This window comes from Pinus tabuliformis, chromosome 6, assembly GCF_031772625.1.
Source record: "Pinus tabuliformis cultivar Carrire ecotype Pingquan chromosome 6, CPIR1, whole genome shotgun sequence".
Lineage (NCBI taxonomy): Eukaryota > Viridiplantae > Streptophyta > Pinopsida > Pinales > Pinaceae > Pinus > Pinus tabuliformis.
In genome coordinates, this window is record NC_142292.1 from 130,985,459 (window position 1) to 131,057,547 (window position 72,089).

The 72,089-nt window shown below is 37.3% G+C and overlaps 1 pseudogene; it reads left to right on the forward strand.

Annotated features, from left to right (window-relative positions):
- The first annotated feature begins 15,743 nt into the window (after nucleotides 1–15,743).
- LOC149257707 (UDP-glucuronic acid decarboxylase 4 pseudogene) lies at nucleotides 15,744–50,038 on the forward strand (annotated as a pseudogene).
- The last annotated feature ends 22,051 nt before the right edge of the window (nucleotides 50,039–72,089 follow it).

Genomic DNA, 72,089 nt, shown 5'->3' on the forward strand with positions numbered 1-72,089 from the left:
TAAAACACATGATTTACAACAATAAAGCCAAACACTGTTTGATTTGACAAGTGATGGAAACACAACATCACTTTCAGATTGTAAAATGCAACTCAAAATAAGACTAGACATCATTGTTGCTGAACAAGTGATGGAAAACACCTCATCACTTTTACATTTTAAAATGCAACAAATGATTTACAAAAGCATGACCATGAAATGCTAACATATCTAGAAACCATTTTTCACTTATCAACGTGAATGGGTCACCTCCTTGTCGCGCATTAGTTTGTTGAACAACTGTTTCATCTGGTTCATGTACCATCGCTTTGCCTTTAAGGCACTGCTTTGGATGGATCCTCCAACATGTGGCTCTTTGGTGGCCACTTCTGTTGCAATGACTGCAATACATCTTCTTCCTCCATATTTGCTTAACCTATTTCTTTACCTACTGTTGAGAGGGTCTTTCCCGCCTCATCCTTTTGTGTGCTACCACTCTTTTCCAACACTTTGAAAATGTATGGTTATGTAATCCACAAAAGATACATGTCTTTCGATGCCATGTTTTACGTTCATCATTAAAAACATGATCATAATCTAAATGAACATTCGAGTGTCGAGAGTGGCTATACCTGTCCTTATTCTTTCTGGTGTAAGTATGGCGATGAGAGCTTGGTTCAGCTCTCCCCCAGCCATGGGCACTGCCATGGGATGATGGGGATGTGTTCCCATCATTCTCTTTCCTTGATGATTTTGACGATGTCTCGGAAGAATTTGACACCTTTGAGCATTCTCCTTCAGTGTATCTCGAGCCTGCAGATTGAGGTCTCTGCACAACCTCCAATGGTTCAGTTGTGCCTTGGTTATTAATGCCAATTTTTTCTTCCTCCTCATGCCTCGTCCTTGTAAGGAGCCTCATGTTTTCCCCTATAATTGGGATCTCCAAATCTCCAACAGAAATCATACAAAGTGACGATGAAACTGAAAGGAAATCAACATATTTTACCTCCTTTTCCGATTTGGAAAGAATTGATGATGGCTTCTCATCATCTTTTGTTGGTGGTTTGCTAGTTATCTCGGCACATTCCCCAACTTCCTTTCTGACATATCTAAGTCCTATTCGACAGGGTAATTCTTCTACTTTGATGGGGTTGACAATGCCTTGGCCATTAATGCCCAAGCCTTTTCCTTCATACCCCATTTTCTTCAATATTTTGGAGACAATTCTTGTGGTATGATTTTCAAAAACAACAAAATCATCTTCATGACACATACATGAATTTGGAGAACTAATTTTTACCTCACATGGGTCACGCTACAACTTTTCCAAGGCCTCGTCCTTTTCTTGCAGCTGTCGTAACAAACTATGTTTTTCCTCTTTCTCTTCATTTAGACACATCTTCAATTCGACATTCTCTATTTGAAGGTTTTGGTTGTTGTGCTTCAGGTCTTCCAGGGCCTCATTCATGGCTTGCAACTGAAGCTGCAATCTCTCCTTTTCCTCTATCTCTTTCTGTAGAGTTTCATACATTATTTCCACTCTTTTGGAAATTTTGAGCATGGTCTCGTACAACGCTTTTTCATCCTCTGTCGTTGAACATTCCATTTTCACACTGCAATTCACATCATTGCAAAGACCACTCTGATACATCTTGATCTAGGTCCAGGTATGACAAACAGACCCTTCCAAGACATTTTACTTTCGTGATGTGTTAAATTTCATTTTTAAAAGAACATAAATGAATACATCTGCATGTTGTAAAGAAGAGGAACATGACATTCATCAACACATGAAAACATAAGCCGTTGATAACAGAGTTCATCCAGGAGGGACTACGTCTCCGGGCCCCGATGTCAAGATGGTGTAGGCCGCTGCGTTAAGTGTTTTCAATAGTGATGATGTACATAAGAGGTGATGTTGTTATCATATAAGGAAAATTCCCTCACGTAGGAGTGGCTCCAAGAGATTTTCTGCTACAGGAACCCTCAGTAAAAAAAGGACTCCTATCAGTATGACACAAACTCATGCATGATGAGAATCCCACCAACATGGCATAAAAGGGATCTCAATGCAAACATGCATGACAACAACATGAGAATCCCATCAACATACAACAAAGGGATCTCAAAACATAACATGACAAATCATGACAATAAGTACATCACACAAACAATTCCGCATCACATCAAGAAGAAATCATGAAAACGAGTAAGAAACAAGAGCCCACATCAAGCATCAAACAGGGATCTGTGTAGCATAATGCATAGCAAAAGAAGTACATGAACACACTTCATATACCTCACATCCAAGGGCCATTTGAAGAAGCATATGCCAAACTACTGAAGCTATTCGTACCATCGATCTCACGGCATCGAATCGCATGGAAATGGTTGCTCACACATGAATGCTAACCCTTGCACTCCACTTTGAAAAGTGGCCGAAAAATGAAATGAGCAAATGGAAAATCTGAATGCACCATCATATTTGCGGCATCGAATAGTGCAAAATCAATTGTCAAATTTTTGAATTCTGAGAAAGTGGAAATCTGGGGCTTAAGGAATCTTTTAGATTCCCCATAGATTCCTCAAAGATCCTCTCCTCCATGTCCTCTGCAAATCGCCTGCTCAGATCAGGAAACTTACTACGCCATTGGGTTCGTGTCACCGAGAGGTGTAAGATCAACATAAAGTTTGTCTAATTTGGACACTACGAAAATTTCACCCTCTTGGAAATTTGGCTCAGTCATGGTTCCATCTGCATAAAAATTAATAAAAAAAAAATGACTCCACCTCATTTTCCGTGCCCACTCCTGCTTCCTTCATCTACCTCCATGCACTGAGGAAACTGGGTTCTTATAAAAAATTTCGGGTGGATTACCCAATGAAACGATTTGGTACAGTGGTAAATAGGGAAAATGGTTGAGGAGGGGTCAGGGGATCAAATCCCGCCCCTCCCTATTTTTATTACATTTTTTGTTTTAATGTTAAAAATGGGTGTATTGTGTCATGGCACATTAACTTGTTGGTTGGCGCATAGCGCATTTGTTGGTACATGGTTACGTGCATTGCATTAATGGTATGTTTGTTGTATTACATGGGGCCGCCCACTTGGGGGTCGGCCACGTGGGCCAAGCTTGTTCGACCCTGGCCGACACCCTTAATTAACCTCCCGTCGCATTTTTCGGTGGTGTTGATTGGGTGTGTTGGGGTTGGGTTCGTGCCGCAAGGCCAGCCCACCCAAATCCCCACTCTGTTTATGTTGAGCCATGGTGTGAGGGGTGGTGGGGTCATGGCCGCCCACCCCACGTGGTGTTGAGTGGTTCCGGGGGTGGCGGGGTCATGGCTGCCCACACCTTTTTTTAAACATATTTTGTTATGGGATATGAGGGGTGGCGGGGGTGGTGGCCCGCCACCACATATATATATTTTTTATTTTAAAAAAATAGGCCCTTTTAAAATTATTCAGATTTTAGGCTGAAGGAGAAAAATTAACCGAGCCACAAATTCGCCGAAATCTGGCCCAAGTTGGTCGGAATCCGGTGGCTGGGTTTTGTCCAAATTGTGGCCTCCTTAAGCTTGTCGAGTCAGCAAAAAGTCAAACCAACTTTGACTGCTTCTAAATTTCGCATACGGGCTCGGTTTGACGAACCATTCACATCGCCGCAATCAGGACGATGAGATCTTTGCTCAGGTCCTGGTTCGAAATCATTCTGATCACTTTGATTTTTGAGCTTCCATCAACCCTCTTTATCCTTTGTGTGTGTCTCTGGAGCCCCTTGGATTAGGGCACGAGGAGAAATGTATGCAAGTTTAGAGAACCTACAATCGAGATAAGGGTTTCCCTTTTATACAACTACAACCTCTAAACTTGCAATCAAGATAAGGGTCCCTTTTATACAACTACAACAAATTATAATAAAATTAGAATAGGATCAACTATTAAAAAATGGCGAAGAAATATATGGTTCCCTTTCACTTTAACACACTCTAGTGGGATGGTTTCTTAGCTCTGGACAATTTTCTGTATGTTAAAGTGAACATAAAACAATTCATTTAAGTTAGTTGCATATTTATTTTTTACAACTATATATTTGAATTCCTCAGTCTCCTGGAATCCCCAGTTGTCTTGATCTCGAATCAGATCCCTCATTGCCTCCATCATTGGTATGTGGTTCATAAATCCCTTAGGACCCTTCCATTTTTTCCCTTATGGGTCATCTTGAGAGCACGTAATCCACTGACCTTTGATCCCTCCCAACCTTCTTTCTACATAGCCAACTCTTTGATCATGGCCTACTTTAAAGAATTTTCTCATGATCGCTTCCGTTTTTCTCACCCATCTCCTTCCTCCTTTGATCTTTGGTCTTCCTTTCTAGTTGGCTTCTTCGATGGAGCCAATTCCTTTGAGTCATGTGGCTGTAAAATGATCATTTATCTCAAACCTAATCATCTCTTTAGATTCCTTTGGTTTGGTGGAAGGGGTTTGAATACAAGGGCCGAGCTTCTGGTATTATGGGGTACTCTTTATTGTGCTTCATGGATTGGATTGACAAGCATTGCCATCTTTGGGGACTCTAAATTTATTATCGATTGGGCCAACAACTGATGCAAACTCCAAAATTTGAATATTCTCTCCTCGCAACAGCGGATCAAAACTCTATCTCAATCATTCCTTCAAATTTCCTTCTCTCAAATCTATCATGAGCACAACAAGGAAGCTAAATTTTGTCCAAATGCATATGTTCTACCTCGCTTGGGTCGATCCACTTCCAGGAATTCATCTTAGACTCTCTTCTTCGCTTGGACATATCACTTACTAACTCTTCTCTTGATCCATTTTTGAGTTGGGCCTCTTGCTTTTTTGCCCTTAACATTTTTTATTGTTGGGGATTTCTCTTGATGTTTCTTTTTGCTACATGTTCACTACAAGATTATTTCCTTTTTGTTCAGAAATTCGATGTGGAGTTCATTATTTCATTTCATCAATAACTTTGTTGCTATGGATAATATTCATGTCTCTGTTTCTACTTTCTGCTATTGTTGTTATTTTTAGAAGGATGCATATATGTTGCTTAGGTGAGGAATTTCACGAAAGTGCATCTATTATCCAATGGGAAGGATGACTCTTGCAATCTATCATTCATCTTTTAGATGTATAACTAGTTAGTTAAAATCTAGAGAAATGCACAAGATTTTAAGAAGGACCTAGTCTATTAGGTGATGCCTTGAATTCCTAGACATGTAGTGACAAATGGCAGGCCAATGGTCAAATCAAATTTAAGGTTCCTTAGATTTTATGTGGATAAACTTTTGAAAATCTAGGAACCCATTCAAATTTAAGGATAGAATCTTAATAGAAGGCATATCCCTCATAGTAAACACTTTTTGATTGAAAAAGCTACAAAAGGACTATTTTTTCCTAGTGATTTCAAAAAATCCCATGAAATTTATATAATCTTCTTAAATTTGAAGAAGATTTATGTAGTATACCTAAGGTATATTATAAGAAATATTATCATAATGCAATAAATAAATATCATGTATTAATTGTTCTATAACTAATCAATATTACATATCAATGATTATATTACATAATAATTGTCATATGACCACTGTTACATAATATTTATTTATTACATTATGATCATAAATCTAATAACATATCTTAAGTATATTACATTTTTTTAAATAATAAAAAATTAGCTAATGGTTAAGGACATGTGCTTCTTTTGGGAAGTCAAATATTCAGATCTAAAAGGGGTTTTCCCATATTCACATTTATTTTATAGTAGAGCCAAAATGATTGAAATATTTTATTTATAATCCAAATTTTTATTTATATTAATATTTTTTATATGCCACATATTAATTTTATATTAAGAATTGAAAGAATTGCATACCTCCCTTTTATTATCTTTATTGGGAATTGTTGTTAAGAAATATTTTTTTTTACTTTCAATACATATATAATTATTTTCTTTCACATGTAATAGTATGGATATTTAAATAGTTCATCTAAATCTTGTATTGAAATATTTTTAACAAGTATAAAATTATACATCTTCCACATTTAAAATTGGAAATATATTTATTTTCTATATTTTAAATTATTTTATTTTTTTAAAATTGATATAAAAATAGTTGAGTGTGAAAATGAAATATTTTTACATCTTCTAAGTTGTAATGTAATTTAAAGTAATCAAATAAGTATATTCTTACCACATCTTCTCCGTTGTAATATCCCCACAAACTAAGCAAGCACAGAGAGTGGGATTATTTATATTTTACTAGTACAACCACATTAAAAATATTAATGTGGTTGATATAGCCTAAGACTTCATAAATATATATATATAAAAACTATTGCAACACTAAGAATGCCTTACTAATCCATGCATTTACCTGATTAACCATGTATAAAAGGTTATGCATCAACTTTAACTTACGAGAAAACAAGGAATTATAATTGAATGTTATAAATAACAATGAGGAATTTACATGGAGGAACTTACTAGAATTGGAATAATCTCAAATCCCTAGGAAATTGGTGGGTGGGGAGCCACATGGCACCAATCTAGTTTTTCAAATTTATTAAAAGTAATGGACCATTTTTCTAACTCAAATTTGTTTATATATAAATGAATGTTATAATAACAATGAGAAACTTATCATAGAGGAACTTATTAGAATTGGAATAATCTCAAATTGGTGGGGGCAGCCAGGTGTCACAAATCTAATTTTTTAAATTTATTAAAAGTCAATGCCACCTAATAAATTTTTTAATGCCAAGATTGATAAGCATTAAGTCTAAACATATGATGAACATATTTCCTTGAGAATCAATCTAAGTCCTCAATTAAAAAAATAAAAATAAAAGTCAAAAGACTTAAATTGAAATAAGCCTTCATCAATAATGTTTTTAGTTAAAACTAAACAATAATGTTTTTTATTTAGAAATATTTATTTTTATTTTAAAAGAAAAAAATTATTTAGAAATATCTATTTTTATTTTAAAATGAAAAAAATTACACATTTTCCTAAATATATAAGGTTGTTCAATACTAATTTATAAAAAATTAGGAAAAAAAATACAAATTTTATAAAAAATAATATTACCTCTTTTTAAATTAATAAATTTTTAAAATATAAAATTATTTAAATAAATCTCTAAGATAATTATAATATTAATAAGAATTAAATAATAAACAATAGGAATATTTATAATTTTGTTTTTAAATACCACTTTTCGATAAATCAATATTCAATATTAATGGTTATTTATATTTTAATAGAAATGGTAATAATTAATTTTTTAAATTTTAATAAAAATTGTAATAATTAAAAACAAATTAATTCTAATACCTTTATTTATTTTTAGGTAATTTCAATGGGTTAACCATTTTGTTGTGTATTTATTCTATTGCACAGGCTAAAATTCACAGGGTGCTATAGGGAAAGCCCTCTTTCCAACCCTATTGCATAGTAAATACGACCTGACATAAGGCCGATATGAAAGAGAAAAAAAATAACCACTTATTATATCGGCCCATGTCAGGCCGCATTTACTATGCAATAAGGTTGGAAATAAGAACGGAGTTGTCTATAATGCGACTTTTTGAGATTCCGGTACGGAATCCGGCGGAAGAAATTGAGATGAAATCATGATTTGTTGCAGTTAAAATGGTTTTTTAACTGCATATTCGGATTCAACACCCTGAAAAACCCCTGGGACGCTTTCATTGTGCTGAAACTAGTTATCAAACTTGGATTTCAATAAATTACTGCCGGATTTTCACCGGAAAAAATCGCCGGAAAGGCTTTCAAAAAGTCGCGTTAAAGACTACGGCAATAAGAACTGCTCTGTAGCAGTGTACTTTGAATTTAATACCATGCCTCGAACTCTCAACAAGACGGCGCGGAGACAACGACAGATCTCAGACGTAAAACAGATTCCCAGTTGCAAAAGTTTTCCGAGATAAACCATTCCGATGGTCAATATCAACATCCCTCTCTATAAACGGAGACGGAGACGGAGACGGAAAGGAGGGTCCAAACACTAAAGTGAATCTGCAATCGAGATAAGGTTTGCCGTTACGTTGGCCTGGCGCAGCGGGAAATTTCCGTTAAAACCTTCAGTTACCGACAGATTTGCCCACCTTATTTAGTCCATCATGAATGTCATTAACTTTGGCTCATACTTATCAAGTGTAAAAAATCTACAATCAAAGCAAAAGTACTCCTCTAACTTCATAAAACTATATGAATCACCTTGGTTGAAACTATAAAATAATCCCATGGGCCAACGTTGTCGATTCGCACCTCTATTATATGGATTATATTTCAAACCCTCACTAACTATTTTACAATGTCAAAAATTAATTTAAGCCGACTTGAACATAAAAATATAGGATGTAATGATCATTAAAAATAAGAAACCTTCTTGACAGTCAAATCGCATGCGATAACCAAAAGAATATTTGGAATATAATTCTCCAGTATTCCACATATAGCGATTTGATAATTTTGGCCATTTTAATATTTAAGACCACTTACGCGTCTTCAACCAGGAAAGATAATACACAGGTCCTTTAATTTACTATTTATGAGAAATAAAAAATTTAAATTTTAGATGTGCGTTAATATATAATTATATTGATAATATATCAATATCAACTACATTACACTATGGGAAATATAATATTTTACAATTTGAGGTGCAGGTCCTTTCAAGACCTACTTACGCGTCTTGAACCAGGAAAGATAATACACAGGTCCTTTAATTTACTAAATTAAAGGACCTGTGTATTATCTTTCCTGGTTGAAGACGCGTAAGTGGTCTTAAATATTAAAATGGCCAAAATTATCAAATCGCTATATGTGGAATACTGGAGAATTATATTCCAAATATGCTTTTGGTTATCGCATGCGATTTGACTGTCAAGAAGGTTTCTTATTTTTAATGATCATTACATCCTATATTTTTATGTTCAAGTCGGCTTAAATTAATTTTTGACATTGTAAAATAGTTAGTGAGGGTTTGAAAAATTTAAATTTTAGATGTAAGTTAATATCTAATTATATTGATCATATATCGATATCAATTACATTATACTATGGAAAATATAATATTTTACAATTTGAGGTGCAAGTCCTTTTATTTCTTATTTCACCACAATCTTGCAATGTGTACTCGCAGAGGATAATGGAGATAGATTTTCACAAAATTGTTGGATTATTACCAATTCAATCTCAGTCATACATTTTCACAATCATAACAATAAAATGATCAAATCATAATGAATACCCCTTCAGCTTCTGCTCCAACTAACTGAGCTCCACCGATCACATGCCGCCCACTCCTCGGCCGTTTCTCCTCTCCCTCTCTTCCTTTTGTTTCCCATGTGACCTACGGCCGATCCGTTCTCTGAAATGGAAGCGAAAGCGAGGGGAAAATTAAGGACGGCCTTGGCTCCACGGATTCTGAAGGCGGCCCGGTCATATGCGAGTGCGGCCTCTTCGCCGGTGACGAAAGTGCCGAGCCAAACCCTGGCCCCCTTCCTGGCGGGGTCCCTGATTTCAGCTGCGAATTTACCCCATGGCCGCTTCCTCACTCCTCTGTAGTGAATTCCATTGTTCTTTTCCACACTCTGCTCCTCCCGTGGCTGTGGCTTCACATTTATATTTACCGCCTCTGTTGTTCTTGTGACTGTGGATACAGAAGTAGAAGCAGAAGAGTATTGTGAACTCTCATTGTCTTCTGATGGTGATCTGCTGCCGCTGTTTTGGCATGAGCCACTGGCTGTGGCGGTGGCAGAGCTATGGAGATATTCCCAGCTGACTCTGGGGGAAGATACTGAAGACAGTGAAGAGGATGGATCATTTCCTCCTGGGTGATACATATCCATTTCGTCCTCCGCTTCCAGCAATTGGTGGCGAATAAACTCCAACATGTTCATGCTTAGGCTCTGCCCTCCTGTAATCTCCATTGCGGTCTCTTGGCATCAAAATGACAAGTTTCCGTTTCAATTAGATTGTGAAGTGGCCGCTTCCCGCTTGTGAGGGGTTGGAGAAATATATATAGCAATCTTTTTCTTATTTGTGATCCGTCGATTGCACCCCGCCCGCCCGTACTTTCGTGGCACGTTCATGTTTGGAATAATAAAAAATAATAAACAAATTCGACTTTGAACTTGCCATCGCCGCCGTCATCCTCGCAACGCCGTCGGTCTTCATTGACTGATTCTTGGAATGGTTTGACAATAACCGTAAACGTGGTAAACAAGCATGCTACATCACACACGTGCGTAGGAAAAGAGAATATTTATAGATCAAATAGCCGCGCCCTCTAAAACCAATATATTGTGCAATTTGTCGGGCGGCTATGTTTGAGGGAAAATGGATGGCGTGATGTCACAATCCACTTCGCCGAAATTTAGGGATTGGCATGTTGATAGCACCCCCATTCGATGTATTTGGCAATCTCTGTCCAATGGTAGACTCTCGAACCCTGACGGCAAGGAAAGGACGGCGAGTGATTTAGAAGACAAATATAGTGGTTTCTCATGTTATTATCAGCTAAATTTTCCACTCTCCAGATATTTTACGGTACTTCGTAAACAAATCCATTTCACAATTTTAGTTAGCCATGTGAGTATAAATTTGATGTTGGAAAATAATATTTATTATGAGGTAAATTTTCCACTCTCCAGATATTTTACGGTAGTTTGTATCCAAATCCATTTCATAATTTAGTTAGCCATGTGAGTATAAATTTGATGTTGCCTTCTACGGTTGAAAAATGAAGGTGATTATGGCTCCTCAGACGAAGACTATTGTACCATGTTGACGAATATCGTATTTGGAAAATAATAGTTCTACATGGTAAAATTGGCCAATTTTTACCAACTAGTTATATCGCAAATAAAGTTGCGGGCGTGAACACGTTACTTTAGAGCGATATTGAAGAAGATCGTGTGAACAGATGAGCACAGGATTGACTAACCTTCCCCAAGGAGTCATTCTCGCACATATTTCCCCTTCTTTATATATGATGAATTTGCTTGTGATAGAAATTTCTTGTTGTTTGGTGATTTTTTAGATATTAAATTATGTGAATCTAGGTTTGGTTTTTTTTCTTTTCATTTTTGGATATTTTCTCAAATAAAAAAAATTCTTGAAATTAATAAAAAAAGTCTAAAGGTAAGATTAAGATATTATATATATAATCTTTAAAAAAATATTTATATTTCTAAAAAAGAGATACATTTTTTTTATCTTCTAGAGGGTTTTAGCTATAATTGAAATTTATTTTTACCACTCATCATACATTTATTCAACAGAATAAAGTGTTTACTAGGTCTGGATATATCTAGATGTTAAGTCATTGGTTCAATTCCCGACCTTATTCGACTGTTATTTTTGGACATGTCCATGATGTAGCTTCCCTAATGCCAACAAATAAAAAACAATATTGTACTAATTTATCTTAAAAGAAAAGACTCTTTACAAGAGACATTGTAGTTGTAACATCCCTGTAAATCTACTACAAAATACACAAAATTATTTTTTTTACTAGTTTTACCAAAATGTCATATTCATAAATGACTTATCCAATACTTCTTATTTAATAATCCAAGGCACTTAAAAAAATAATACCAAATCTCATGAAGTAATAACAATTAATGCAACTTACTAACATAATGCTTCCTACTACAGCTTTGCATGGTCAACATTGTTCATTTAATCAGTCTTGCTAATAACACATTGGAGTATGTAAGTTTCAACATCATGCAATGTAGCAATATTATCAAAATAACATAATTGTTAAACACATAAGTGGACACCAATATACCCTGGAAATCCAGAAGGGAAAAATTCAAGAAATATATTATCTAATTCAGCCCCCACTCAATGTCACCTAAAAAATTCTATCCCTTGTCCATTGTTGAAATTTTACAAAAGGAAATATATTATTTAATTCAACATAATCAACCAGAGACCATTACATTAATATAATGTTTGTTTTCTTAAACATGCCATTACATTAATATGATGTCATTTTTCTTAAACATGTTACCCAACTGTTTTTTAAACATAACCTCTCTGTGGCATGGTTGTTTCTTACAGTAAGTTACCCTTTGTGGCATGGTTGTTTCTTACAGTAGGTTACCCTTAGTAAGTTGTGTTTGACGATCCTTCACTCTACATGTAACAAGAGTTATTCATAGTGACCCTATTATTTGTAATTATAGTCCATCTTTTGATTTTTGCAAAGGAGATTAGTGTGGCATGGTTGTTTCTTACAGTAGGTTACCCTTGATAAGTTGTGTTTGACGATCCTTCACTTTGCATGTAACAATAGTTATTCATAGTGACCCCATTGCTTGTAATTATAGTCCATCTTTTAATTTTTTTGCAAAGGAGATTAGTTTAGAAAACTGATGCTCCATCCTTTGCAAAAGTCATGATTCTTTATTGCATTCACTATTGCCAATATAATGTGAAAACAAAAACCCCCCTATCTCCAACATTCAATTTATATGGGTTATTATTTCATAACCTTATACCCATTAAATAAACCCCCCTATCTCCAACATTCAATTTATATGGGTTATTATTTCATAAACTTCTACCATTATACTTCTTTTCAGAATAATACTTTTTTGCATATACATAATAGAAGTAAAATCCATCTCCATAACTACTCTTTACTTTTACATCTATCCACAAGTACCAAAACCACAACTATTCAACACATATGCAATACCTTAATTACTATACGAAAAATCATACTTATAGTGCATTTAATTAAAAGTGCAAAACACAACCATGGTATTGTTTTTATTACCATTTCAATAACAATAATATAAAATATTGTTAGTATTAGTGTCTTTACTTCTAAAACATAATACCAATGCACACAATTATATAATCATGTCTATTTATTTAGATTTCACATGCATTAATTAAATGAACAAAGAATATAAAAATATATCTTCATCCATAGTTCACATGCATTAAATAAATGCATAAAAATTATAAAAAGATACTTTATTCATTTTTCACATACGTTAAATAAACACATATAATTATAAAAACATGCTTCCTTTCCTTATTTCAATACTTTAAGTAAATGCATCATAGTTACAAAATGGAACATACATTAAATAAACACATATAATTATAAAAACATGCTTCCTTTTCCTTATTTCAAATTCTTTAAATAAATGCATTATAGTTATAAAATGGCAAATGCATTTACATAGGCCAATTTTTGTTTATAAATATAAACATGATCACAACATTACTGATGTATTTCCCCAATGCAATGCATTTCCATATACAACCCACATTTATATTAACAACCTCTAATGTAAAGCATGCCCACCATATAATAATTCTCCATGCTAAGGCTTAAAATAGACATACCATAAAATTCCATGCATTACTGCATACCTTAATTTTCAAGATGGCTTTACACCCACCATAATCCTCAATGTATTTCAACCGAATATATTACTTAATGATATTTTATTCACAATTGGATTATAATGAAATTAAATAGTTAGCACAAGCATTGGAAATTATATGAACGTATATAGAAATGGTCTTGGTCTCCTTTAGGAGAATAAAATGGAAAGTAGATGTATGTTTTTATGGTGCCAGTAATTGTAATTTACATATAGCCACATGGATTTTTTTCAAGGTTATGAATAGATCACAATATCTTAGAGACAATTTATAATATCTAACTTTTACTGAAGAAATATTTTTAACAAAATTAAATATGCATTCTTTTTAAAGAATTTAACATAGTTAGATTATCTTTCTATGCACAAGAATCGTGCAATTTTTTTAAAGAAAATAAAGTGGTTGACTTATCTTTTTACGCATAAAAATCAATGCAATTTTCAATTTTTCCAAGAAAATATTGTGGTTAAGCTATCGTTTTATACACAAGAACCATATAAACCTTGTCAAATAAATTAACACAATTAATCTATCTGTCTACACATAACCATTCAATCTTTTCAAATATTTAATGCACAAAAACCATGCAATATTCTTAAAGAAAAAAAATAACAAAATTTACTTATGCAATATTTTCAAAGAAATCAATAAAGTTAACTTTTATTTTTATGCAAAAAAAAAAACCATTCAATATTTGTTTCAAAGAAAATAACTAAGTTAACTAATCCAATCTTTTCAAAGAAATTGAAAAAATTAACTTATTGTTTTAGGCATAAACTGCCTATTTGCTTCAGCCTCTATATTCTTCAGCCTCCATATTCTTCCATATTCAGTCCTTCATATCTACAATTGAACTTTGGAAGGTCAATTGCTCTTGTCACTTAGGAGGGTTGGAATATAATTCTTCATTTTCGTTGCATGACCCATTCATCTATTATTTTCTATTCATCATTGAGGCAGTTAGTATAGATAATCGGCTGCACAACAAAGCAAATGGTATAACTAGTTGAAAATAATTAATATTATTTTGTATTAATGGAGAAATGGTTACACAAGTTGTAACATATCTCCTTAGTTTAGGATTTGTTCCTAGAGTTTAGGAGTTAGGTTGCAACTTCTAGAGTTCTAGTAATGTACTTAATGATGTAATTGATCATTTGATGGAAGTAGAGTGTATGGAGAGAGTTCTCTTTGTTTGAGTGCAGTCTCCAGGTGCAGTACTCACCTATGAGCTGTAACTCCTTTTTCAATTCAAGTCTGATTTTTATCTTGGTATAAGAGCACAGAGTAGGGATAGCCTTAGTTTTTTTTAGGATGCATCATTGATTATAGAACTGTAGTGGTGGTGGAGTGTATATAAGCATTCGTAGAATCAGGTGGACTGCAGTAACACCTAAAGATAGGTCTCAGATGAATGATCATCTATGAGCGGAAAATTGGGTTAGCGTGGTTTCGTCGCGAACAGTCGTGCCCTTTTTGAGCGGAAGAAAGGGTTGGCGCTATTTATTAAGGAACAGTCGCACCATTTGGCGCGGTTTGAGAGAGATAGTAGTGCCAGCACACTAGAAAGTGCTATTGGCGCGGAAAATCAAGCCTTAATCGTGCCAATTTTGTAAGACGCGTCGATTTTGTTTTCGGCGCGGGTATTTAACCGTCGAGAAGCGCTAGCCTCTTTCTCTTTGGAAAATCTGCAATTTTTTTGCAGATCGGCTTTGCCTGGTGGTGGCACTTTGAAATTTCTGATGTACTCGGTGGCAGCAGATCGGATTTTCCTGGTGGTGGTCCATTGGAGTTCCTGATCTACTCGGTGGCCGCAGATCGGATTTGCTCGATGTTGGCGCATTGGATTTCCTGATCTGTTCAGTGGTAGCAGATCAGACTTGCCTGGTGGTGGCGCATTGGAGTTCCTGATCTGTTCGGTGTTAGCAGGTCGGATTTGCCCGGTGGTGGCGCATTGGAGTTCCTGATCTGTTTGGTGGTAGCAGATCGGACTTGCCCGGTGGTGACTCATTGAAGACTTATTCATTAGGGGATCAGAAATTTTATCAGTCCAATATGAATAACAGTGATGGGTACTCTCTTAAGCCAAAAAAGACGTGGTCTATTATCAGGCCAGTAGATTATTTTCTCAGGGAGCAGTGGCTGCTATTTATTTTGATATGAATCGCCATTGCATCGATTTCTTTATCCTTCAGCCTGGTTTTTTGGCTTCTAATGTTAATGAAAATGGAAGGTTTGTGCCCGACAAACCTCATCGGGTTGTTTATGAGATGCCTGTTTCTCGGTTTGCTCAATATCATTCGGGTTCGATGGTGAATTCGAGGGCTAAAGTGCCCCTAGGTTTGAAGAGAAAGTCCCCGTGAGTTGTCGTGACAGGTGGAGCTGGCTTTGTTGGCAGTCATCTACTTGACAGGCTCATGGCAAGAGGCGACAACGTTATTGTTGTCGACAATTTCTTCACAGGAAGGAAGGAGAATTTTTTGCATCATTTTGGCAATCCGAGGTTTGAACGGATAAGGCATGATGTTGTGGAACCCTTATTGTTTGAGGTTGATCAGATCTACCATTTGGCTTGCCCTGCTTCCCCTATGCATTACAAACACAATCCTGTGAAGACTATCAAAACTAATGATGTGGGAATCTTGAACATACTCAGACTTGCCAAGCGTGTTGGGGCACATTTTTTGCTTACAAGTACTAGTGAGGTTTATGGAGATCCTCTTGAACATCCTCAAACTGAAGCTTACTGGGGCAATGTTAATCCCATCAGAGTCCACAGTTGCTATGATGAGGGTAAGAGAACAGCTGAAACTCTGACTATGGGAGCAAATGTTGAGGTTCGGATTGCTCGAATTTCAATACATATGGTTCGTGAATGTACCTTGATGATGGTTGGGTTGTAAGTAATTTTGTTGCTCAGGCTTTGCGCAAGGAGCCTTTGACAGTCTATGGAAATGGGAAACAGACACGGAGCTTCCAGTTCGTTTCTGATCTAGTTGAAGGCCTTATGCGACTTATGGAGGGCGAACATGTTGGTCCTTTCAATTTTGGGAATCCTGGGGAATTTACAATGTTAGAACTAGAACAGGTTGAAGAAGGAAAGGATGACTCTAACAGTGATTGGCACATTCCATTTCTAATGGAAGAAAACAGTGAGGAAGATGAAGAGCAGGAGCAGAAACAAGAAGAAGAAGTAACAGGAAATGTAATCAATAATGAAATCTTAGAAAAGGTTGAAATAGACAGATTTGAGGTAAGTACCCTACCAAGGAGATCAAGTAGGAATACTCGATTACCTTCTAAATTGAAAGACTATGCATTAATGTCAAAGTTTTTAAACATTGTAGAACCTGAAAATTATGAAGGGCTGCAATGTATGAGGAAATAGAATCAATAAATAGAAATCATACTTGGGATTTGGTTGAATTGCCTGAAGGTAAAACCCCCATAGGATGCAAATGGCTGTATAAATCAAAAATAAATGCAGAGAAACTTAAAGCTAGACTGGTAGCAAAGGGTTATTCAGAGAAAGAGGGAACAAATTTCGATGACACCTTTGCTCCTGTAGCCAAATTAAACACCATTAGAATGTTAATTTCCTTAGCAACAAAACACAAATGGCAGCTACACCAGCTAGATGTTAAGTCTACATTTCTGAATGGTGACTTGAAGGAAGAAATTTATTTAGTACAACCTGAAGGTTTTGCGAAAAAGGGGCAGGAACATCTTGCGTGTAAATTGAAAAAGGTACTTTATGGTTTAAAAGAGGCACCCAGGTCGTGGTATGAGAAAATTGACTCATTTTTTGTACAGCATGGCTTTCATAGGAGCTTTAATGATCCAAATTTGTATACCAAGTTTAATAAATAGAGGAAAATTATTTTGATTTCTTTGTATGTAGATGATATGATCATAACAGGGAATGCTAACAATCTGATCAAAGAAATCAGATGTCACAAGTGTCTGAGATGGAAAGACTTTGGACAAACCTTTCTTACTCAAGGGAAGTATGCCAGAAGATTACTGGAAAGGCTCAAAATAGAGCAGTACAGATCAGCAGCAACACCATTACAACAGAACTTAAAGATGAGCAGTGACGACGGCACTAAAGAGGTGGATGCAACCATGTACAGATAACTAGTTGGCAGTTTGATATATCTGACTACAACTAGACCAGATTTGGCATTCTCTATTAGTGTGTTGAGCTAGTTCAAGTCAAAACCACTCAAAAGTCACTAGATCACAGCGAAAAGGGTATTGAGGTATCTTAGTGGTACTAGTAATTATGGCATTTTGTACATTGACACTTCTGATGTTATTCTAGCAGGTTTTTCAGATTCCAATTGGGCAGGTAACTTGGATGATCGAAGATCTATCACAGGTTATGCATTCAGCATTGGATCTAGGGTCATAGCATGGAGCAGCAAAAAGCAGAGCACTGTAGCTCTGCTTCATCGAGAGAAACTACAGTCGAAAGAGATATGTGTTGAATATTGTAAAACTTGTGATAACATGGCTGATATTTTTAGTAAGCCTCTTGGGCATGTAAAGTTTGAATTGTTTAGAGGGAAGCCAGGAGTTCAGGATAATCCTTTCTCCATTAAGGGGGGAGTTGAAAATAATTAATATTATTTTGTATTAATGGAGAAATGGTTACACAAGTTGTAACGTATCTCCTTAGTTTAGGATTTGTTCCTAGAGTTTAGGAGTTTGGTTGCAACTTCCTGAGTTCTAGTAATGTACTTAATGATGTAATTGCTCATTTGATGGAAGTAGAGTGTACGGAGAGAGTTCTCTTTGTTTGAGTGCAGTCTCCAGGTGCAGTACTCACCTGTGAGCTATAACTCCTTCTTTTTCAATTCAAGTCTGATTTTTATCTTAACCAAGGAAGTCAACACGGTGTGTCGTATGAGACTTGCTGTAATTACGACCACATTACATATGGACTAAAATACACGTTGTATTTCAGAGAAGGACCATGTGGTATAAGTGATCATGCCCATCCAAAACTTAACATTACATACAACACATACTGACGGTATCGACAAACACATAAAAAATGATGAAGACACATTACAATATGGTGGACAAAGATGAACTTTCCGTTGTACCAGAAGTGAAAAATCAACAAAATCGTTATGTAGCTACTTCTTGGGCAACCGTTCAAAACATATTTAATTAATTAACATATATTTTTTATGAACGCCAAATGTAAATTGCATGGTTATAGGGACATTACAGTAGTGATATATCAGATGAAATGTTGTAATGAAATCTTAAATCAACTCATAATAATAAATCACCATGTGGGTTTAATTAAAAAGTAATAAAAAATGGTAAGTTGTAGTTGTAGTTTTATGCATTAGAATTATGCAAACTTTTTAAAGGAAATTAATATAATTAATCTATCTTTCTACATACATAACTCTTCAATCTTTCAAGAGTTTAGCACACAGGAACTATGTAATATTTTTCAAAGAAAATAACAAAGTTAATTTAGGTAATTTTTTGAAATAAATAAACAAAGTTAATTTCTATTTTTATGTAAAAAACCATGCAATATTTTTTCAATGAAAATAACAGAGTTAACTTATGCCATCTTTTCAAAGAAATCGACAAAGTTAAATTATTATTTTATGTACAAACTTCCCCTCTGCTTTTGCCTCCATATTCCTGCATATCAAGTCCTTCATATGTGCAACTAAACTCTGGAAGGTCGGTTGCTCTAGTCACATAGGACGGTTGGAATACAATTCTTCATTTTTGTTGCATGACCCATTCTTCTGTTCTTTTCTATTCATCATTGAGGTAGTTGGTATTGAACTATAATCAACTCCGCAACAAAGCAAATGGTAGAACCAGGGAAATCCACACATTGTGTCGTATGAGACTTGTTTTATTGAAAAATGTAATTCTTACTTGTCTCAGTTGTGATTCTTGCTATGTAAAAGAGTATGTTCCTATTAGTTAGGAATTGTTCATAGATTGGTGTGTGGTTGAGATATTCTCTCAACCAAGTGATTATGTGTCCAAGATAGTATCCCTGTCTTGAGACAACACTTCATATATTTATTTGTAACATTATTTGGTCAAAACATAATATAGATTTCTTTATGGAAATTTAACATGGTATCAAAGCCCGTGAGGGCCTGGGTGTTGGCCCCTTGTGGGCTGAGGAAATAATAGAGTATATAGGTATTTTTTTTAGTTTTTTTTTACATCTATATATGCATTGAGAGTTGCGATGGTGTTGAGCGATCTCCTAGATTTGTGAGCATGAGGAGCTAGGGAGTGTGGTGCTGATCTCAACCCTGTGTAAGTGCAAGGTGTTGCTTTCTGTGGAGAAGACTTTGTCGGCCATTGAGGGGTATGAACCCACGACCACAAGCAGAGCCCACTGTGTTGAAAGAGATAATTACTATCCCACCCAGAGATCTGAAGGCAAGTCGAGTCTACTTGGAAGTTGTGTTCGAGGTTGCTTGGAGATTGTGTTTGGAGCACTGTTTTCGTTTAAGAGCTGTTTGGACGCATTGTAAGATCAAGTGGAAACGCTCTGGGAAGAGCTGTTTGGAGCTACCAGTTCTGATTTCTTCTAGGCTAAGCACTGGCAAGGAGGTAGACTTTCGTTAGAGACGGTGAGAGATTTTCCAGAATCCATTGAAGAGTTAGTACAATCCATTTCCCCTGTCACATTGACTGTATCAGATCTAAGTCACGGTGAAGGAACTATTCTTCAATTCCTGACGTGTAAGTTTATCCAAAGATTCATGTGTATTTCTTCAGATGTCGAAAATGACTGCCCTGTCAAAAGAATTAGTGAAATGCGTGGAAATTGTGTTTTTTATTTATGGAAGATCAGAATTTTCCTTGACGCTTGTTGTGAGTCCCACTGTGATGAGGCTGAAAGAAAGCCTGTCAATGTCGCGTTAGAATTTTTTGATTTCTACTCATTGCGGATTTGTGTGGTGCCTGCAATTAACTACTGGTGCATATGCTGACAAACAAAACTGCTAGTGATTATATCCGTTGAGGAAGGGCGATGTGGGTACAGAGGCCATCGCCATGCCATAGGGCATAATTGTCCAGAAAAGGATCAACATGATGAGGAAGATGAGCTTAACAAAGATGAATTTGTTCTCATAGGTTTTGATGTTAAAGAGGCTTTTAGTAATGGAGAGGATTGTGAGGAACGAGGAATGATATGACGAAGAAGAATCTTCATGGGCGAGCCATCTTGCGGGTGTAGGCAATTACTTTGAACAATGTGATGACAATCACCGAAATAGAAATGAAGTCGAAGCTGGAGATGCTTCAAAAGACAAAAGTCCACTTGAGAAATCTAAAAGCACTCCTGTGACTCCAGTGACTGAAATGCCTCCGCCAGTTGCATAAATTGTCCCTCTATTTCTTATTCTGGAATTGGAGTGATAAAGTTGTCATTGAAAAGTGACTTGTTATATAAGGTATTCCATCGTTTTTTCTTAGCACATTGATTCAAGTCATTAAAATGCTCATGTAATTAATGTAAATATGGCTAAAAATTAGAAGTTGACAATTAGCTTGGGCAACTATTATCATGAGTTTGGGTCTCTATGTTGGAATTGGCCATTGCAACAATAGACAAATTTATTTGCAGGAATGATTGAATACCATATATAATGAAGACATGACACTGAAAATGGAGGATGATGGACAATCGATTTTGTGTGAATTAGTGTGAGTTTATGGAATAGACTCATGGTGTATTATGTGACACATACATTTATTAGTAAGTGAGTCGAGGATGTTTTGTAGTGGTCTTTATAATGTATGTACCTGGTAACTCTAAGAATTAGAGTGTGCAATGTAAGCCTGATAAGGCATACGTACCCCCATAAAGTTGGTGGTAATCTTAGAACCACTTTGTATGTGTAATGTTGGTTTTGGGTAAGCCAAAAACCACTTGTGAGAGTGAAGTGGACAAGGATTGGTGTATGCATGGTTTAGGGTTAGCCGACAAAACCCTTGGCATGGTTAAGGGTGAGCCGAGAAAACTCTGGGCCTGGTTAAGTTGGGTATGTGGTGAGCCTTGGTGGCTGAATTGAGTGCCTTGGCGGAAAAGTTGAGCCTTTGTGGGTGTGTTGAGCCTTGGTGGCAAAGTTGAGCATTGGTGTCTGTGTTGAGCCTTGGTGGTTGAGAGCCCTTGTTAGCATGGTTGAGGGTAATGCAATAAAACCCAGAGCATGGTTATGGGTAATGCTATAAAACCCATGATGATGATGATGGAGGGGGATTTTCGGGTATAGGTACATGTGTGCAGTTAAAATGGATGAGAGAACCATGTATGCTAAGGACATCCTACTAAACTGGATGAGAGAACCATGTATGCTAAGGACATCCTACTAAACTGGTGGTTGTAGTGGTTGGGCACCCATGCATTCTCGTGGATGGTTGTTCCTTTATATGGACATTGACATCTTCTTTTGTTATGTTTCACCACAACTAGACTTTGTAGATTGATATCGAGACAAGTAGTCATTAAGGGGGAGTGTTGGAAAATGTAATTCCCACTTGTCCCAGTTGTGTTTCTTGCTCTATAAAAGAGTCTATTCCTATTAGTTAGGAATTCTTTCCTAAATTGGTGTGTGGCTAAGATATTCTCTCAACCATGTGATTTTGTGTCCAAGATAGTTTCCCTATCTTGAGACAACACTTTATATATTTATTTGTAACATTATTTGATTAAAAAATAATATAAATTTCCTTATGGAAATTTAACATATTGTAATTACAACTGCATTAAATATGGACCTAAATACATGTTGCCTTTTAGAGAAGGACCACATGGTATAAGTGATTCTTTGGCATAACAACCTCATGTCCATAAAAATTTAACATTACATACAACCGATACTGATGGTATCGACGAACACAGAGATAATGATGAAGACTCCAAGAGCTATTGGAATCTGGTGGACAAAAACTAACTTCTCCTTGTACTAGAAGTGAAAAATCAACAAAATTGCTTTGTAACTACTTTTTGGGCAACCGTTCAAAACATATTGAATTAATTAATGTATATCTTTTATGAACGCCAAATGTAAATTTTTTGGTTATAGGGATATTAAAGTAGTGACATATTAGATGAAATATCATAATAAAATCTTAAATTAACTCATAAAAAGAAAGCATAATGTGGGTTCAATTAAAAAGTAATAAAAATAATAATAAAAAGAGTAAATATATATTTTTTATGAATTCCAAATGTAAATTGTGTGGTTATAGGGACATTACAGTAGTGACATAGTGATATATTAGATGAAATTTTGTAATGAAATATTAAATCAACTCATAATAATAGAAACATCATTGTGAGTTCATTTAAAAAAAGTAATTAAAAAGAGTAATACAAGTAATAATAAAAATAATAAATGGATTCAATTCAATTTGTGATATCGTATTTTTGTTTTTATTAATAAAATTGCAAACAATTTCTAGGGAAACATTTTTAATATTCATATTACATTAAAATAAATTTAAATATTGATATTTCATATTTGTACTCATGACACTTAAAAAATTTATGCTTAAATTTAATTCATAAAGAATAATTGGAAATAAGAATATTAATATATAAAAAGGTGTGAAATTTATATAAAGTAAAAATATTAGCTATAAATTAAGATTCATTTTATCATATAAATTAAAATAATGATGTTTCATGTTTGTAATCATGATATTTCATAAATCTATATTTCAATTTAATTAATAAACATATAAAAACTTGATACCTATAATAAACTATTTTTCTAATTTATAATTATAATCAATGTTATGAATATGATTTTAAAAAATTAAATTATAAAAATTATAAAACATAAAAAAGGCAAGTGTAATATCCCGTGGCTAATATTACTCTCTTGTAAATAATTGTAATTATTTTAAAAGGTTGAAAGAGGGACATGGATTCAATTTTTTGAGGCAAGAGGTTGCTTGAGGGAATTTTTGTTTTAAATATGAGTCATGGTTGGTTGAGTGGGTTGACTATGCCATAAACTAACTAAAAGAAAAAGGGATAGGGGCAAGTGTCCTTTGACTGTAGAAATTCCTTGTAGATTCAAATTGCTAATTGTAATTTACTAAAAAAATAGACTTGAATGTACTCTACTCATCAACGGAAACAATTAAATGATTGCGAAATCATGAAGTATACAAGAGAACGAATTCAATCAACACATTACAGAATGATTTCCTGGGGAAAGCCACAGCTAAAACCCCCTACTATATGTATATTGTATTATTCAGAAAATATGAGAACATCACAATGCTTTGCTCAAGCTTGAGCAACCTCTACACTATCTCTATCTATCTCATTACATCCTAGACAAGCCTAGGCCAATACTTAACCAAACTTTGGCTTGCTTAAGTCCCTATTTCCTTGCATTGTTTCCTTGGGAATTATCCCCCTATTAATTAGTTAAATTCCTCAATATGAACTGTGCAATCCTCATAGGCCTTCCTCTAACTTCATGCACCACATGTACAATTCAAATGATTATACAACTGATAGTACACTATTCGAGAACTCCAATTTCAACTGGGTAACATTCAGATCCAACATGGATGAGTTATTTATGAGTGAATCATTAGTTAACTGGTTGAACACATGAAGAAAAATGCCAATGTCTGACCTCCTATTGGTTCCTCCATCAGTTGGGACTATTTAAAATGAATTCAACTCAATTAAACTAAATTAATTAATTACAACTAAAAATAAACCCAACCAGGGCTCCTATAATGTAGGAGACACTCTACAGGACTCTAGTTAGACCCTCAACTCGAATTAACTGACAACTAAGTCAATTTAACTTAGTTAACTCGTACATGTTGTCTTGTGATGTGGAATTGCAATTTTATTACTAATTTAATTCAAGGAAAAAAATAAATTAGGATTATCCCTCTCAACAAGAAAGGGATTATCTACTACCCCGATCCTACCTCTATGGAACTCAAATTTTTCTCTTGATAGTGTGTTAATCAAGATGTTAGCATCCTATTCCTTTGTAGGAATGTACTCCAGCAACATGATTCTCCTTTGCACACAACCTTGTAGATGGGGATACTGAATGCCGATATGCTTAGACTGATCATGAAAAACTAGATTTCTAGAGAGTTTGATACAACTCTAATTGTCACAGTAAACCAATGTAGGATCCATTTGCTGACCAAATAACCCAACAAGGATCTTCCTCATCCAGATGGCTTCACAAGTTGCCTGACTAGCATCCATGTACTCTGCTTCTGTCAAACTGAGTGTAAATAATCATTGCTTCTTGTTGTAACACAAAACTGTTGCTGACCCAATACTAAAGATTCCTCTCGATGTGCTCTTCCTATCAGATGGACTCCCTGCCCAATCTACATCTATGAAGCCTTGAAGCTTCACTCCCTCTGTCCATATGTACAAAAGACAAAATTGAGTGGTGCCTCTGAGGTATCTCAACACATGTTTACTAGTCTTCCAATAATGTTTGGTTGGCTTAACCATTACTTGACTAAGTTGGTTAACTGTAACACATATGCCTGGTCGTATGTTCACCAAATACATAAGTGAACCCACAAGCTGCCCATAAATAGTAGACTCCACTACTTCTCCTAAGGTAGCATCTTCCTTCCTGCAATTTCCTGCTAGAGGAGTCTCCATGGGTTTTCTAGTCTCCATGTGGAACTTCTTTAGTATCTCATTGCCATACTTTGCCTAAGAGACAAACAATTCCTTATCTCATTTCCATACTTACATACCAAGGAAATAATACATGAACCCCAGGTCGTTCATCTCAAAATCTCTTCCAAAAGCATATTTTCAAGATTTCACCAGCTTCTCATCATCTCTTAGAATTAAATCATTGACATATAATACTATAATAAAAATTTTACCTTTAACCACAATATGGTAATGGTTTGCATATGCTTCACTTTTGGTGATGCCCAACCTGGTTAAATAGTTGTCAATCCTGATGTACCAAGCACGAGGTTCTTGTTTCAATCTATACAATACCTGCTTGAGTTTGTACACATGCGACTCTATGTTGAAGGTTTCAAATCCTTCCAGCTACTCAATGTACACCTCTTCCTTAATCACTCAATTGAGGAATGTTGTATTCACATCCATATGATGTATCTTCCATCCCATTTATGCTGAAAGTATTAGAATAGATATGATTGAAGAGTACCTTTCTACTGGAGAAAAGGTCTCCTCGTAATCAATTCCCTCCACTTGAGAGAACCCTCTGGCCACAAATATGGCCTTGTGTTTCTCCACACTCCCATATGCTACTTTATTTACCTTGTAAATCCATTTGGAGCTCACCACTAACTTATATGTTTGTCTGGAGACCACTTCCCAAACATTGTTTCTGATAATGGAGTCGTAGTCCTCTACCATGGCATCAACCCATACTGGTTTCTATATTGTTTCCTTGAATGTAGATGGCTCAATATCTACACTCTTTCTCATCAGATCCATGTAGCCAATGTATAGATCTAGTGACCTTCTCTTCCTGCGCTACGATGTGGGTGCTCCCACATTTTCTCTAGCATCATGCATCAACCTGTCAACCTCTCTGGTGTGCTTCCTTCCATCTCTGGAAGTATTTTCATGAGTGAGTGCTTCCACTCTCTACTCCTCTGCATGTGGCTGCTCCACATCATCCTGTGGTTCTTCCTTTGGAGCTAAACGCTCCTCATTTGCATGTAACTAAAGCTCCCTCTCAAGGGAACATCTCATGGACTTCTCTTCATCAAACTTCACATATCTACAAACCACTGCCATCCTGTGAGATGGTAGGTACACTCGATAGTTGTGAGGTGTCTGAGTGTACCCCACAATTATGCTCAATTCAGCTGTCGGTTCTATATTTTTCCTCCCATCCTTGGTAACATGATAGTAAACTAATGAACCAAAGATCCTAAAGTGTGCCACATCTGGTTTATTACCTGAAAAAACATCTTCTGGTATACTCATCCCAAGAATATGATGAATTCTTATGTTTTACACATATACATTTGTGTTGCATGCTTCAACCCATAAGTGCAATGGTAGGACCCGATCATGTAACATTTCCCATGCAACTCCCATAATACTTTTTTTCTTCCTTTCATCCACCCCATTCTCTTGTGGGTTATGGGGTGTTATTTACTCATGTCAAATGCCTTCTGATGCACAGAAGTTCTTGAATTCATTCAAAACATACTCTCCACCATTATCACCCTTGAGAGACCTCACTTTCTTGCCAGTTTTTTTCTCAACAAGTGCTTTAAATTCACAAAATTTAGAGAATGTCTAATCTTTCTTTTGCATGAAGAAAATTATGCAATTACATGAGAAATCATCTACAAATATTACATAATACCTATGCTTGGTCATGGAGGTTGTCGAGAACGATCCACACTCATCTCAGTGAACTGTTTCTAGGATATCTTATGCTCAAATGTCCTTATCATGGAAGGTGGCTTCGTTGTACTTCCCCAATGTACACCCTTCACATGTATCTCTCTTCTCTAATGCCCCCCTGGGAATTCCTATAGAAATATTTTGCATGATTATCAAATATCTGTGGTGCAAGTGACCCAATATTCTATTCCACAATTCACATATGTCTCGTCTCTGTGTTGGGTGTGGAGCTTGATTATTTTCTTTATTCAGAGGTATCACCGCATTGGACCCCAATTCATAATGTGGTGGAAACACTACCCGTAATATTTGCGCTGTAAGGGAGGTTGAGTGGCGTGGGGGGGCAGCACCGCTGAAGCTAAAAATAGATATAAAATTGCCTTGTAAAATGTTGTAATTTTGTAGTCAATCTGGGCCATTATTAGGCAAAGATATGACGATAGAAGTTATGTTTAATTTAGGGTTTTTTTCCCTAGAAGGAAACCCCTCACTATATATGAGGGAATTGTATTGTGTCTATGTAAATCTATATTCTGAGCGAGGAAGAGAGAAGACATTGAGTGAGAGAGAAGAGGGAATTACAATGGATCTATTGTAGGTTGTATCTCTTTAGTTTGCTAGATAATATAAAAGGAAGGACAGGTTGTTTCTCCATGGACGTAGATTAAATTCGGTGAACCACGTATCTCTGTGTCTCTCTTGTTTGATGTTTTTTCTGTGTTTATGTTTCTGCAATATATTTTATGTGTTCCATTTCTCTGTAATATATAATTTTCAAACAACTAGTATCAAAGCTGAAGGTTTATTTGGCTGATAAACTCGCAGGAGAGAAGGATTCCTGGTTCAAGTGGGAGCAATGGCAGAAGATGGTAGGTTTACGGTCAAAAATTTTAACGGCCAAAATTACTAGCTGTGGAAGATGTAGATGGAATATTATTTGTACTAGAAATATCTGTACTAACCATTGAGTAGAAAGACAAAGAAGTTGATGAGTATGATAGACACAATGGGATATTCTCGACAGAAAGACACTTGGAACAATACGGTTGTTCCTAGAGGAGTCGGTAGCCTTTAATATTTCAAATGAAACGATAACAAAGGGTTTAATGTCAGAATTGTCCAAACTACATGAAAAAACCTTGGCCTCAATAAGGCATTTCTTATGAAGAATTTATTTAATATGAAGATGTCAGAAGGTGGAGTTGTTGCTGATCATTTAAATGAATTTAATACAATTACCAATCAGTTAAGTTATATAGGAGTAACTTTTGATGATGAATTTAGGGCTCTGTTATTTTTGTGCCCATTTCCAGAAAGTTGGAATGGTTTGCTGATGTTGTCGGCACAATCCTTAGTGAGGAAATGCGACAGAAAATATTTGGTGAGACATTAGGTAATTCTTTGACTGCATAGACTAGGGGAAGAAAAATGGAAAGAGTAAATTGCCCAGGATATCGCAGTAAGTCAAGGAAAGGGAGATCCAAGTCTAGATTGGGGATAGTGTGCTGGAAATGTGGGAAGGAAGGACACCTAAAGAAAGACTGCAAGTCTTGGAAGGGAAAAGAAGGAGTCACGTAGCAAGAAAAAAAATCATGAAGCCAACGTGAGAGGTGATGTGTTGCAAGATGATTTGATTCTTTCATTAGAAAATATTATTGATGCATGGGTGGTAGACTCAAGGGCCTCATTCTATGCCACACCTAATAGGAAACATTTTCATGATTATTTTCAAGGAGATTTTGGACAGGTTCGATTGGGTGATGATAAACCCTATAAAATCATTGGAATGGGTACAATTTTCATAAAACAATAGAATGGAAATCAATGGCTATTGGAGAAGCTAAGGCATGTTTCAGATTTGAAGAAAAATCTGATTTCAACATGGCAATTGGGAGGTGAAGGCAGTGTAACTACTTTTACAGATAAAACCTCGAAGCTCACTAAAGGAGCCTTGATAATAACAAAGGGAGAAAAGGTTTGTACATTATATTTATGCAACGATATTTCTAATTTTGTTAATGCTTTAACCTCTACAGGGGAAGATATGGCATTATGGCATCATAGGATTGGGCACATGAGTGAGAAGGGGATGCATATTCTTCACTCAAGAAATCTGTTGCCAGGTTTGAAGCATGTTGATTTAAAATTCTATGAGAATTGTGTTTATGGAAAACAGAAGAGAGTCAGATTCCTCTGAGTTGGGAAAGAAAAGAAGAGCAAAAAATTAGAGCTTGTGCATACAGATGTATGGGGACCTTCTTAGGTATCATCTCTTGGTGGCTCTCGTTATTTTGTTACTTTTATTGATGATGCAACCAGAAAGAGCTGGATTTATTGTATTCGAAATAAATATGATGTATTTGATACTTTCAAGAAATGGAAATCTTTGGTTGAAAATGAGACACGAGAAAGGTTGAAGTGACCTAGATCAGATAATGGAGGTGCATATTACAGCAAAGGGATTGATAGTTACTTTTCAGAGAATGGAATTCATAGAGAGAAGATAGTTCTAGGAACACCACAAGAAAATGGTGTGTTAGAAAGGTTGAATAGGATAATCATGGAGCATACAAAGTGCATGAGATTGCATATAGGATTTCCTTTACAATTTTGGGCAGATGCTGTAGATACTGATGTTTATCTAATAAACAAAGGGCCTTCAAGTTCTTTGGATGGTGGTATTCCAGAGGAGGCATGGACAGGTAAAAAGGTAAACTACTCATTTTTAAAGACTTTTAGTTGTGAAGCCTTTGTCCACATTAATAAAGAAAATAGAACAAAGCTTGAGACAAAATCAAAGAAATGTACCTTTATTGGATATGGTGTTAATGATTTTGGTTATCGCTTTTATGATTATGAAGAACACAAAATGATTAGGAGTAGAGATGTCATATTCAATGAAAAGGTTTTGTATAAGGATCAGATACAGGAAAAAGAAAATAGAGAATACACAGTGCTTGATGAAATCACAAAAAAAGTGAAGGTGCTTGAAAATCATAATGATCAACAACCAGAACAACAACAGCAACCACAACAACAACAACAAGCACGTCAAACGCCCGAAAGTGGTGTTAGAAGATCTACTAGGATATGTAGATCCCCTGAACGATACTCTCCTTCATTATATTATGTATTGTTGATTGATTCTCGTGAACTAGAATGTTATGAAGAAGCAATGCAAGTAGAAACGAAGAAGAAGTGGGAGAAAGCCATGAAAGAAGAGATGGAATCCTTAGCACATAACCAGACCTGGGACTTAGTCAAGTTGCCTACAAGTAAAACAACATTGCAGAATAAATGGGTTTACAGGTTGAAGGAAGAAGATGGAGGTAGAAAAAGGTATAAAGCTAGACTTGTGGTTAAGGGGTTTGCACAGAAAAAGGTTATAGACTTTGATAGATATTTTCTCTTGTTGTTAAAATGACTTCAATGAGAACTATTTTAAGTCTAGTAGCAGCTGAAGATTTTCATCTTGAGCAACTAGATGTAAAGATAGCCTTTCTCCATGGGGATTTGGAGGAAGAGATATATATGCAACAACCACAAGGATATGAGGTAAAAGGGAATGCAAAACTAGTGTACAGGTTGAAGAAGAGGTTTTATGGCTTAAAAAAGACTCCAAAGTGGTATCTAAAATTTGACAGGTTTATGTCTGAACAAGGTTATACTAGATGTCACTCTGATCATTGTGTTTATCTCAAAAGGAAAAATGATGGAATCTATATTATATTGTTATTATATGTAGATGACATGCTTGTTGTAGGTTCTAACATGTAGGAAATAAATGTTCTCAAAAGAAAATTGGCAAACTCATTTTCAATGAAGGATTTGGGTGCTACAAAACAAATCCTTGGTATGAGAATAACTAGAGATAGGAAGAATCAAAAACTAACATTGTCTCAGAGTGAGTACATAGAAAATGTGTTGAAAATATTTAATATGCAAAATGCAAAATGAGTTACTATACCTTTGGCTAGCCATTTCAAACTAAGTAAGGAGGTGTGTGCCAAGACTCAGGAAGAAATGGCTTATATGTCTAAAGTTCCATATGCAGCAATAGTTGGAAGCTTAATATATGCAATGGTGTTCACAAGGCCTGCTATTGCACATGCAGTGGGAATTGTAAGCAGGTACATGAAAAATCCAGGAAAAGAACATTGGATGGCGGTGAAGTGGATTCTCAGGTATTTGAGAGGTACCACAAATCAAGCATTATGCTTTGGTGGTTCCAACATTGCTCTATAGGGATATGTTGATGTAGATATGATGGGTGATAGAGATAACGAGAGGAGCACAACAGGGTATGTGTTTACTGTAGGTGGAACAACTGTCAGTTGGGTTTCAAAACAAAAAAGTTTTGTTGCACTCTCAAAAATGGAAGTAGAGTATATTGTTGCTACAGAGGCTAGTAAAGAAATGATTTGGTTACAAAGGTTTTTGGACGAATTGGGTAAGAAGTAGGAGTTAGGCAGGTTATACAGTGACAGCCAGATTGCCATACATATTGCAAAGAACTCTGCATTTCAGTCCAAGAGAAAACAAGTACAACTCAAGTATCATTTCATACGGTCAGTGTTGGAAGATGGACAGTTGAAGCTGGAAAAGATACACACTAGCTACAATCCTGCAGATATGTCAACAAAAGTCGTAACCAGGGTGAAACTAAGATTTTTCTCGGTTTCAATTGGTATTAAAGTATGATGATGAAGATGAGAAATAGCCAGGTGCAAAGTGGAGTCATTTTCCAGCAAATGAAGCATTAGTGGACTTTCTATAATTAGTCTCCAAGTGGGAGATTGTTGGGTGTGGAACCTGATTATCTTCTTTATTCAGAGGTATCACCGCATTAGATCCCAGTTCGTAATGTGGCGGAAACGCCACCCGTAATATTTGCATTATAATGGGGGTCCAAGGGGGGCAACTGTGATCTTTGGGAGCCCTCGACCCCCCCAGCAGGGGATCGGGGCCGCGCCCCCGAAGCTAAAAATAGATGTAAAATTTCCTCGTAAAATGTTGTAATTTCATAGTCAATCTTGGTTGTTCATTAGGAGGAGATATAACGGTAGAAGTTATGTTTAATTTAGGGTTTTTTTCCCTAGAAGGCAACCCCTCACTATATATGAGGGAATTGTATTGCATCTATGTAGATCTGTATTCTGAGCAAGAAAGGGAGAGGAGATTGAGCGAGAGAGAAGATGGAATTACAATGGATCTGTTCTAGGTTCTATCTCTTAAATTTGTTGGATAATATAAAAATAAGGACTGGTTGTTTCTATGTGGATGTAGCCCAATTTGGGTGAACCATGTATATCTGTGTCTCTCTTGTTTGATGTGTTTTCTGTGTTTATATTTTTGCAATATATTTTATGTGTTCCATTGCTCTGTAATATATAATTTTATAACACTGCACCTTCTCTGATTTTTTTGTCAAAGAAACACAATTTTCTACATCCAACTTTTAGAGGTTCTCCACCTAAACACGTTCTGCTTCACTTTTCCTGAGTCTGTGAGATGAAGGAAAGCTTTTCATTTTCTAAATATCACATCGTAACCATGGTCCTCCAACATAGCAACTGAAACCAAATTCTTCTTCAGACCCAAAACATACATGACATCTGTTAATGTGAGAGGAGAACCAGACTCCCTCTGAAAAGTAACAGTATTGATATTAGTCATGTTATAACTTCCATAATCTACCATGTCGATGTGCATCTAGAGGTACTTCTCCTCCAAGTCGCTGAAGAATTATTTGTTTCTGGTCATATGGAATGAAGTTTCACTTTTCAGAGACCACACACTACCCATCACCGATGTCACCATGAAAGTGATAAGGGTGAAATCCAACTCGAATTGTGAAGTGAGAGCTTCACTTTTCGCTACTCCTGAGGGCTTCTTGACCAGCTTTTCGTTTGGAAACTTCATGGCATAGTGTCCCAACTCATGACAATGAAAACATTTAATCTTTGATAATTCCTTCTTCTTGTTTCTTGACTAGAATCTGATTTGGAATGGGATGACTTCCCTTTCCTTTTCTTAGTCTTTCTAGCTAAGGCACAATTCTCCTCATCATCATGTTTGGATGTGGATCCATCTTTGGTGTTCTACTGAATCTCTTCTTGTACCAATTCAGACCATAAATGCTCCCACTCAGGTAGCTTCTCCCTCCCATTAACCAAATCCTAGTAGTTGTGCCAGCTCTTGGGAAGGCCTAGAAGTTCTAGGTTAACCAGATCATCTTCAACAACTATAACAGAAACACTTCCATGCTCATCCTAATATTAGGTGAGCTTGGTCAAGTACTTTGGTATTGTGTCGCCCTTCACCATCTTGATTTTCCTAAGCTTGTCCTTCAGTGCTAGATTCTTATGGTCACCGCTATTCTGAAATAGGTTTGTCAAAGCGTTCCACATTACATATGGAGTCTCCTTCCCATGGAGGTTCAATAAAATATGATCTTGATCTCATTCTATTATGATCCTTCTCGCCTTTGAAACACATTTCCTTCGCTCTGGCAGATCTTCAACATCAATTGCTCAAGGCTTAGGAATGTCTTTGTCTATGAATTCCTTCAACTCGTTGTCTTCCAACACTGCCTCCATCCTATCCTTCCAAGATATATAATTTGAACTACCCTCAAGGGAATATTCAAGTCTCAATCCATAGAAAGATGTTATGTTGGCTCTGAAGAATGATACACCAAATTTGATTTCACCTGCAAAAGAAATCTCGTATTCTCCTCTTCTAGAGTGATTTATGCTTTGATACCATGTAGAAATTCCTTGTATATTCAAACTGCTAATTGTAATTTACTAAAACAATAGACTTGAATCTACTCTACTCATCAACGAAAACAATTAAACAATAGCAAAACCATGAATCATACTGTTATCACCCCAAGAAACTCTCCAAGGTTGTATCTCAGAGATTCTCAGGAACATTACAAACTAAACAAAATGTTGGAAATGGATGAATGGAAGGAATGATGCATATTCAAGCCAGATAACCACTTCTACTATGCTTAACCCCAGACATGGGTGAACACCCCCAGACTAGAAGGCTTTAGACCACCAATTACCCACAGTTTAAGGAATAAGTGAAGATGGAGAATACTAACCACACTAGCAGATACACAAGACCATGTGATGGCCGGCTGCAACCAGTAAAAAGGTCTGCAAATCTATTTCCTAAGGCACATACAGGATGACAGCTCTCTGGCACTAAAATAACAGAAACCTGCATAACACACTCAATGATACATACTAGATTCTAACACAGAGGTGGGATGACAGCCCCTCAAATGCTAAATATCAAGAGCACATGAAAAATGCATGACAGGAATAGCCCAGAACAGAGAAGAAGTGGAAAGTGAGCAATTAACAGCAAAAGAAGCTTGTATTAGTTGAAAATGAAGACCAAACACTGCAGGTGTCACAGTAGTTACAGTCTCCAGAAGTTGAACCTTACATCAAAACAACAACCATCAACCCTAATTACATCTCATTTTTGGGTATATATAGAGTTTGTTTACAAAGATATTCTGTTGTTCTATGTGTGGAGGGGTAGTAATGGACCACCGACCACCTTAATTCTCTGATGGATTCTCTACTACACTCTGCTTGCTTTAATGAACAAAATTGACCTTTTGAGATACTTTGCTGTCCTTCTCGAGCAGATGGAGTGTTCACTGAAAGAAGCTCCATAACTGGTAAATGCCTTTAACTACTCGGGGTTTCTACTTTCCTTCCTTGGCTGTGCTGTCTCTTGAATGAGGTAGTTGAAGATTTAATGCAAACAGTACCAGGACTGGTTATGCTTGTCCTTCGAATGCACAGATAAACTAAGGAGCTTGGACTTCTTGGTGGGCAGAAGAACTGAATGGAAGAACGAGTCTGACCGTTGGATTGTGTAATTGAACAATGGAGATCAGTTTACGGAAGCTATCGGGAGACATGAGATCGAGATGGAAGAGGGTCGTTGGATCTCATATGGTCAGATCCAATGGTGATCGTGGGCAGAAGCTACGCGGGAGATAACGAGCGGGGGATGAGCGAATGGCGGTAAGCGATATATTTTGCATCGCCTTTGGAGATGTGGCGGTAAATATACAAACCCGCGTGATCACAATAGGAGGGCGACACATGGCGGATGTGACGGGCAGCAAACTGCTTTCCCCGTGGGTTAATGCACGTGCAGGTTTTGGCAACGAGGGCAGCGAATACTGTCGGATCATGCGGCAAATGATCAGACAACGGAGGTTACAAGCACATGTTTTTTGATTGATGTGACAGGGAAAGACTTTGTGGGTAGCGCTTTTTGCGTAGGTGAGGTTATATGGGTAAAGCCTTAGCACTGAGGGGCTAGATGGAAGAGGGGCTTACACAGGGTTTTGGGAGAAAAATTAGAGATGAAGGGGTTAAGGGAGAATAAGGAGAATGAAGGGGAAGCGAGGAATGGACTAATGCGAGCCTCCTTTAAGCACAAAACAGCACGTCCAAGCTGTCCTTGACCCTCAAATGTTGAACTATATAGCATAGCTAACACTAGCTCATTCTGGGGATGAGATCCTCCCTGTGAGGTCTCAAGAACCTGCAGACCAATGCCTTTCTTATGAAAAACAAATTAACAAAATTCCTATTGTTCCATTGGGCATGGAGTCTACTTTTCTTACACTAAACTGATAAAACAAAATATTTACAACTTTAAGGCCAAAAGACCTTAAACAACATAATTTTTCAGAAAACGCCCATTAACTGGGCCATCAAAAACTACTTCTCCCCTCATACTTTTCAATATGAAGGTGTAGTTCCCTTGAATATGAGAGATGATAAAAGGCCCTGTCCAGAAAGCATCAAACTTCCCATGATTTCCCTTCTTTTCTTTCAATGGATCTCACTTCAGCACCAAATCTCCAACTTGAAAATTATCTGTTTTTGTCTTCCTGTCAAAAGAATCCTTGATATTTTTTTGATGTGCTGCAGCCTTTTCAACTAGCTGTTCTCTGATTTGATGTAGCTCTACTAAATCAGTGATCCTATTTTCCATGACTTCTCCCTCACTATGTTCTTTTTGTAGGAACTTTGCCAAAGGGAGATTTAATTGGATTGGGAATACAACTCAGTGCCATACACCAACTTGAATGGAGAATTCCATGTGGATTTCTTAATGGTCACTCTGTCAGCCTATAGTGCATATTTGAGTTTGGAATGCCAATTCTTTTTGTTATCCTCCAGCAGCTTTTTGATTATCTGTTAGGGTCCCACCCTAACCCCCTTATTTATGTCATGGGATCACGTCATAGTCAAGAGTCAATAAAGCCCATATTAATATTTGTAAGTGGTTAACCCGCAATTAATGACGGGACCACAGTTAGTTGCAAATGGGCGGTAGTATTAGATAGATGGTAAATGGGCTATAGTATTAGATAGATGGTATTAATAAAACCCACGATATTGGCCCGTGTATTGCATGTATGAGTCATATATAAAGGATAGAGACTCCCTGCGAGGAGTATCGTGTCTTGTTTTGTAATCGAGATTTGCTCTGTTGGAGGTTTCCCCCTCGAAGAGGCCTGTGAACATTTCTCTCTGAATAATAAAATCATTGCTATTCTGTGTTCTGGGTATATTTTCATCGCATATTCTATGTTCTCGGTATCTTTTCTTCGCAAATTCTATGTTTGGGTATTGCTATGCAGGTTAAGAGCATAACAAGTGGTATCAGAGCACTTTCCAGGGCTCGGTGGGATCTCCAAATTTTAGAAAATTTTTTCTTTTGGCTAGAGACGTGTTCCGGCGTCTTTAAACCACGGGATCTGTCGTTAAGCGCATAAACCTGCGGATTTGGGGAGGCTTGCACGCAGGAAATACAAGAGGTGGTCACGTCTGTTGGACTCCCTTGTAACCCCTGTGGGTACCCCTTCGAGTAGTAGTGCATTAGACAGAACCGCGCACGGACTGTCTTCCACGTACCCTCTGGGTATATAGGAAGCCCCCTAGCTCCCTTGAAACCTCGCCATAGATAAACCTTCGGCCGTCTTGTGGCTACAGTACACCGAGAACAGCACTCGGAGAGATTACTCGCCCGTACAATAGGGTAGTCGGGTTGTACGGCTAAGGGTACGGTCGATCCTCCTTAGTTAGAGCCCTGAAACATTGGGCCGAGTACTACTGTCAGACCCTTATGTATATTGCGATCTGTAGCACCTGACACTCCCCAAGACCATAGTTCCCTTTCTATCGGGGGATCACACATCATCTATTCCAGATTAGCAGCAGCAGTTGTTCCACCATTCAGATCTCTCAGATCCACCATATCGGATATTCCAGATCAGCAGCAGCAGTTGTTCCACCATTCAGATCTCTCAGATCCACCAGATTGGAGTAGTTGTGAAGGGTTCCTGTACCTGGATATAATTTTCGCAGGACTTTTGGCGGCATTGACATTTTGAGGATTTGGTGACTGCAGTATTGATCAGGAAGGAGTAAAACTCCGTTAGGAGTTTTCCAAAAAGAAAAAAAAAGTCTGAGATCTTCCGAGGCGCTTATTGGTGACCTAGCCCATCAGTATCAGGACGACGAGCTGAGCAAGGTGGTACCATTCAATTTCTTAGTAAAAATTTTTAGGCGGTCCCAATTTTTCATCAGGTTGGTGTATGGTAGAAACTCGCGCTCAAGCGATGGCCAATGAAAGGATCGACAAAATTGAAAACCATGTGCACTCCCTCCAAACTGCGGTGAACAAGATCGAACTGGAGCTCCAAGGAATGAGTAACCAGATACAACTTGAGCTTAAAGGAATAAGTAACCAGATACAGGAGGCACTCCCAAAGGGCAAGGAGCCAGCCCACGAGGAGGCATATAATGGCCATGAATACCATGAGGGTGAGTCTAGCCACTCTCCTCACGTTTGGTACTCCCATCCACCACCCAGTCAGTGACCTCCCAAGTTGGATATGCATAAATTTGATGGTTCTCACACGTCCGCATGGCTAGCACAAATGGAGCAGTATTTCCAATTGAATCATATCATAGATGAGGGGACTAAGCTTATGGTGGGCACCATGTACTTGGACAATGAACGATGGCAATGGAAGGAATGGCATCAGCGTTGCAATGGACATTTTCAGAATTGGGCCCAATTTGCCAAAACTCTTCGCAGTCGCTTTGAACAGGAAGACTCTTTTTTGGGGCGTCTCACTAAGCTCTGACAGATGGGTACAGTGGAGGAATATATTACTGCTTTTGAAGCCTTAGCCTTCCGCACTAAGGGTCTCATAGATGAATTCTACATGGAATGCTTTATCAGCGGTCTTAAAGAAGCCATCAAAGCTCAGGTTCTACTCCACCACCCTCCCACGTGGACAGAGGCTTGCGAGGTAGCCCGTAAGGTGGAACGTGCATTAACAGCCCAATCCAGCTGCCCCAACTTCACCACTAAAGGTCGTCCCTCACAGGCTCCCAATATGACTCAGACACTTAAGATTCAAAAGGTGTCACCTGCGGAAATGGCCGAAAGAAGGAAGCAAGGACTATGTTACTACTGTGATGAAAAATATTCCCCGGGTCATAAATGCAAAGAGCACAAGTTTTTTCAAATAGATGCCACTGACTACAGCTCCACCGAGGAAGATCCACCACTTGAGGAACCGGAGGCGATCGAAGAAGATAAGCAAAAGGAGATTGTATCTGATGAACCAATTATTTCGCTAAATGCATTGGCAGGAATTTCTTCCCCTCAAACTCTCAAAATCAGGGGTTTTCTTAAACATCGCCCAGTAGTAGTCTTGATTGATAGTGGAAGTACCCATAATTTCATCCACCAAAAGATCGCTGAAGCAGCACATTGTTTCGTCCGGGCAGTTTCTAACTTCCAAGTCCAGATTGCAGATGGGGGCACAATGAAATGTGAAGGTCGCTGTGAAAATGTCAAAATTCAAATGGGGGATTATCAATTGAAAACCCACATGTTTGCAATACACATGGGGGGTTGCGACATTATCTTAGGCGCGGAATGGCTCCGCACTCTTGGGCCAATCACAATGGATTTCCAGGAGTTATATATGAGTTTTAAGCAGAACAACTCCACACATACCCTCCGGGAACTACAGGCGGGAGCCCCCTCTATCATCAGCTCGCATAGGATGGAAAAATTGTTAAAAAAGGGCCATCATGGAGTGGCAGCTCAATTTAATGCCATCCAGGTAGTAGACACCATGTCTCCACCAATTCATCCTGAGATGCAACAGATTTTAAATAAACATCGAACGGTCTTTGACAAGCCTCATGAGCTTCCACCCTCGCGAGGGGAACATGATCATAGCATCACATTGGTTCCAGGGGCCCAACCCCCAAATGTACGGCCATACAGATATTCGTTCACCCAAAAGAATGAAATAGAAAAAATCATCAAGGAATTGTTGGAAGCAGGTGTCATTCGTCCCAACATTAGTCCTTATTCATCTCCAGTGGTCATGGTCCTCAAGAAAGATGGGGAGTGGCGGATGTGTCCCGACTTCAGGGCCCTCAATAAGTTAACAGTCAAAGATAAATTTCCCATCCCAGTGGTTGACGATTTGCTGGACGAACTCAATGGGGCTCAATTCTTCACTAAGTTGGATCTTCGCTCAGGCTACCACCAAATTCGCATGAAGGAAGTCGACATTCCCAAGACAACTTTCAGAACTCATGAAGGCCATTATGAGTTCCTGGTCATGCCATTTGGTCTCTGTAATGCCCCCTCTACTTTTCAGAGCCTTATGAATCACCTCCTCAAACCATATCTCAGAAAATTTGTCCTTGTCTTCTTCGATGACATCCTCATCTATAGTGGCACTTGGGCGGCACATCTTCATCATGTAGATCTACTCTTGCAATTGCTCCGCACGCATAAATTATTTGTCAAGATGTCTAAGTGTTCGTTTGGCATGGAAGAAGTTGAGTATTTGGGCCACATTGTGGGGCGTGAAGGTGTCAAGGTGGACCCAAAAAAGATCCAGGCAATGTAAGAATGGCCTCAACCTAAGACCTTGAAAAGCTTGAGAGGATTTTTGGGTCTCACAGGCTATTATCGTAAATTTGTCCGCAACTATGGCCGCATAGCGAAACCCCTAACGCAACTCCTAAAGAAAAATTCCTTCTTCTGGAACGAAGAAGCACAACAGGCATTTACCGCTCTCAAAACCGCCATGTGTTCCACTCCTGTCTTAGCACTACCGGACTTCACCAAATCATTTGTCATTGAATGTGATGCTTCGGGAACAGGTATTGGAGCGGTCTTAATGCAGGAAGGGCGACCATTGGCCTTCACCAGCCAACAACTAAGTGGGAGGAATCTGGGCCAATCTACCTACGAGAAGGAAATGATGGCCATCTTACATGCAGTCGAGACCTGGCGACCTTACTTGTTGGGGCGACGTTTCCAAATCCGCACAGATCATCACAGTCTTAAATATTTTTTGGAGCAACGCCTATCTTCCCCACAACAAAATAAATGGTTAGCCAAAATGCTGGGATATGATTATGAGATCATTTACAAGAAAGGGAAAGACAACAGGGTAGCAGATGCATTGTCGCGCCAATTTAAGGAGGAAAGTACTCTGCTCGCAATTTCCCTCCCCATTCCAGACTGGATTGAAGAGGCTCGCAGGGAATGGTTTTCACATCCCGGGCTCTCCCAACTCATTTCTCAATTGCAGGTAGATCCTAATTCCAGCAAGGGCTACTCGTCGCAAAATGATATTCTTCGCTACAAGGACAGAGTCATAATATCACCAACCTCCACCCTCAAAAGTCGCATTTTGGCAGAATTGCACTCATCTCCCATTGCAGGACATTCGGGATTTCAGAAGACATATGCTCGCACCAGAAGATCATTTTTTTGGGCCGGCATGAAACAGAACATCCTTACTTTCGTAGCAGAATGTGACGTCTGTCAATGCCAAAAAGGGGAAACCGTCAACACACCAGGCACATTACAACCATTGCCCATTCCGGCGTCAATTTGGACGGAGGTCTCCATGGATTTCATTACAGGTCTTCCAAAGTCTGGGAACAAGTCAGTCATCATGGTGGTTGTGGACCGACTGTCGAAGTATGCTCATTTCTGCGCCCTACCCCAACCATTCACACCCACTTTGGTTGCTCAAACTTTCATGGATCAGATCTTCAAATTGCATGGCATGCCCACTTCTATAGTGTCCGACCGCGACCCAATCTTCACCAGTAATTTTTGGCAGGAGCTCTTCAGAATACAAGGCACTCAACTCAAACTCAGTACTTCATATCATCCGCAAACAGATGGTCAAACCGAAGCCGTCAACAAATGTCTAGAAACCTACCTTAGGTGTTTCACTTCGAGCAAAATACAACACCTTCGAATCGGGAAATAATCAAAAATCATGGAAAATTAGCCCACTGGGCGAACATTAGCCCCTAAAATTTTCCATGGGTGTTTCGGACAGCGGTTACCTCTGGCGGAATGGTGGTATAACACCAACTATCATGCCACCACCAAAATGACTCCCTATGAAGCAGTCTATGGACAACTTCCGCCTTCCCCTACTTCTTATCTCACGGGGTGCTCCAAAGTACAAGCCATGGATCAACTCCTACAACACCGCGCAACCATGCTTGCCCATCTACGCGAGAATCTTCATCAAGCTCAGAACCGTATGAAGCAACAGGCTGACCAACATCGCTCAGAGCGCCAATTTCAAGAAGGGGATCAGGTCTTTTTGAGGCTGCAACCATATAAGCAAACATCACTCAAAGACAAGGGTTGTCAAAAGCTCTCTCCAAAATTCTACGGACCATACCAAGTACTTCAGCGCATTAGAGAAGTGGCTTACAAGTTGGCTTTGCCACCTACAGCAAAAATCCACCCAGTTTTCCATGTATCGTGCCTCAAGAAAGTGATTGGGAACAATTGCCGAGTTCAAACCAGTCTACCTGAATTGGACGAAGAAGGGTCAATCTGGCTTCAACCTGAACAGGTTCTAGACACACGAGACAAGCACCTGCGCGGCCGCATGCTGAAGGAGGTCCTCGTCAAATGGAAAGACACCTCTCCGGAAGATGCAACTTGGGAACCAGCCACTATTCTTCAGCAGTTTCCGCAGCTTCAGCCTTGAGGACAAGGCTAGTCTTAAGGGGGAGGGCATGTTAGGGTCCCACCCTAACCCCCTTATTTATGTCATGGGATCACGTCATAGTCAAGAGTCAATAAAGCCCATATTAATATTTGTAAGTGGTTAACCTGCAATTAATGACGGGACCACAGTTAGTTGCAAATGGCGGGTAGTATTAGATAGATGGTAAATGGGTGGTAGTATTAGATAGATGGTATTAATAAAACCCACGATATTGGCCTGTGGTATTGCATGTATGAGTCATATATAAAGGATAGAGACTCCCTGCGAGGAGTATCGTGTCTTGTTTTGTAATCGAGCTCTGCTCTGTTGGAGGTTGCCCCCTCGAAGAGGCATGTGAACATTTATCTCTGAATAATAAAATCATTGCTATTATGTGTTCTGGGTATATTTTCATCGCATATTCTGTGTTCTCGGTATCTTTTCTTCGCAAATTCTATGTTTGGGTATTGCTTTGCAGGTTAAGAGCATAACATTATCCTTATCAGGCTTTTGTTAGAGGATTCTGCTAGACCATTTCCTTGGGGATAATATGAGGTGGAATGAACAAGTTTAATACCCATTGAATTGCACATATCCACCAAAACTTTTGCTCTGAAGGCTGCTGCATTGTCTGTGACTAATTTATGTGGACAACCAAATCTGGTAAAGATATTTTCAATTAAAAACTTCATGACCACATTATGATCAACCTTCCTGGTAGGGATTGCTTCAATCCACTTAGTAAAATAATCAGTGGCTACTAATATCCATCTGTGCTGGCCACTAGAATGTGGATTGATCTCTCCAATGAAATCCAAATCCCACTACTGAAAACGTACTTTTGCATGTATTGGTTTTAGGGGCAGGGACTTCAACTGCGGCTTTCATTCAAATATTTGGCACCTGTCACAAGATTTAACAAATGAAAATACATCAGGAAATAAGGAGGGCCAGTAATATCCTGCTCTGAGGATTTTATGGGTTGTAGTCTTCCAATAATGGTGCCCTCCACACATGCTAGAATGAAACTGTTGCATGACTTCTATTGACTGTTCTTTGTCCAGACACCTCAAAAGCACTCTGGATGGATCCCTCCAGTAGAGCAAATTTTTGTTAATGCAATATTTAGCTGCTCTAAGCTTGATAGTTCTGGCTTGACTTTGAGTAAGTCTTGGAGGAATTTCTAGCTTCAACAAGAATTTAATTATTGCAGAATACCAATCACAAAAAGCTAGATTTTTGGCCACCGACTGCTTTCTCTCTGGTTCAGCTGCTTCCTCTTCTTCATTTTTCTGATCAATTTCTGTAATTGTGCACAGGAAATTTATATCCAATGATCTGCAATTTTCTTCAGCCAATAACTTGGCAAGACCCTGACCTCTGACCAGCTTCGTGGGCCTTAACTCTATATTAAATTCAATCAACTTTGCAATCCATTTAGCCCTTCTTCCATCAGCATAAGGCTGTGTTAAGACATCTTTTATTGCAGCAGACGATACATATGCAATTATCTTGGAACGCAGAATGTAAAATCTGAAAGCCTTCAAAGATTTGATAAGAGAATATGCTTGTTTTTTCATAATGTCATACCTTAGTTCAACATCCCTTAAGTTTTTGCTAAAAATGCCACTGGACGCTCTGAACCTTCTTCATCTGCTTGCAATAAAACTGCTACAAGGGTGTCTTCAGAGGCAAATGACAATATATGGAACTCCTTGCTGTAATCTGGACTACTTAGAGTGGGAGCTTCCATAATGGCTTTTTTAATAGACTCAAATGACTTTCTTGCTACATCAGCCCACTTGACCTCTGACCCTTTCTTCAACATGGAGGTAATATGCTTCACCAGTTCTGCAAAATTTGGTATAAATCTCCTCACAAAATTTATTTTTCCCAGAAGGGACTGGATATACTTCTTTGATATCGAGACCAACAGGGTCTTTATTGTTTTTACTCTTTCTAGGTCAATTTGGACACCTGCAACAAAAACAACATGTTCCAACAGCTTGCCTTCTTCTAAAGAAAATTGTGATTTTTTAGGATTGACTGAAATCCCAAACCTTTTGCACTTCAGGAATACTTTCTTTAAATGCAGCAAATGGTCTTGATGGCTGCTGGAGTATACTGTTATGTCATCTAGGTAGATTAGGACAAATTTATACTTATCTCCTACAAATGCTATATCCATAGCTCTCTGAAAGGTTGCTCCAGCATTCATCAACCCAAAAGGCATCTTCGCATACATAAAAGTTCCCCAAGGAGTGGTGAATGCAGTCTTCTCTTGGTCATTTGGATGCACAACAATATGATTAAACCATAAAAATCCATCCAAGAAAGACATCACTTTGGCTCCTGAGACTTTTTGCAGTAAATGCTCCATCTTGGGTAGGGGACAATTGTCTTTCTTAGAGCATTTGTTTAAGTTTCTGAAATCAACACACAGTCTGATTTCTCCACTTTTCTTCTTTACTACCACCAAGTTTGCTACCCATTTTGAATATCTGAGAGGGACTATGATTTTGGTAGCTAGCAACTTTTTGATTTCTTTTTCAATCAGAGGAAGAAGCATAAGATTTATTGGTTTAGGCTTCTGTTTGAAAGGTATGGTATCTTTCTCTAGAGGAATTTTATGCTGAATAATCTTTTTATCATAGGTTTTTAGGTCACTATACTCCCAGGCAAAGACATCAACAAATTGCTTCGTTAATTTGCAGTATTCAGAACTCTGGTCAGCAGATAGATGAGTGGACAAATTTATCTATCTTGGCTGACCTGGACTCCCTATATCATGCTTACAGACTGTAGATTGATCGTCTTTTTGGGCAACCTTGTAAGGCACATCATTATGGTCAAACAATCTTTCTAGAGGAATTAAACCCTTAAGAATATGATTGTTGGGAATCTGGACAATGCTATCTTTGCTAATTTTATTTGTAAGCTAGGATTGAGGGCTTTCTTGCAAGGCTTCATTTTCTTGGTCAATTTGCATTTCGGAAAAATCATCAAGGACTTGCAGAAACCTATTTATTTCATCATCATCTTCAAAAACCTTCCAATGCTGGACATTATCAGGCAAGGATGGTCTATACTTCATTTGGACTTCATAAACTAGTCTGGGAGGAATGGGAGGGATAAACAGACTAGCAGACACAGCAAGGGAATCAACAAGCTGATTTTTGGCTCTAGGGATATATGAAATACAGAAATTATCAAAGGAATCTTTGAGTCTCCATACCTCATCTCTGTATGCTTTCAGCCTTGGGTGCTTAGCTTGAAATGTCTTATTTACTTTCTGAATGATCAAATCAGCATCTCCAAACACCTTTAGGTTCTTGATTCCTCTATATTTAGCTGCATTAAGGCCCAATATCAGAGCCTCGTACTCTGCTATATTGTTTGTGACTGGAAAAGCCAGCTTGAAAGACAGATAAGTTCTTTCTTGTTCTGGAGATACCAGCACCACCCCTGCTCCTGGAGTCTCCCTGGAACATGCTCCATCAAAGAACATCTCCCAAACTTGACTTCCTTGCTCTTATTAGGCCTGAACTGGTTTCCTAATCTGCATTGAGGCCTTCTGGGATTCTTCTATTTAAAGGATACATGCTCCAAAATCAGTGTCCACGGCATATATGGGATGATTAGTAGGATTATTCTCATCACTGATGATGTATGCCAATTGTGCTTCTCTGTACAATCTCCTGGTTTCCCCTCCAAAAACTGGGATAGTGGCATAAGATAGATCATTCTGTAATGTCTCGCTTAATCTCTTAATCCATCCTCTAGACAACAACATGCCAAATTTGGGAGGGACATCTGCTACCACAATATCCATCATCATACTCTTCATGGGCAGCTGAGTTAAGGTAATGGCCAGGTCTTTGATTAATCATAGGCATTTCACCTTTTTTGAATCAAAAGAGAATAAATCATGATATGGTCTAGTGATATCAAGGCCTAACTATTCCATGACAGCTTTAGGAATCAAATTGTGGCTAGCCCCTGTCTCTAGTAGGCAATTATGGAGGATTTTGTCATGAATGGTCAAGGAGACATAAAATGATGGAGAATTATTATCAGCATGTTCAATCATGGGGCTAAGCACAACAACAGGCTTATCATCTTGCAAATTGACAGAGTCAGTGGAGGTTTGTGTGGTTTCCAGCTCAAGAGCTTCAAGGATAGGCTTTCTAAACACTTTACTCTTTACCAACTCTACTTAAGGCACAAATATTTTTAATTTCTGGACTTCTGACTCAAAGCTAAAAGAGGAAGGTAACTTATTAGAACCTCTTACCTCTTGAACTAGAGCTTTGAGGATGACTGGATTAGCTGCTGGTCTTCTTTGCCTAATATTCTGTGACTCTGTTTGGACAGCAGCTCTTTGGGCAAGACTCTCCTTGACATTTTTTGCATTTGACCTCAGATTATATCTTCGCTGCTCCTCAGTTTGTAGAACAGCCTCTCTGTCCCACTCCTGACTGTCTTGTTCCTATAGCAATGATTCTTCATATGCAACCAATGTCAAAAATGCAGCACTGCCTTTATCTTCCATGCAGTGAATTTCATCCTCATCTTCAAACTGTTCCTCCTCCAAGACTACATTTTGGAAAGGAGCTTTAACCTTTTGTTTTTCATTTGTTTCTTTACCCCTCTGAATAATTTGCAACTATTCATTTACTCTTCTGAATGGATTTGAATTTCTTGGAGCAAATGTGTTCTGCTGCCTTGTCTTTCTTGAATTATGCTCAACCTTCAACCTAGATATCTCTGCAGCCAATGACTCTATCATATTAGTCATTTTTTCTAATTTAGGTTTTAAAGATGAGGCAGAGGAAGAAGAAGCCTCACTTCTCTGCCTTCTTCTGTCAGTATGACCTTTTAGCTTTTCTACAGCCATAATATTAGATTCTACTTCTAGGGCTGCATCTTGCATATCTGCTAGAGTGGCACATCTTCTTTCTCTTAGCAATAGGCAGAAATCAAAGTCAAAATCATAGGCATAAGTGGGTTTGGCAGAGGTGGGGGTAGGCTTTACCTCAACTAGTATCTTACTATACATACGATTGAATCTTTTATTAAAATCAGGCAATGATTCACCATTTTCCCTCTTTAGATTACCAAACTCAGTATGATAATATAGCAAGTCTTTTTTATCTCCCCAGTGCTTCAAAAATGCTTCATCTAATGCTTCAATATCAGCAATAGATTTAGGGGCTAGTTCTCTAAACCAGTTTCTGGCCTCACCATCAAGGCTCTGAATAAAAACTCTCATCCACACATCATTTTCACTTATGTCTAAGTTATCAGCATAACTATAAAAATCCTCAAGGTGTTCTTCTACTGTTACTCCCTCTGTGCCAGTGAACTTAGGCATATATTTTTGATATTCTCTAGCAGGCATGGCATTCCAAGGAGCAGGGAAGACCAAGGGTCCATACCTAGTAGCAATAATTCTTTCCATCTTCGTAGGTGCTTGCTGACCTATCATGATTGGGATATGTGGAAGGATACTGGCAGATTGAATGGTAGGAAGTGATGTTATGGATGGCAGAGACAAAGGGATGTTATGGGCTGTATGGGAAGCTTTCTTTGGACTGAGATTCAAAGGGGAACTAACTGAACAAGGAGTTGTATGAATCTCTGAAAGAAGTTCCTCACTAGTAATACTAGGCTCAATATCTTCAAATTGTATATTCTCAGCTATAACCTTATCTTTTAGAGATGCATGAGTTTTCTTAGGCTTACTTGATCCTGACGCCCCTTTTTGTGATGTTTTCTTTGATTTAACAATCTTCTCAGGGTCAGGCACTGGTTCAGCTGGTGATTTCTGATGATTTCTTTGAGTATGTCTCACAAACTGAGCCAGAACTTCAATGTGGAGTCACCAAAGGTTGGTCTTCCTCCAGTGGAGTCACCAGATAGATGATTACAACCAGAGATGTGCCCAGACCTTGTCTATCATCAAAATATGGAACTGTGTCACCTCCCAGGGAAGCTGAGCTTCAATATTCGTTCCCCGGCAACGACGCCAATTAATGTTATCACCCCAAGAAACTCTCCTAGGTTGTATCTCAGAGATGCTCGGGAACATTACAAACTCAACAAAATGTTGGAAATGGATGAATGGCTTGAATATGCATCATTCCTTCCATTCATCCATTTCCAACATTTCGTTGAGTTTGTAATGTTCCCTAGCATCTCTGAGATACAACCTAGGAGAGTTTCTTGGGGTGATAACACATACAAGAGAAATAATTCAATCAACACATTACATAATGATTTCCTAGGGAAAGCCACAGCTAGAAATCCTTGTTATATGTATATTTCATTACTCAAAAATATGACAATATTAGAATGCTTTGCTCAAAATAATGTAAACGTTGAAACGGAAACTGATACTGTTACCCGTTTTGTAGAGATAGCAAAAAAGTGACCCGATTTTGAAAAGGGGTGATGCAGAACACACATGTTTTTTTTAGAGCATAGTTTTTGGCACTTTATTTTTTTTTTATTTTTTTTATGTACATTGCGTTTTAAAATGGTAGTGATTTTCACGCTGATTTAAAAAAAGTTTTAAAAGACCTATTTTATGACTTTAACTTTTCTAATGTATGAAATGTAAATAATTATTTTGTAAATTTAATAATTTTGGAAGTGGTCTTCTTCTTCATATTTATTTATTTATTTTTGTGAGGTCTTTATTGATTTGCATATTTAAAGAAGAAGGTCGATATTTTGCATCTTCGATATTTTACATATTTATATATCGTTAATTAAATTTTCAATCCAAATGAAAAAATTGTCTCTGAAAAACAAATATAAAATTATATATAGAAAAAGACAAAAATAAAAAATAAAAAATGTTAAAAAAAAATTATCTTATAAACCATAAAACAATTTGGAAAAAAAACAAAATTATATATATATATATATATATATTAAATCGATAAAAATTGAGAAATTAAAAAATAAAACATTAGCAAAAATTAGAAAAAAAAATTAAAAACAAATTAGTTTAAAAAAAAAATAGAAAATTAATGAAAAAAAAATTAAAAAAACTAGTAAAAGTAATATTAAAAAAAATGTTAAAAAAATTTATCTCACAACACATAAAAGAATTTGGAAAACAAAAAAACTATATATATATATATATATATATATATATATATATATATATTAAGTAAGTAAAAATAGAGAAATTTAAAAAAAAACATTAGCAAAAACTGGGAAAAAACACAAAAATAAATTCAAATTAAAAAAAAAAAAAAAAAAATGCATATTTTTTTATTATAAAAAAAAGTACTTATTTTTTATTAAACATACATATTTCATTGAAAAAAAAATATTAAAATTTATTTTCTTTTTTAAACAATCTTTTTTATTATTAAAAAAAATTATAATTCTTTTAAAACAATTTTTATTTTTTTTATTTAAAAATACAAATTATTAAACCTACCTTTTATATTTAAATAAATAAATAAACCTACATTTTATATTAAAAAAAAAAAAAAAATTAAAATTTACATTTCTTTTTTTTGAACGATTTTTTTAAAAATAAAAATAAAATTTACATTCTTTTTTTAAACAATTTTTTTATTTTTATTAAAATGAATATATAACTTTTTTTTTAAATAAAAAATATAAATAATAAAAAATATTTTATTTTTTTTTAAACCAATTTAATTTTTTAAATTTAAAATCTACAAAATTATTAAAAAAAAAATTAATTTAAAAATTAAAAAAATTTAAAAATTAACATTGTTTAAAAAATTAGCGGTGGTCCTCTAACCCCCAGCCGCCCCCCGGCCCCCCGTGGTGGCACTGCCATGGGCGGAGGGGCCTGCAGGCAGGCCCTCCGCCCACAGCCACGCCACCATGGGCGGCCGGAGGGCGGCGGTCGATTCCCGGAATCAACGACCCGCCCCCGACCGCCCGTGTTGGCGCTGCTGTGGACGGAGGGGCCTGCACGCAGGCCCTCCGCCCACGGCCGCTCCACCACGGGCTGTCGGGGGGTAGAGGACCACCGGTAATTTTTTTTTTCTAATAAAAAAAAACCAATGTTAATTTTTAAATTTTTAAAAAATTAAATTAAATTTTTTTTTTTTTAATAATTTTGAAAATTTTAAATTAAAAAAAAATTAATTTGGTTTAAAAAAAATTAAAATATTTTTTATTATTTATATTTTTAAATAAAAACAAAAAATTTGTTTTAAAAAAAAAATTATAATTTTTTTTAATAAGAATAAAATGTTTAAAGAAAATGTAAATTTTTTTTTTCTTAATAAAAAAAAAAATTGCTTAAAAAAATTATAATTTTTTTTAATAATAAAAAAGATTGTTTAAAAAAAAAATAATATAATATGTATGTTTAATAAAAAATAATTACAATTTTTTTTTAATAAAAAATGCGCATTTTTTTTGTTTTTATTTCTTATAATTTGAATTTATTTTTTTGTTTTTTTTAATATTAATTTTACTAGTTTTTTAATTTTTTTTGTTAATTTTTTTGTTTTTTTTTTTAAATTAGTTTTTTTTTTTTTTCCCAATTTTTGCTAATTTTTTTCCTTTTTTTAAATTTTTAATTACTTATATATATATATATATATATATATATATTTATTGTTTTTCCAAATTTTTTTATGGTTTGTGAGATAATTTTTTTTTAACATTTTTTATTTTTATTTTTATTTTTGTCTTTTATATATATTTTTATATTTGTTTTTTAAGTAATCAACATTTTAGTTTTAACTTTAGTAGTTTTAGATCTAGTTTGTTTTTAATTTTAATTTTTAATTTTTGTGTTTTTTCTTAATTTTTTTTTTTTTTTAATTTTTCAATTTTCACCTACTTAATTTTTTTTTAAATGTTTTTTTTTTTTCTTTTCCATTTTTTTTTCTGGGCAATTTTTTTTATGGTTTACAAGATAACTCTTTTTCTTTTTTTTTCTCCATTTTTTTTAAATATTTTTTTTACTATTTAATTGTTTATAGTTTTTTTTTAGTTTTTTAAATTCTTATCATTAATTTTGTTTTTTTTACATTTTTATGATTGGTTTTTTTATTTTTTATTTTTTATTTTTAATTTTTTAATTTTTTTTATGTTTTGCTTTTAGTATATATTTTAATCTATGTTTTATTATTTTTTTAAAACTTTTTTTGTGTTTTTTCATTGTTTTAATTATTTATTTATTTATTTAATTTTATGTTTTCATTATTTTTTAAAATTTAATGTTTTCCGGGGTCATGATAAAATATTTTACGCCATTATTTCAAAATGTTGAAATTTTACTTTTGAAAAAAAAAGTGCTCTCCCAGCATCAACACTTTTCGTTCTGACGGTGTTTTTTGGATAATTTTTGCGCAAAAAATTGGTTTTCACCGCCATTTTTAAAACATGTTGAAAATTTACCCAAGAAAAAAAAGGTGTTATTCTAGCATCAACACTTTTCATTTTTAGCACTGTTTTTGATGTTTTTTTGGGGTTTTTTGGCCAGAGTTCCCGTTTTGAGTTTATAGTTCCCATTTCAAAGTTTACATTGTTTCAAGCTTGAGCAACCTCTGCACTATCTTTATCTATCTCATTGCTTCCTAGAAATTCCCATGCCAATACTAACCAAATTTTGGCTTACTTGTCCCTATTTAATTACAATTTTTCCTTAGTAATTGGCCCCCTATTAATTAGGTCAATTCCTCAATATGAATTGTACAATCCTCATAGGCCTTCCTATGACTGCATGAACCACATGTACAATTCAGATGATTATACAACTGATAGTACATTGTTCCTGAACTCCAATCTCAACTTGGTAACTCTCAGATCTGAAATGCATGATTTATTTATGAGTGAATCATTAGTTAGTTGGTTGAGCACATGAAGCAACACCCCACTGTCTAACCTCCTATTAGTTCCTCCATTAGTTGGAACTATTTTAACTGGATTTAACTAAGTTAAACTGAATTAATTAATTACAACTCAAAATAAACTCAACCACAACTCTACATGACTATAGTTACACACTAAACTCGAATTAACTGAGCCAAATAAGTCAAGTGAACTTAGTTGACTCATAAAAGTTGTATTGTGATGTGGAATTACAATTTTATTCCTAATTTAATTCAAGGACAAAATTAAATTAGGATTTTCTTGTTGCATTTTCAACATTGATTCTCTTAGCAAGGAAACCAAGACAAAAACATTAAGGCAGCATGGGTTGCATTTTCTACAAGGAGGGGGACTGCTAAGGAATCGTGGAGAAAAAGGGAAGTTAGTTGTGGAAAAAAGGGGAGGACCCAAAGATTACTCATGGATGGATACATGTACTCTCTAGAGGGGTGTGGAAGAGAAAGTGGCATTTAGAATTTTTGTAGTAGAGGCAGGAAAAGATCATCACGAACTACATTGTAGAGTGCTAGAGAAGGGTAAAAACTAATTGAGGGAATCTCTTAAAAAATTATTCAGAAAAAGGTTTACAAAGAGAGAATTTTCTTGTCTTAGGTATGAAGGCAAGAAGAACTCCTGGTATTCTGGCTCAGTTGCACATTTTTTGAAGGCTTCCCTCTTAAGGCATTCCACCTCAAGCTTTGGATATGGCTCGAGGGTGACAACTACATGTAATAGTGGTTGTAGCTTGTCTATTTTGGGTGGAGAGTTGAAGTCTCACTCTCAGTTAGATCACTTCTGTACTAAATAAAATAAGTGTTTTTATGCTCTTTATTCACCATAAAATCATGTTTACAATTCTTGTTTGAAATGGAATTATTAATGCATGAGACCTGACTGTGATATTACTATATATAAGATTGACTATTCTTTTGTGATTATTTTAAAATTCACTGGAACAACATGTGTTGAGGTTAGTTATGTTCTAGTAGAAATTAGTATGGAGATCCTTCCTTATTGCAGTGACATGATTATGTTGATTGCAAGATCCAACTAGCATTGCTTACGTGGTTGTGTGGTATTACTGATGAGTTATTCCTCTCTGGTCCTTAATGACATTTTTATTTTATATGATAGCCTTCTCCAAATATTCAGTAATATATACTTTGGTTCTAAGTCTATATTTTCTGTTAAAAAGAGCTCAAGTGAGAGTCAACCTTTTGTTTCAGTGTTGCAAATGGCACTGCTTCATAAGCTTGAATGGCTTGATTTAGGTACATGCACTTCACACAATGTTGCATCTCTGCTATACACATGATGATGTGAATCTCTCCATGTTGGGTGTTATATTTTGTCTGTAGTCTCGGTGTTAGAATGATGTGATAAATCTGTGTTTGAATGGCTAGTTACAGTCATGGTGTGTGACTAGATTTGTTCTCTATCAGTGTGAATATATATATATATATATATATATTTGTGTGTGTGTGTGTTTTCCTCCGATAGTAACTCTATGGAAGCTCCTTCATAAATCTCAGGATCATGAACTTGTTTTGACTTCAAGTTCAAGTTAGCATATCAAAGATCCCTCTCTCTTCACTGGTATGTTGGTTTATGTATTTCATTTGGAAGTGCTCTAAGCCTTTTAATAATACAAACCTAGGTTCTCGGGTCAGTATTTTTACTTTCTCCAAGTTTAGGGCTGAGAGGGCCTTGCTCTCCTTATTATAGATAAGATTACTTTAGAAGCTAGAGGACTTGGATTTATACTTCTTAGATGGCCCTGATATTTCCCTTAAGCCATAAGCATGATGGGAGTTTGTTCGTATATGGACATTTACTCCCTTGTATGCTTATGGTTAGATGTATGGGTTCTGGTATGTTGATTAACCATTAATAGAGACCATAGACCTTTGAGAGTCTGAATGGATGTCTATAGATGAATGGAAAACTCGCTATATTATGTCTTTTATTTCTTCCATTAGGAAATCAAAGATGGTGAGACTATTATAAGCTCATGAGGGATGGCACCAATAGGTGCTTTAGGAGACCTTATTGGCAATAATAAAGCTCTGGTGCAGATCCAAGCTATTACAGACAATCATGACCTCGACTAAGCGTATGTAACTGAATGCATAACACAGTGTGGGAGGAAGACCATTTCTCTTATCCTTAGCCTCTTAATCTTATCCACGATATTGGATGACCACCAAGAGTTAGAAATTTTATGATAAACAATTAGGAATAAGAAAAAGAGATCAATGACCAATGAGAAACATCAGATGACATTAGCTAGAAGCTACATCTAGGAAGCCCCAAAATTTCCATGCAAAGTAGAGGCTGAGTTGACTTAGCATGGAGCTACCGTGGTCAAGTCGACAAGGTGAATAAGGTTGGGGTGGGATATATTCCTCGTATTGGTTAGTGGAAGGGGGACCAAAAACCATGTGGAAGGTTTTTCGCAATGAAAAAGGGTTGAAGATGGGCCCACTTTAATGGAGAAACTAGTGTAGCAAGAGACAAGAATTTCTTTGTCTTGGAGGCCATCTCTCATAGGTGGAAATGTGTAGCACTCAAGGGAGAGTTAGGCTAACTCAATTTTGGGATACCATGGTAGGGTCAAGGACGCCAGAGTAGTTAAGTGAGGGGTGAGTTGGTGGACCAATAGGGAGTATTGACTGTGTAGGGAAACGAAACTGCTAAGTTAATTGAGCATAGATGCTATTTCCCAGAAGAATAAAGAAAAGTGCATATTGAAAGGAGTAGGATAGCGTATCTTCAGGCTATGGTGGCATACATGTGAGCTTGAATATTTATCCATTAGCACAAGGGAAGATCCACATTACAATTCAACATAGAATACCAAACCTAGATCATTCATAGGTGCACAAGAGAGGAAGGGTCGGGTAACAAAATTTGAGAGATGGGAAACATTTTTGTCAATATGCGATCTAGAAATTGACTGTTGACACATCAGAGTGGAAGGTATTTCTCTGACCTTCCAGGGAAGTTTCTAAGTGATAAGGGTCAGGATAATGGACCCGGGTACTAAGGAATTTAACAATATTTGACGAACCATCAATATGGATTAATAAATGTATATATATATGTGGATATAATTTATTAATTATGGATAGCACGGGAAAGTGTGGAGACCCAACCCATGAATGAGTCAATAGTTAATACACCCAAGTCAAGTGGCATTGAGATATTGGTTAGGACTGCAATGTGGATTCCATGTAGAATAGTGGTGGAGTGGCACCTTTTGATTCGAGAGAAACTAAATGGCAATAAATTTGATCCAAGGGTCAGATTGGTGTAAAATTTATATCACAGGAACTATCTTGACAAGATGAACACAATAGTGATGTCTAATTGAGGTTTTACATTAGCTGAAAATTTCAAAATTTTCAGACCCATTTCCATAATGATAGTTCAAATCTTGGGTCAGCACAATAACCACCTCCTTCTAATATGTGATTTAGTGGGGATTATGAGGGGGTGTGTTACACAATGGTATTAGAGCATCTAGGTTCAACACTTGGACTGGATGGGTTCTATCATGGACAAGTGATGGGAGGGTTCATGTAAAGGGGTTCATTCTGATATTTAGAAAACTAAGTGAAAAACTATTTAGGTCTTAAATTTGGTCTATGAATGAATGATTATATGCATGATTGACATCATTACCATGTGATTACGTAGCATGGTACTAATGCATGAATCCATGGATCTAGGGAGGAGCTCATTGTGAGTGTAATAATTGAATGTAAGCATGATGGAATCTTACTCATAGAATTTGATATCTATTGCACAACAACTACAATGATGGTTTACATGTTATTTGGATAAATGCCTTGGCAAAGCATGAGCTTGCTAGCTTACACCTTGAAGGTTTGGACAACTAGTGGTTGTGACCTTGGATGTCTGTCATTTTCTTTAATAATGTAGAATACCTATAGGGAAGTGATTTAATTGTAGCATACCATCACTGTTGGTTTGAAGATGTGATCTTGTTTGCTTGAAACAATTATATTCATGAGGTTTGAAGGATTTGGGGAAAATTCCCTACATGATGTGTATTTTGTATAACATTGCTTGGTTCAGTGAATGGTAAGCATATGTATTATATGCTACTTTGGATGTGGAAATCCCATGGAATGTATGTTGTAGGAGGCTAAGAATCCTGGTAGAGGCTGATTTTTACCAGTATGTTGATGTTATATTCCACCTTATAATGTTGATTCTACTTGGTGAGTGTTTTCCCATACGTAGAGGTGTCCAGTGTGGCACTGCAAATGGGTGAATATATATATATATATATATATATATATATATATATATATATATATATATATATATATATATATATATCCATTGATTGTGAAACTATCTGTACACGTTTAATATTTTGTACAAATTCGAAAAGTTAAAAGTGTTAAAGTGATATGAATATGATTGTATGTTGTTATTGGCCTTGAATAAAGAGGATGATAGTAATAAATATTGATGTGTCAAATGGTTCGATTACTAACTTTGGTATAAGGGCCATATTTGAATTGTTTTTTGTGTCTTGGTACAAAGACTGAGGGAAATTAATTAGTTGATATATGCATGTGCATGTAGAAATTCTTGTTTTGACAAATTTTGTTGGGATATATATTCCCTAAATATTAGATATGTGACAAATGTGTAAATTGAGGCATGTGTTCAGTTGCAAGGAAGCATGCTTGGTACACCAGGTCATGGAAATGGGAATATATTTTTATACCTGTTAATGCACTAATAGTTGAGTGTATGTGGCAACACATAGCAAGACAAATTGGCAAAAAAATGAAACATGTATCATAGCATGGTGCAGTAGGTTATGGACCAATTCCAATGAGAATGAGAAAGACTTACATCCCTCCAAATGAAGAGAACCTTCAGTAATTTGGAGGTTTAGCTTGAGGATTTGGAAGATGAGTTAAATATTTGCAGGTTGGAACATAGAAAACTCAATAGGAAACAAAAAGAATTGGTCAAATGGAATGTTGAAATCTAAATAAAGTTGTGATAAATGACATATCAAAATGAATCCTCAAAAAGGAAAAATGGTAGTGGCACGAAGAGACCTAATGAAGTTGAAAAGGAGAAGATGATATTCTATTTTTGGTGCTATGGAGAAGAGGATCTAAGAAAGGATTCTCCCCACAGGAGGAAGAAGAAATAAATTAGCCCCTACGAGCCACATGGACATGAATCAATGATGCAAGATGTTAAGAAGGAGGAGGGGAATTCCCTCAAGCTCCTTGACATATGTGCATGTTGAATATATCCCATGTGAACCTTTGTTGAATATAAGACTTCATGATTGTTGTGAGCCTTATAAAGAATTTTTGAAATAATTTTGGTATATTAATATGCATATCTACATGTATACATATGCGCATTGTATGATTGCCATAAGTTCCATGAACATTGGACTCAAGGGGTTAAAATTTAAAATTTTGGGGTTTGTTTCATATTAATGCATATAACTAGTAGTTTTAATTTATTGTTTTCATGATTGATATAATTTTCATTTTATATTTGTACAAGGCCATGTTATTTTGTGTGTGCTTTCGTTTATGATTGTGATCATGGATTTTATCATCTTTTGCGACGTCACGTATTATTTTGTGTCTTGTATTGATTATTGATGTTATGACAGGACTTTGATTTATATGCTTGGGGCTTAGGGGCCTGTTGTAGCCACTACAACACCCCTCCAAAAATTTTCCCATGTCTTGATTTTGGAGCTTACCTTCTGTCCACAAGGACCTATATTACTCTCTCACCAAGTATTATGTCTGATGTTGAAGACTTATCTTTGGATGTAGATATTATGATAACTTATCTTGGTCTTAACTAACCATTTTATAACACAAACCTTTCCTTCCCTGATCTTGCACTAGTTGTTAGCCTTCCCTCTTGGAACTGCACAATCCTCTGGCTCTGGAAATTGCACTAAGCCTTGAGGATTAAAACTGTGCAATCTTGGAAGGCAGGAAGTCACTGAGCTAAGCTTCCTCCTTCAGTCAAAAAATGTGTAATGCACTATGGCAAGGAACTGCACAATCCCTTAATTGCATAGTCCTAGCTGATTGTGTGAAGTGGCATTTTCCTAGAAAAGGTTAAGTTGTCATCCCTAGAAAATAGGAGTTTCCAAATTAATGTTCAGTTAAGTCCATTAAGTTTTTAATTATGACTTTCATTCAAGTGGCGTTTTTTTCCTTGATTTTAGGCATATGTGTCAGAAACCCTAACTTGACTAGATATATATGATAGACACCTCTAGAGCTCATTTTCACATTGGATCTTGAAGCTCTAACATTCCTAGCAAGATCATGGAGCTTTCAAATAAGTTTGTAGTGCTTTTCTAGGTAAGTTTTACATGTGTCACTTTTGTCACTTTTGCTTCTATGAGTCCTATTTTTCCTATTTATTTTTATAGTAGGTAGTGTTTTAACTAGTATTAGGTTGTACAAGTGTTGGTTCAGTCCTTCCTTCACATTTTCTAAGTTTCGCATTAACTTCTTGATTTTTTCTCACCAATAGCTGTCATTGCTGGGTCACTTAATGAAATTTCATTTTTCCTTTTGCATGTTTGTTTTTGGCACTTAGTTTTCACTGATCTATCTTCCCCTTAGCCTCGCCTAGTTCTTTCCTGCACCAACACTCATATATGATATCTTTCTCTCTCTCCTGGGAATATTTGCGCAAGCATGGCCAACAAAATGTCATTCTCAACTGCTCAATTCACATTCTCTGGGCTCAAGCTTCATTTTCGGCCTCTAGTACTATGTGATGCATAATCACTAGCCTACCCAACTGTGCATTTCCACAGTGCCAAGCCCCATCCCTTAGCCCTCACCACTGAGACTATGAAATGTTCAATATCTTCCTTTAGTCTGCTTGACTCGTACTCCACATTACGCTATCTCAAGCTTGTTGTTGTTACATTGTATGTTGAGACTATGCAATGCACAGTTCATGAGATCAGTCTCTCACCCTCAGTCTAGAAATTTTGCAATCTTTCCCTTCAGTCTCTATGTTTTTGTCTTGATCTTGAAAAATAGATTTTTTTTCTTGAGTTTATTGTCTTTTTCAAGAGTGCATCTTGTGAAACAGGTAGTGAAACTTTTTAGGTTATCTATCTCTTCAATTGTTGGAATCATGGCACCAAAGATATTTTCGTCCAAAGACACCACATAGAGAAGCACCAGCGAAGCAGTTGAAAGCACCCTGGTCACCATGCCTGTTTTCTGAGACACTTAAATATTCATTGAGAAAGATTCAAACATAAAATGGCACACAGTAAAATATGCTTTTATCAGAACTAATTACAAAGCATATTTTGAAGGTATACATTTTTATATCAATGTCTATAAGTCAAGATTCCGTAATATTGTGTGCAAGTATCTAGTTTTCCCTTATGTAGATGTGATGAAGTGGATCTTGTTGCATATTGACACAAAGAGAATGATCGTCAGCAGTGACAGTGAAAAAAGGCTTGCCTCATTGATGGAACATGATTTGCCAGACGTTTACATGAATTCGCACTTCTACACAATCACCAGCTACCTGAGCACTAAATTTGTCATCAAATGTTGGGTGAAAGAGCCATCCAAATTTTGAAAGATGCCCAAGAACACATACTAAACCAAATATATCATAAAATCATTCCTGTACTTGATAGTTCTATGTTTCTGAATCTATGGTCAAAAGAGTATTGAGACCTTACCTAAAGCCTAGGAATTCTTACTACATCAGGTGGTAAATGATGGGAAAGAATTCAATTGTTTTGATTTGTTGGATAAATAGTTAAAGTTCCATTTAAACAATGCCAAGAACCGTCCCAAGGGTAAGAAGTCCAAATTATACATGTTTGCATACTTGTGGGATGCAATATGTGCTCATAATTCTTTTCTTGGCATCAATTGGAATTAGTCACTAAAGGAATATCCTATCCACATTTACTGCAAAGTTTTGTTAGAGTGAAGTTATAGGGGAGTAATGGAGAAGTTGACTGATCACTTCCTCATACCACTATACAATATTACCTTTGAGTAATATACACCTTGCATGTCCTAAGAGACAATGGAACCAGTAGTGGAACTTGCTAATTGGTTTTCCTCACCAGATGGAATTTACCTTAGGGTGTTCGGTGTTAATAAGTATTCACATTTTTTGTCGAGTTATGCCACTAAAAAATTGGTCATGCAAGAGGTATCTTATCATCTTTCCACAAGTCTATCAGGAGTCCTTCGAAGGAATAAGAAATCACCTTAGCCCACTCTTCCATTGTAGATTGGATTGTACAAGATTATGAATCTAAAGGCCATAGAAACTGAGGTCAAGGAGTTAGGAAAATTTGAGTTCAATCTCATGGAATACCACCTGTATGATCCCAAGAATGTTTGCAAGAAACACTGTGCAAAGATACATTTCAATTGGCCAAACAAAACGTTTTCCAGACCAGAGGAGGAAATGTTTAAGAACTGTTATAATACATCTAAGCCCCGCGCACTAGTCAACTTTGTAGGTACATCACAAGTCACTCCCGAGTAAGAAGAAACTCTGGAAGAAGAACCATTAGAGAGGCACAACCTAGTGTGTGGAAGTGGGAAGCGGGAGGTTGTGCACAATTCAGCAAAAGAACAGAGCCATAAATGGAAAGGAGACCCAATCATCTTGAAAGAGGCCATAGCAGAAGAAAGAAAGAGGAAGCATCAGAAGTTGGAGGAAGAATTAAGGCAAAAGGAAGAAAAAGAATAGAAATAACAAGAATATAGGTAGAGACAAGAAGAAGAAAGGTGGAAGAAAGAGGATGAAGAAACAACACTAAATAAAGTTGAAGAAGAAGAACATAGTCGACTATTAGAAGAATAAAACATGAGCTATAGGACAAAGAACTTGCCTAGGAAATCAAATACTTTATAGTGGTCCAAGATATTGAGGTGTAACCGAAGCAGGAAAATCTGGATGTCAATCTCATGCCTTGCAAGTAGTAGATCACCACTTAGACTCCCCATCCTCCTCCAAAACAGAAAGCTCTAGATGATGAAGGGGAAATTGTTCCTTTTGGGGAAGGTTCGATGATGGATATCTAGAGTTTAACTCTTGATGAATTGCAGAAGAAGATTATACAAGAAATAAAGAAGCATTTCTTGGACGACCTCACACATCCTACTTTTATAAAAGAAACTTTTATCGTGATGGACACCAGGAAGAATCTAGATTTTATTGCCACAACCAACTTGGCCTTTACAGGAGACTCCAAGTCAAACATAGAGTATTTGATGGTCGAGAAAAGACAATGAAAAATAACCTATGGCCTACAAAGAAAGATACTGGAAAACTCCAGCCAGAGGTTTAGAAAGAAGCTCCCATACATGTGTACTTAGAATAACTCAAGGCAACCATACTTGCTAAAGTATTGGCATTGGGAGACACCATGAGGAACCTCTATGAGGAGCTAGTCACCATGCACAAAGTAGTTTTTTTCCTGCACGACATGTAGTAGAAATTTAGAGAGAATTCTAAAGCTCTCAAGGTTCTCCATGCAACAATCAATGTTGTGCATGAGTGGGGAATTCAGTATAAAGGCGCACCTCCTGAGTTGGTAAAAAAGACAAGGAAATAGTTTGAGTTGTAGAAAGGGGAAGTTTGGATGCTTATCCAAAGAAACCAAAAACTCGGCTCTTTCATTGCCAACATTTAGGCCTCTTATATGTAGAATTTTCTCTACAAATCAACTAGCTCACTGATATCATGTAGAAATTTCACCTGCAGATCAAACTGATATATGCAATGTACTAAAGCATAATACTAGATCTACATCTACCGTAAACTTTGCGGAAGCTATTCAACCATGAGCAACATCAAGCATGAACACATATAACTGTAAGAAGGAATCAATCACACATAACACGGAAGCATTTATATGGGAAAAGAACCAGCCTAAAACCCCATCTCTGTATTATCAATCAAGTGGAAATCCTCAACAACATACAAAAAGAATCAACTCAAAATCTATCCTGCTCTCTCTGTACTCTGATGATGAAGTTCATGGACTACCTAGCCCTGTATATAAAGGCTACACCTCACGTCTAAGCTCCTATTTCCTTGTGTAGTTTCAATTGGGGTTCAATTACAAAACACATGTAAATTGGCCTGATCATACCTGTTGTCACCTCAGGTCCAACTACGCAATACTTGAGGACTCAAGTTCCTCCTGCATGGTATGAATACTTACTAGAAATATCCTAGCAACTGATAGAACACTGTCCCACCATTTGATCTCAACTGGGTCTCTGTCTAAACTGCCATGCAATAGTTATCCATGAGTGAATACTCAGTTATCTGAAAATAATAGTTGTCACATGCATGCAAGCATCAACAAACTATATCTCATTAATTTAACAACTTGCTAAATTAATCTAACTAGACTTGACTAAGTCAACTGATCCTCCCATTATAGAACTCATCCTTATTTCCTCAATTAGTGGAGAAAATCAAGGACACATTCCCCAATTAGTGGAGAAATAATTGCATGTTCTCACAAAGACTTCAAGTTTTCTTTTCCTGAATTAATTAACTCATGGAGAATTAATTAATTAGTATTCCAAACTGCTGGTAAGACCAAATTTGAATTTACTTCCTATAGATAGACTAGGGATTTCTATCAATAGGAAGGGACCCAAAAAGGCTATTTTTAGAAGATTTTATTTTTAGCAGTTTCACCTCTCACCCAAGGTGGCCAAAATGCTCATTGGCCAAACCACTATTTTTAGAAGTGCTATTTTTATCAGTTCTATTTTTAGCACTTCCTAAATTTAGCATTTCCTTTTGCACACTTTTCAACACTCCCTCTTAACAAGAAAGGCTTTCTCTCGAACCCGATCCTGTAATTCTGGAATGTTCTGCATGCAACACATCTACCAAGTGCAGTTGCTCCAGAAGAACTCAGAACAAAAAAAATTCCAACTGACCTCTCTATTGGGCTAGAAACATACTTTGATGCTGAAGCTCTACCTGCTACTGACAAGTGCTCCCTCTCTGACCTCTGCGCTACTGCAACATCTCCATGCATCTCGCACCGTTTCACCCTTCCCTGTGCTACCCTGCACTGGGCAACACACTTGTGCCTCTTGCATTGTTGTAGCCTGCTAGCTCTACATAGTCCTGGGACTCCTGCACTGTAGCTCTCTCTGCCACTCCACCCGCATCTATCTCTACCCACTCAGTCAGTTCCTACTACTCCACATCGGGGCTCTCGTAGCAAGGTCTCATCCAAGAGGTTGGGTACCTCAAGGATCCTGCCCCTCCTCCTTTGGATGATCACTCTATATCGCCCCACCTCCTACCTAGAGGTATGGCTGCATGTGATCCCTCTACCCACTTGGCTCGAAGTTTCCCCCTAATAGAGGTCGCTACATGAGTAGATGACTCTACTTGATCTCCTCTCAGCTTCTCCTGTTGTGGCTGTTCCACAACCTCCTAAAGCTGTTGCACCAATCGTGGCTCCTCCACAATCGTCTGAGACTTCTTCTGGCACTGCATGTTGAGAGGTAATATACCCTACCTCTCAACCACCAAGTCTCCATCAGTTGCCCTGCTACTCAAGGCTTTGAATGCATCTTGAACCTCAAGAGCATACAGGTTCTTGACCCGTGAACCAATCTGCTTCACCTTTTTAGTGATGATGTGTCTAAGGAAAACCTTTCCCTTATTGAAGACTACATCATAGCCTCTATCTTCCAGCATCGCGATTGACACCAAGATTCTCTTTAGTCCTGGTACATACTTAACATCGGTCAAGGTAAGGCGAGCTCCATGCTCCCTTTGAAAAATAACCGTGCCTACACCTGAGACACTATACTTTTCATCATTACACATCGCTATGAGTATCTGGATATCTTTCTCCTCCAAAGTAATGAACAAACTCTTGTCGTCGTTCATGTGGAAAGAAGCTCCAATGTCAAGAAACCAACCACTTCCCACCATGGATGAAACCATGCATGCGAAGAGTGTGAAATCCAACTCAAACTATGAAGAAAGTGCCTTACCTTTCGATCCTTCCCCAGATCCCTTGCTGGATTTCCTTTATGGATAATTTGCAGCATAATAGCCCACCTCATGACAATGAAAGCATCACACTTTCGATTTATCAACCTTCTTCCCACCATTGGAAGAACTGGATTTGGAAATAGAAACCTTTTCCTTCCCCTTCTTTGCCTTACTCGCTAAGGCACAGTTCTCCTCATCCTCCATGGATGAAGAATCATCTCTGTTGCTCTGTCTGATCTCCTCCTGCATCAAATCCGACCATAGTCGTTCCCAATATAGTAGTTTATCCCTTCCATTAACCGAGTTCTAGTAGTTGTGCCAGCTCTTAAGAAGGCCAAGGAGTGCTAGACTCCCCATGTCATCATCAGATGTCACGAAACCTACACCTACAAGCTCATCCCTGCATGTGATGAGCTTGGTCAGATACATAGAGATCGTCTCATCCTTTTCACACTTGATCATTTGAAGTTTGTCCTTCAGTGCCAACTTCCTCTGATCACTGCTATTTTGATAAAAATCTTTCAATGTTTCCCACATTGCAAATGGAGTCTCCTTCCCATGGAGGCTTAAGGCAATGTGATCTTGCGCTGCCCCCAAGAGAATTATCCTAGCTCTAGCCACACACTTCTTCCATTATGCCAGTTGAGTAGCATCAGTAGGCTTAGGGACTTCTTGATCAATGAAGTCCTTAAGGCTGTTATCTTCCAATACTGCCTCTATGCGATCCTTCCAAGCTATATAGTTTGAGCTACCATCAAGGGCATACTGAAGCCTCAAACCATAGAACACCATCGGTGAAATAGATGTGATAAGAACTTGAGATCTATATCTCGAATAATAAACTTCGAATTCCTTGTTATAAATTGCTCTCCCTTGATCACCTGTGCTTTGATACCATGTAGAATTTTCTCTACAAATCAGCTAGCTCACTGATATCATGTAGAAATCTCACCTGCAGATCAAACTGATATATGCATTGTACTAAAGCATAATACTAGATCTACATCTACCGTAAACTTTGCGGAAGCTATTTAATCATGAGCAACATCAAGCATGAACACATAGAACTGATAAGAAGGAACCAATCACACATAACATGGAAGCATTTATCTCGGAAAAGCACCAGCCTAAAACCGCATCTCTGTATTATCAATCAAGTGGAAATCCTCAACAACATACAAAAAGAATCAGCTCAAAAGATATCCTGCTCTCTCTGTACTCTGATGATGAAGCTCATGGACTGCCTAGCCCTATATATAAATGCTGCACCTCAGGTCCAAGCTCCTATTTCCTTGCAGAGTTTTGATTGGGGTCCAATTACAAAACACATGTAAATTGGCCTGTTCATACTTGCTGTCAGCTCAGGTCCAACTACGCAATACTTGAGGACTCAAGTTCCTCCTGCATGCTAGGAATACTTACTAGAAATATCCTAGCAACAAACAGAACACTGTCCCACCATCTGATCTCAACTCGGTCTCTGTCTAAACTGCCATGCATTAGTTATCCATGAGAGAATACTCAGTTATCTGAAAATAATAGTTGTCACATGCATGCAAGCATCAACAAACTATATCTAATTAATTTTACAGCTTGTTAAATTAATCTAACTGGACTTAACTAAGTCAACCGATCCTCCCATTATAGAACTCATCCTTGATTCCTCAATTAGTGGAGAAAATCAAGGACACATTCCCCAATTAGTGGAGAAATAATTGCATGTTCTCACAAAGACTTGAAGTTTTCTTTTCCTAAATTAATTAACTCATGGAGAATTAATTAATTAATATTCCAAACCGCTGGTAAGACCAAATTCGAATTTACTTCCTATAGATAGACCAGGGATTGCTATAAATAGGAAGGGACCAAAAAATGTTATTTTTAGAAGATGCTATTTTTAGCAGTTTCACCTCTCACCCAAGGTGGCCAAAATGCTCATTGGCCAAACTGCTATTTTTAGAAGTGCTATTTTTAGCAGTTCTATCTTTAGCACTTCCTAAATTTATCCTTTCTTGTCGCACACTTTTCAACACTCCCTCTCAACAAGAAAGGCTTCCTCTCGAACCCAATCCTATAATTTTGGAATGTTCTACATGCAACACATCTACCAAGTGTGGTTGCTCCAGCAAATCTCGGAACAAAAAAACTTCCAACTGACCTCTCTTCTCAGCTAGAAACATACGTTGATGCTGAAGCTCTACATACTACTGAAAAGTGCTCCCTCTCTGACCTTTGCGCTACTAGAACATCTCCATGCATCTCGCACCGTTGCACCCTTCTCTGTGCTACCTTGCACTGGGCAACACACTTGTGTCTCTCGCATTTCTGTAACCTGCTAGCTCTACACAATCCTGGGACTCCTACACTGTAGCTCTCTTTGCCGCTCCATCTGCATCTATCTCTACCCAATCAGTCAGTTCCTACTACTCCACATCGGGGCTCCCGTAGCAAGGTCTCATCCAAGAGGTTGGGTACCTCAAGGATCCTGCCCCTCCTCCTTTGGACGATCACTCTATATTGCCCCACCTCCTACCTGGAGGTATGGCTGCATGTGATCCCTCTGCCCACCTGGCTCGAAGTTTCCTCCTAATAGAGGTCACTGCATGAGTAGATGTCTCTACTTGATCTCCTCTTAGCTTCTCCTATTGTGGCTGCTCCACAACCTCCTAATGCAACTACACCAATCGTGGCTCCTCCACAATCATCTGAGACTTCTTTTGGCACTGCATGTTGAGAGGTAATATACCCTACCTCTCAACCACCAAGTCTCCATCAGTTGCCTTGCTACTCAAGGCTTTGAATGCATCTTGAACCTCAAGAGCATACAGGTTCTTGACCTATGAACCAATATACCTCACCTCTTTAGTGATGATGTGTCTAAGGAAAACCTTTCCCTTACTGAAGACTACATCATAGCCTCTATCTTCTAACATTGCGATCGACACCAAGATTCTCTTTAGTCCTGGTACATACTTGACATCAGTCAAGGTAAGGCGAGCTCCATGCTCCCTATGAAAAATAACCGTGCCTACACCTTAGACACTATACTTTTCATCATTACCCATCGCTATGAGTATCTGGAGATCTTTCTCCTCCAAATTATTGAACAAACTCTTGTCGCTGGTCATGTGGAAAGAAGCTCCACTGTCAAGAAAGCAACCACTTCCCACCACGGATGAAACCATGCATGCGAAGAGTGTCAAATCCATCTCAAACTGTGAAGCAAGTGCCTTACCTTTAGATCCTTCCCCAGATCCCTTCTTGGATTTCCTCTATGGATAATTTGCAGCATAATAGCCCACCTCATGACAACGAAAGCATCACACTTTCGATTTGTCAACCTTCTTCCCACCATTGGAAGAACTGGATTTGGAAATAGAAACCTTCTCCTTCCCCTTCTTTGCCTTAATCACTAAGGCATAGTTCTCCTCATCCTCCATGGATGAAGAATCGTCTCTGGTGCTCCGTCTGATCTCCTCCTGCATCAAATCTGACAATAGTCGTTCCCAATCTAGCAGTTTCTCCCTTCCATTAACCGAGTCGTGGTAGCTGTGCCAGCTCTTAGGAAGGCCAAGGAGTGCTAGACTACCCCTACACTTGCAAGCTCATCCCTGCATGTGATGAGCTTGTTCAGATACATAGAGATCGTCTCATCCTTTTCACACTTGATCTTTCGAAGTTTGTCCTTCAGTGGCAGCTCCTCTGATCACTGCTACTTTGATATAAATCTTTCAATATTTTCCACATTGCAAATGGAGTCTCCTTCCCATGGAGGCTCAAGACAATGTGATCTTGCACTCCCTCCAAGAGAATTCTCCAAGCTCTAGCCACACACTTCTTCCATTATGCCAGTTGAGTAGCATTAGTAGGTTTAGGGACTTCTTGATCAATGAAGTCCTTAAGGTCATTATCCTCCAATACTGCCTCCATGCGATCCTTCCAAGCTATACAGTTTGAGCTACCATCAAGGGCATACTCAAGCCTCAAACCATAGAACACCATCGGTGAAATAGATGTGATAAGAACTTGAGATCTATATCCTGAATAATAAACTTCGAATTCCTTGTTATATATTGTTCTCCCTTGATCACCTCTGCTTTGATACCATGTAGAATTTTCTGTACAAATTAGCTAGCTCACTGATATCATGTAGAAATTTCATCTGCAAATCAAACTAATATATGGAATGTATTAAAGCATAATACTAGATCTACATCTACCATAAAATTTGCAGAAATTATTCAAACATGAGCAAAATCAAGCATGAACACATATAACTGATAAGAAGGAATCAATCACACATAACACAAAAGCATTTATCTGGGAAAAGCACCAACCTAAAACCACATCTTTGTATTATCAATCAAGTGGAAATCATCAAACATACTAAAAGAATCAGCTCAAAAGCTATCCTGCTCTCTCTATACTCTAATGGTGAAGCTCCTGGACTACCTAGACTTGTATATAAAGGTTGTGCCTCAGGTCCAAGCTCCTATTTCCTTGTACAGTTTTGATTGGGGTCCAATTATAAAACACATGTAAATTGGCCTGATCATACCCGCTGTCAGCTCAGGTCCAACTGCGCAATACTTCAGGACTCAATTTCCTCCTGCATGCTCGGAATACTTACTAGAAATATCCTAGAAACTGACAGAACACTGTCGCACCATCTGATCTCAACTGGGTCTCTGTCTAAACTGCCATGCATTATTTATCCGTGAGAGAATACTCAGTTATCTGAAAATAATAGTTGTCACATGCATGCAAGCATCAACAAACTATATATCATTAATTTAACAACCTGTTAAATTAATCTAACTGGACTTAACTAAGTCAACTGATCCTCCCCTTATAGAAATCATCCTTAATTCCTTAATTAGTGGAGCAAATCAAGGACACATTCCCCAATTAGTGGAGAAATAATTGCATGTTCTCACAAAGACTTGAAGTTTTCTTTTCCTGAATTAATTAACTCATGGAGAATTAATTAATTAATATTCCAAACCACTGGTAAGACCAAATTCGAATTTACTTCCTATAGATAGACCAGGGATTGCTATAAATAAGAAGGGACCAAAAATGGTATTTTTAGAAGATGTTATTTTTAGCAGTTTCACCTTTCACCCAAGGTGGAAAAAATGCTCATTGGCCAAACTGCTATTTTTAGAAGTGCTATTTTTAGCAGTTCTATCTTTTGTACTTCATAAATTTAGCATTTCTTGTTGCACACTTTTCAACACTCCCTCTCAACAAGAAAGGCTTCCTCTCGAACCTAATCCTATAATTCTGGAATGTTCTGCATGCAACACATCTACCAAGTGCGGTTTCTCCAGCAAAACTCGGAACAAACAAACTTCCAACTGACCTCTCTGTTGGGTTAGAAACATAATCTGATGTTGAAGCTCTACCTGCTACTGACAAGTTCTCCCTCTCTGACCTATGCGCTACTACAACATCTCCTTGCATCTTGCATCGTTGCACCCTTCTCTGTGCTACCCTGCACTGGGCAACACACTTGTGCCTCTCACATTTTTGTAGCCTGCTAGCTCTACACAATCCTAGGACTCCTACACTGTAACTCTCTCTGCCGCTCCATCCGCATCTATCTCTACCCACTCAGTCAGTTCCTACTACTCCACATCGGGGTTCCCGTAGCAAGGTCTCATCCAAGAGGTTGGGTACCTCAAGGATCCTGCCCCTCCTCCTTTGGACGATCACTCTATATCGCCCCAGCTCCTACCTGGAGGTGTGGCTGCATGTGATCCCTCTGCCCACCTGGCTTGAAGTTTCCCATACTAGAGGTCGCTGCATCAATAGATGTCTCTACTTGATCTCCTCTCAACTTCTCCTATTGTGGTGGCTCCACAACCTCCTAATGCTGCTGCACCAATCGTGGCTCCTCCACAATCATCTGAGACTTCCTCTAGCACTGCATGTTGAGAGGTAATATACCCTACCTATCAACCACCAAGTCTCCATCAGTTGCCTTGCTACTCAAGGCTTTGAATGCATCTTGAACCTCAAGAGCATATAGGTTCTTGACCCGTGAACCAATCTTCCTCACCTGTTTAGTGATGATGTGTCTAAGGAAAACCTTTCCCTTACCGAAGACTACATCATAGCCTCTGTCTTCCAACATCGCGATCGACACCAAGATTCTCTTTAGTCCTGGTACATACTTGACATCGGTCAAGGTAAGGCGAGCTCCATGCTCCCTGTGAAAAATAAATGTGCCTACACCTGAGACACTATACTTTTCATCATTAGCCATTTCTATGAGTATCTGGAGATCTTTCTCCTCCAAAGTACTGAACAAACTCTTGTCGCGGGTCATGTGGAAAGAAGCTCCACTGTCAAGAAAGCAACCACAACCCACCATGGATGAAACCATGCATGCGAAGAGTATCAAATCCAACTCAAACTGTGAAGCAAGTGCCTTACCTTTATATCCTTCCCCGGATCCCTTCTTAGATTTTCTCTATGGACAATTTACAGCATAATAGCCCACCTCAAGACAACGAAAGCATCACACTTTCGATTTTTCAACCTTCTTCCCACAATTGGAAGAGCTATATTTGGAAATAGAAACCTTCTCCTTCCCCTTCTTTGCCTTACTCACTAAGGCACAATTCTCCTCATCCTCCATGGATGAAGAATCATCTCTGGTGCTCCGTCTGATCTCCTCTTGCATCAAATCCGACCATAGTCGTTCCCAATCTAGCAGCTTCTCCCTTCCATTAACCGAGTCCTGGTAGTTGTGCTAGCTCTTAGGAAGGCCAAGGAGTGCTAGACTCCCCATGTCATCATCAGACGTCACAACCCCTACACTTGCACGCTCATCCCTGCATGTGATGAGGTTGGTCAGATACATAGAGATCATCTCATCCTTTTCACACTTGATCTTTCGAAGTTTGTCCTTCATTGCCAGCTTCCTCTGATCACTGCTATTTTGATATAAATCTTTCAATGTTTTCCACATTGCAAATGGAGTCTCCTTCCCATGGAGGCTCAAGACAATGTGATCTTGCACTCCCTCCAAGAGAATTCTCCTAGCTCTAGCCACACACTTCTTCCATTACGCCAGTTGAGTAGCATCAGTAGGCTTAGGGACTTCTTGATCAATGAAGTCCTTAAGGCCGTTATCCTCCAATACTGCCTCCATGCGATCCTTCCAAGCTATATAGTTTGAGCAAACTTCAAGGGCATACTCAAGCCTCAAACCATAGAACACCATCGGTGAAATAGATGTGATAAGAACTTGAGATCTACATCTCGAATAATAAACTTCGAATTCCTTGTTATATATTGTTCTCCCTTGATCACCTGTGCCTTGATACGATGTAGAATTTTCTCTACAAATCAGCTAGCTCGCTGATATCATGTAGAAATTTCACTTGCAGATCAAATTGATATATGGAATGTACTAAAGCATAATACTAGATCTACATCTACCGTAAACTTTGTAGAAGCTATTCAACCATGAGCAAAATCAAGCATGAACACATATAACTGATAAGAAGGAATCAATCACACATAACACAGAAGCAATTATCTGGGAAAGGCACCAGCCTATAACCCCATCTCTATATTATCAATCAAGTGGAAATCCTCAACAACATAAAAAAAGGATCAGCTCAAAAGCTATCATGCTCTTTCTATACTCTGATGATGAAGCTCATGGACTACCTAGCCCTGTATATAAAGGCTATACCTCAGGTCCAAGCTCCTATTTCCTTGCAGAGTTTTGATTGGCATCCAATTACAAAACACATGTAAATTGGCTTGATCATACCTGCTGTTGCCTCAATCCAACTACGTAATACTTGAGGACTCAAATTCCTCCTTCATGGTAGGAATACTTAATAGAAATATCCTAGCAACTGACAGAACACTGTCCCACCATCTGATCTCAACTGGGTCTCTGTCTAAACTGCCATGCATTAGTTATCCATGAGAGAATACTCAGTTATTTGAAAATAACAGTTGTCACATGCATGCAAGCATCAACAAACAATATCTCATTAATTTAACAACTTGTTAAATTAATCTAACTAGACTTAACTAAGTCAATTTATCCTCCCATTATAGAACTCATCCTTAATTCCTCAATTA